The sequence below is a fragment of the Equus asinus genome, chromosome 11, assembly GCF_041296235.1.
Source record: "Equus asinus isolate D_3611 breed Donkey chromosome 11, EquAss-T2T_v2, whole genome shotgun sequence".
In the NCBI taxonomy this organism is placed as follows: Eukaryota; Metazoa; Chordata; class Mammalia; order Perissodactyla; family Equidae; genus Equus; species Equus asinus.
This window is the reverse complement of record NC_091800.1, coordinates 81,213,438-81,285,526: the sequence shown is the minus strand read 5'-3', so window position 1 is coordinate 81,285,526 and position 72,089 is coordinate 81,213,438. Positions and strand designations below refer to the sequence as shown.

General features: G+C 45.3%; 1 protein-coding gene across 1 annotated transcript; it reads left to right on the top strand.

Moving 5' to 3' along the window:
* The first annotated feature begins 39,414 nt into the window (after positions 1-39,414).
* On the top strand, positions 39,415-68,545 carry IRS2 (insulin receptor substrate 2). Its single transcript, XM_044779710.2, has 2 exons — positions 39,415-43,558; positions 67,788-68,545. Exons 1-2 carry the CDS (start codon positions 39,550-39,552, stop codon positions 67,790-67,792), a joined length of 4,014 nt encoding a protein of 1,337 aa, XP_044635645.1. The 5' UTR covers positions 39,415-39,549; the 3' UTR covers positions 67,793-68,545.
* The last annotated feature ends 3,544 nt before the right edge of the window (positions 68,546-72,089 follow it).

Genomic DNA, 72,089 nt, shown 5'->3' with positions numbered 1-72,089 from the left:
AGCATAATTCGTCAAAAGCTACACACCATTTACGTTGCTTTCCATGGAGATTTCTTGAGGAAACTGCAGCACACACAGTTTTAAGTAATTTATGAGCTTTTAGTAGTGTTATAGCAATTGCGTGCTGGCAATAATGAAAATGTTTGTCGACAAGTATGCTTAAATTTTATTTGACTTGGGCCATGATTGTACCTCGTCTCCTGCTTCAGAAGCTGAGGCTGCAGTTAATGAAGTCATGGGGGCAAAGTTTTTGAAAACATTTAGTGATACTGATAAACTTAAACATCTTAACTGTTTCAACCAGGATAAGACAATAATACCACCTTATAGCCAAACCAAATCAATTGTAAAATTGCATTGCTCTTCTGACAAATCTCACTTGATCTATACTGACCCGATTATTAAAATGTCAATTTAATAATTAGTTTTCTGACTTGGAAAAGCATTACTCTCACATTAACCCTATGGTATGCTTATAACAAAGGAATAGACCAATACCATTTTTTCAAATTTTAAACTGAAAATGGACATAACCCTGATCACTCATGGGCTCCTCGTGGTGAAGACACTGAATTAATCCCCACCAGCTTCTCTCTTTTGAGAGGTCTAGCAAGATATGGCAAAAGAGGGATTCTGCAAGCTGCATGCTGACTTTCCCCCCCGAGGACCTCTACGGCCTTCAAGTTTAGCATTCAGTCTTTCTGGACTGTGGGTTCCAGGCCATGATTCTAAAATATCCTGCAGAATGATGACTTTCAAGTTTTGTGCATATGAGGACCACTTTTAAAACATCAAAAACTGTATAGAACCCCATTCAATAATAGGTCTACCTTCATGCCCTACTGACGTAAATATCTATCATCAGGACTTCTACTAAGTCGATGTGTAACGTAGTACTCACACTAACATCTCAAAATTCTAAAATTACTAGTATATATGTGTGTGAGAAATGGGATTTATTCCATCTATAAGATCATAAGAGCCATGGCTTACTGAGTCAGTATGTGGGAAGCATTGTGCTAATTATCCACTTGACTTTATAAGTGTATATTATTAGTATATTTATTTTACAGATGAAGGAACTGAGGCCTTGGGAGATCAATTAACTTGCTCAAGGTCACAGAACTAGAAAGATGTGGACAGACTGAACCCTTGCAAATTACCCCAGACGCCAAAACTCCCACGTTCCCAGACCGCATGTTGGGTTTCTCATATTCTAAGCTTCGTCATTCCACTACAGTGCTCACTCTTGGTAAATTCTTCCTCACCAATCACCACAACACCAGATGAGAAGACCGTGCCCTGTTTTATTTGTTCCACAAGCATTTATTTACTCAGTTAGATGCAATGATAGATTCTGGACGCACGCACGGCGTAAGTAATTTATTAACTGTGTAGGTGAACCCGTCATTGGCTAATAATGTGTTTCTACTTTGATTCCTCATGACTTACAGAATGCCCCAGATTAGAACTGTAGGTGGCAATGTATTTTTGGAGAGCCTGGCTTCAGATGAATAAATAAAATGATGACTTGAAACTTCTTTTCATGGATGCTACTGTATTAATTATCAAATGGTTTGAATGCCTAAATCTAAGCAGCTTTCCAAGGAAACAACAGCTGAGTCTTTCCATGTGCCCTAATGTTCAGTAAGAAATTCCCTGTGTGGATTCTGAGGTATGGCCATATTGTCCACCAGCATTTCTGTGAGGGTACTCACTGTTATGAAATTTAGCACCTCTGATATAATTTTAAATGTCTACGAGCAAAGCCTTATTTTCTACTGCGAACATTGGACAGATAGAAGAAGATGCTGTTTTGAAACTTACAGCAAACAGAAAGCAATTTACCTCTGATGATGTCTGTGTGCTGAATAGAGCTCTCTTCTCTCCATTCCAACCACACTCCTTACGCAAGTTTGTAACTGATTAATCCCACCTGTGATTCAAGAAGACTCTTCACTACAAGACTCAAGTTTTGGGGGGAACAACTACAAATACTCACACCTGATCTTATTGTTATTTGAGGTTGACAGTTTGTCTAATGCCTTTCTAATGTTGCACTCTATCCTGTTGCATGAATTCGGTTTCCTACACTGAAAAGCACATTCATGCACAGAGTATCATCACTACGAATAGTGCTAAATTGTTTTAAATTGGACCATTTTGATATATTTATATAAAACCTATTATGAACGTTATTTGCATATGGGATGTTGTTCAAAAGAAATTGTCACTCCAAATTATTTTTTAACCACATCCTTTATTTATTAAATTGAATATTTACTTCAAATAGTCCGTCAGAGACAATATTTCCTTACAGCAACCCACTTATTCTGGAAACATTTCTATGTGATATAATTTTGCAGATGCCAAATGTTCTCCTTTTTCCAGGTTTTATTTCCTGTTTGAAATTTGACCAACAACTTTTACTGATACTTCATATAATTTATCACTGTGCAGAAGTTTTCTTAACAATGTTTTTAATAAACAGGAATATTGTCTCAATGACACTTAGATTGAAAAATAAATAAATGCTTCAAGAAAGTGTCTTGAGATGCATGAATATCCATACATATTTAGGAAGTACTGAGAGAATGACCTGCCATGTTGACCTCACTAACTGAAATTATAACAAAACCCTATGCATTGTTGCTAGTCACAAAAAAAGAGTAAGATGTACTTTTTAAACTTTTCCATAGCCCCCCTTTTTTCCTACAAATTTTATCAATAAAATCTATCAACCCTTTTACTTTTGACCAGAATGATATATTCCAGCTTGGCCTCTCAACATTTGTTTTATATTAATTTTTTTACTGAAGTATTTAGTTGCTATACCTAATTTGTGGCTCATTACATCATTTTGAGCAAAAATAGAAACCAGTAATTTTTTTTCTAGGGGCATGTCCTCTGAAATATTTGACAGATTCTAAAACGTGGTTGGAAGGAGTTTTTGCATGCACTGATGAATTAAATAGTCTTGAATATCTACTAGGTTCTAGATGAACAGTGCATCCGTGAGCACAACAGCTGTGGAGTTTACATTCTAACAGTGCGACATGCACTAAACAGCAGGCATAATAAATACACATATTATATTGCAAGTTACAAAGTGACCTGTGATGAAAGATAGAGTAGAAGGGGATAAAGAGAATGAATTAAGGTGACATGTGAGCAAAGCCTTGAAGGAGAAAGGAGCACGTCCAAGGCAAAATCCTCAGGGCTGAGCCGTGGCCACGAGGTGAGGCGTGCCTGGGCTGCAAAAACACCAAGGTTACTGAAATCATGGGAGCAGTGAGGGGCAGAGAGGTGGGAGAGAGGGCGAAGGAGGCAGCGTGGCACCAGGTGCTGTAGGTCCTTGTAGGCCATTGGAAAGCCCTTGGCTTTTTCCCCAGAATGAAATCAGGAGCCAAGTGGTCATCTGAGAGAAAGCATTCTATGCAGAGGGAGCAAAAAGGCACAAGCCTGTAGTGGGTTGAATTATGTCCTCCCAAAGATACATTGAAGCCCTAATGCCCAGGACCTATGAATGTGACCTTATTCGAAATTAGCATCTTTGTGGATGTGATCAGGTTAAGATGATGTCATTAGGCTGGACCCTAATCCAATGTGACCAGTGACCTTACAAGAAGAGACAGAGACCCACAAGAAGAGACAGAGGCAGAGATGGCAGCAATGCATCTTCACACCAAGGATTGAATGCCACCGCCAGGAGCTGGAAGCAGCGGGAAGGATCCTCCCCTAGGGCCTTCAGAGGGAACACAGCCCCGTCAACAGCCTGATTTCTGACTTCTGGCCTCTGGAACTGTGAGAGAATGCGTTTCTTTAGTTTTTAAGCCCCCGAGTTTGTGGTATATTGTCACGGCAGCCCTGGGAAATTCACACATCAGCTGAGAGTGAGGATGGGGCAGGAGGCTACGGGGGTTTGAGGAGAGAGGAGGAGGGGCCGGCAGGGAGAGTGGAAGGAGCACTGGATCGTGGAGATATTACCGGCTGCTGGCGGTCCTGGGCTCACTGGACCTTTGTGTTTGTGAATTTCTCGGAGGACCAGTCAGCGTGATGCGTGTTTTCTCCTGCTGCACTCAGCCCAGTGGTGGAGAACTGCACGTGGGTACAAGTGGGCGTGTTCCAGGCAAGTGAGGGGCAAGGCAGCAGAGGGTATTGGCAAGGGAGTGATATTAATAAATCAACCTTGGAATTCAAGTTGGGGATGGGGGAAGCAAGGGCTTGAGGGAGGGCTGAGAAGTCGTGCAAAAGCGGGAGAAGCAACAAATCCTGGGTTAGATTTCATTTTCTACTTCCTGGCTTAGTACCTCACACACAATTTATGTCCAATAAGTCAGCTAATTGAAATAATGCAGCCCCAAAGCTGTGCTGCTTACCGAATTAGGGCTCTGGGTTTAAACATTGTAGACAAATGTAATTTTTTAGAACAGGAAGGAGCCCTAGCAAGCATCAGCCAGACCTACCCACATGTTTTTAGATGAGGAAATACTTGGTCAGTGCACTGCCCGTAATTACATAGCTGTTAAGTCTTAGAAGCGGAGGCATTTCAGTGGTGGTTGCTGCCTAGGGTTGCTGCCACATCTAAAGCTAACGACTTAAATGTGAATCAACTCGCACATGACGGAAACAACTTGTAAATGCAGTTCTTTTCATGTGTCTGTTAATGTGTCTATAATGGTTATTTAGAACAGTTTGCTTTACAGAACACATTTTAAGAAGCAAATAACATTAGAATAAAAAATAGCCATTATTATATCTATGTTCTATATTAACCTATTTGCTTTTCCCACTAAACTACACCATAAAAAGAAAAAAATTATTTTTGTATCTACAATTATTTTTGTATCTTTTACTAATGTAAGCAAACGCAGAGTTACGAGGCAATTGTTGGGAGGAGGATGTGTATGGTGAAAAGGAATTGTATTCCCATGTAGTAATTTGCATTAAAATGTCTGCCAGATGCGTGGTGATAATTTATGGACAACGCATTCCCTTGCATTCCCTTGGTTGTCACATACTGAAAGAAGAATATTAGTCATATGTGGAAAATCTGCACTATTGGCCATATCGAATGCACGATTTCGTGTTTCAATAAACTATTCGGAGTGGATGGAATTTCCAACATGGCTGAGTGTGTCTGTTCGTGACCTTCAAGATACTATTCTTTTGAGCAACTTACCTATTTTGAAAATATTAATATAACCTCAGTATTTTAATTTCCCTCCATTCAGCATCTCGCAGCTATAGACACCAAGGAACAAAGACTAGAGTGGAGATGGGACCTCATTTCTGTTCCATTGAAGATGGCAGCAAAGTGGATGCTACAATGCAAAAGTACTTCCATCCTTTCTGAAGTTGAATCAAGGGCCTCTTGTGGTCTATTCTCCCATAGATTGCTCCAGTGGTACCCTTGCTTATGCCTAACTCTCCAGTTCACTGATCAGGTCTCCTAACACAGGACAAATGTTATTTGATTGGCCCCAACGCTTCTTTTTCCAGTGGAGAATATTCCCTCACCATCCCAGATGACTGACTAGATGGTTAACTCTGGGATTGCCCTTCCCCAACCACAGAACGGGCACGTGACTGAGTCTGGCAATTCTGGTATCCCGTGTGCCCTGTGCAGGGATGGGTTCAAGGAGCAGAGACAATTCCCAAGCAGGACCAGTCAGAGTCCTTCTATGACAACTGGTATGCACATGCTGGGCGCAAGAGGCTCTTTCTGCCTCCAGATCACTAGCTTTCTTCCCCTTCAGACATCTCTGCTTCCTAGCTCAGGGATTTCCTGAAACACAGGGACAAGCAGTGAGAAAGGAAAGCTGGCATTTGTCCTCCCACTCCTCACGTTGGGCTTTCCCCTCATCACCGCAGTTTTTCCGGAAGAGAATGGAGAAAGACCTACATGAACAGATTTTGTAATCTGGCTTTTTGTTCCTTCTGTTTGCAAACGTCTAGATGCTGGGTGTTCCTCTCTCTATTCTGGATTCAGGAGCCCCTCCTCAGCCGAGGACCCTTCCCTGACCTACCATCTCCCTGCAGCCTTCTTGGGAGAAGTCTTTGAGCTGGGCTCCACCCAGCTCAGGAGCATTTCCTGGCATCTATCTGGCCAATGGGAAAACTTGGTACTCTTGCCCTCTCGCCCGCAATTCCAGAGGAGCACATTTTCCTGCCTTTCGGTCCTGTCGCTGTGGGCTGCTCCAACCTTCCTCCCTTCCTGCTTCTTGAGGTAAGAGTCAACAGTCTCTCTGTTCAAATATGCCCACAAATTCCAGGGGACGCCTTTCAGCCCCCTGGAGTTCCTGGATGTGCACTTCTTGATCCAACGCAAGTCCTGTGAGATTTTACAGGAAATCTCTTCTTGAAAGTACATCCTTGTTGCCCGACAATTCTCATGGACACCCATCAGTTGACTTGGGAACACAAACATCAAAAAAATCCAAACTAGACCAACAACTCCCTTCAAGGAAAGTGAGCTCAATAATCAGTCTCCTTGAATTTCTCCTCTTCTTTTACGTAGACTGGCGGTGGGTAATGGGAGAAGGATCTCAGAAAAGACTTTGTGCAGGTCCTGTGGTTTTTCCCATTAGTGATGAGGGCAATCTTGCCGCATTGTCCAGAATCTCTGAGGCCCTAGGGAAGTTCAATTTAATATTCCATTACGATGATTTCAGCTTAAGTTGTGTCAGTTGCAAGCAAAGGAGTCCTGACATGCATACCTCCTGTTTCTCATTCATTCCCAAGGCCTGTTTATAGAAACTTACTTCTCCCCTGAGAGTCCTCTGTAAATGCCAGGTTTATTACTGCTGTGTTTCAATTCCCTACCATCCGTTGGCATCCCCTAGGAATTCCCCTCTGCTTACATAGAGGTCCAGAATATTCTCTTTCCCACTCCTTGGCAACAAGTGCTTGATGAAGGCATCAACAGACAAGTCAGCACAAGAATCGATGCGTTGCCATCATCCTGATGTCGGCAGGCCAGTAATTTCTGTGTGAAAGTCCATGAACAATGTGCACAATTACCAATGGTGAAACCATTTTCCATACCCACACAGAAAAGTACGCATCTGTCTCTAGAAAGACATCTGCAACATACAGAGGCAAAGTCTATCAAATGATCAAAAAGACAATGAGGACCCTCAAAGAAAGGGCAATGAGTTTCTACCAGCTTAAAAAAAATGAGAAGAAAATAGAAGCATTCTTTGGGACAAAACCATAGAACACAGATACCCGTAGTATGCTGAACAAAGGTAGCCCTTAGTGAATTGTCATAAAACCAATACACTGGTAACAGCTACCAGGTCAATAAATTGAACAGTGCCAGCCTCCCCAGAAGCCCGGGTGTGTCCTTATTCCAATCACAGCCTCTTGACCCCTCCAAAAAGTATCTTGACTTTTACACTAATAGCTTCCTTGAATTCTTTTATCATTGTACTTAAACTTGACATTCTTTAAATACACACATTCCTGCCAACCCCAATCCCATTTTTCTCTTACAGTTCCTCTGTTGAAGAAGGAGTCCATCGTCGGGTAGTGTTTCCCACAAACTAGATCTTGCTGACTGCTGACTGCACACACCAGTTATCCCACGTCCTCTGTATGCAGCTGGATTCAAAGGTTTGGTCAGATTCAGGTTTGATTCCTTTGGCAAGACCATGGGTGGCACTGTGCTCTATCATCAGGAGGCAATTCACGTCTGATTTTTGCTCCTTTTCAACAGTAACAGCCATTGGTGCACAATGCCTCAATCCATAGATTCTTTGGAGATTAGCAAATTATTCTATTCTATTCTATCACTTTGTTTTCATTTATTAGCTGGAACAAATTTATAAGAAGACCTTTCCCCTCAACTAATCTTTAGTTATCCTGTACTATAGCTGATGTAAGATAAGCGTAAAAAGTGTTTGATCCTTTCCTTTTATTTACTGAGGTTTCAAGATAATGGATTCATTACTCATCCTCCTCAGAAAGTAACCAATTCAGTTTTTAAAATTATCATTATAATCTTGGGGATTTAAGCCTATGTGTTAGACATCAATCTTTGCCGTTTCTACCTTTATTGAAACTCAAATTGCACCCGTTTGGCCAATGGGAAATTCATCGAGTTGGCTCCTTAGGCCTTTTGAAATGAACGCAGTATTCTTTGATTGCTTCTTCATTATCTGGCCTTACAAAATGTTTGAGGTTAATTGTATTAATTTCCTAGGGCTTCCATAGCAAAGTACCATAAACTGATGGTTTAATGCAATAGAAATTTACATTCTCTCAGTTCTGGAGACCATAGTTCTGAGATCGAGGTGTTGGCAGGACCGTGCTCTCTCTGCAGCCTCTAGGAGAGAATCTGGTGCATGCCCTTCTCTCAGCTTCTAGCATTGCTGGCAATCCTTGGTGTTCCTTGGCTTGTAGACACATCACTGCAATCTCTGCTCCCATCATCTCATGATTTCTCCCTGTGTGTGTTTACACGGTCTTCCCTCTGCATGTGTCTGTTTCTGTTTCTTCTCCTCTTCTTATAGGAACACAAGTCACATCAGATTAGCCCACCTAATATATTATCTCCTGAGGGTGGTATAAAAGGGAGATAATGTGTCCACATGCTTTCGTGCTCCATTGTTTAAGAGTTGCCCCATGGTACCCTAAGTCCCCTGTACTTCCAGGTAGCAGACACACAAGTGCTGAGAAAGCATTTCGTTGCGTCTTGAATCTCAGAAGAGCCCAGGGAAAGAGCATGAGATGAGTGGTGTGCGTTTGAGTTGAGGTGCTGTCAGCATGAGGCGAGCGGCAGCCTCGCTGCACTTCCAGCCATCGCTGTGTTTAGAAAGTGAGATGAGGTGGAGAGGCTGGGAGACATTGCACGAGCGCGTACTAACAGGGCTGTGAGACGAGCTCGATGTCTGCCCAGAAGTAGGTGGTACAGAGTTGGTAGGGCAGCTCTGCCATCCCCAGCACAAATCTTTCCCCTCTGAAGTCCAAAGTGGATTCTAGGAATCCCTGCCAGTCCTAGGAAGGGCATGTCCTGAGAGTGGCCCCCATCACATCCCGGCAGCTAGAACTTAGTGACTCACATCAGGCTCCAAAGGAGGCTGGGAAATTCCTTAGCAGGTTCAGGCAGGTGTTCTTGTGCCTCCCCCAAATCACCTGGAAAGGAAGAAGAATGGGAGCGTGGGTACTTGTGGACGTGGGTGTCAGCACCCACAGTGCAAGCAAGGCTGGGAGGGAATATGGGTAGCAAAGAGGAGCAACCTAGCGCCCAGCAGAGGAGCACCCTGAGCGCTTGTGAAGGGCAGTGCTGACGGTCATGCTAAGACTGGGGAACACAAGGACAGCCACCATTCGAATGCTGGTGAGATCTCCTTCTTCTCATTAGGTGACGCCGCTCGAGTACAAGGAGCTTGTATTCTCTCTGCTCATACTCAGCTCAACCTTTGGCCTGTGATACCCCACCTGCCTCTTGGCAATACTCTGTCTGGGCTGTACCAGGATCTCGTAGTAACTTTTTCCCACTCTACTCAATGGCCCAAGGCAAAATATATAACAACCGTTCCAAAGAGTTACAAAGAACAATAGCTTAAAAGCATTTATACCTGGGCCAAGTTTTCCAATAAATTTGCAGCGAGATACTTCCAGGAACCCTCTTTACCTCCTCACGCTGGAAGCGCCACACTGAGCCCAGCGCTCGGCCCAGGGCCCAGGACTCAATATATGAAGGGGCCACTGAGCCCACAGTCAGACTCAGGGCACAGGATAGGCTTCCAGGGGAGCGCCTCTCACCACCGGCTGGCTGGAAGGATCCAAACATCCCGTCTGTGGATGGAGATTCTGGAGGCGGGCTGATCCTGGGGCCCCTGGGGATTCTCGTTGTCGCTCTCCTGGTCAAGAATGTAGGTCAATCTCTGAAACTCGGAGCACTCCAGAAGCAAATTCAGTTCCTTCAAGAATTCTAGGGCTAAAAGTAGCTGCAGGCTGGTCAGTGCCTGCTGCTGCCTGTCTCCCCTCCTGATCTTTGTCACCCAGAGCTTTTCCACAGGGAAGGAAGGGAGGGGCACAAACCCAGGATGCTAACCTGGGTTCTTGGTACATAATAAAAGCTTAATTAAAGTAGCCATTACTATTATGTCTGTTTCCCATCCAGTTTTATTATAAGATTCCAGAGGGTAGCACCCCGGTGGTATGCCTCATTGTCCCTCCGCTGCCCCACATGTAGCACAGTGAATGCATGGTAGGCGAGATACGGTACTTATTGCTTAGCTAATGTTGGGACTGTAGAAAAGCATGTGACTGGCAATATTCCTAGTCAGCAAGCTGTGTGGGTGGAAACCTGCCCCTGCGGCTGCGTGCGTCACACAGCTTCAGCAGGGTGTCTCAAGTGTGGCCTGCCGGGCTTGACCTCCCAGCATGAACCTTCGCCCAGCTCTTTACTTAGTGGCCATGTGATGTTAGGTTAAGTACCTCTTTGTGCCTCAGTTTTATCATCTATAAAATGGGAATCATGACGCATGGGATGTATTTGGAACAATCCCTGGAATACCTTCCTTTTCCTTTACTCAATTTTGTGCCCTTGAGGGAAAGGCTGTGACTCATTTGTCTTTGGGTCCTCAGCAGACGGGGTTCCTACATGCAGGAGAAGTTTAACAAATGCTCAGCGAACCCCAAATAGCCAAAGCAATCTTGAGAAAGAAGAACAAAGCTGGAGGTATCAAGCTCCATGATTTCAAACTATATTACAAAGCTACAGCAATCAAAACAGTAGGGTATTGGCTTAAAAACAGACACGTAGATCAATAGAACAGAAAAAAGAGCCCAGTAATAAGCCCATAATATATTGTCAATTAATTTATGGCAAAGGAGCCAAGAACATACAATGGGGAAAGAATAGTCTCTTCAATAAATGGTGTTGGGAAAACTGGACAGCCACAGGCAGGCGAATGCAACTGGATCACTGTCTTACACCTACACAAAAGTTAACTCGAAATGGATTAAAGAGTTGAATGTAAGACTTGAAACCATGCAACTCCTGGAAGAAAACATAGGCGGCAAGCTCCTTGATATTGGTTTTAGTGACGACTTTTTCGATGTGACACCGAAAGCAAGGGCAACAAAAGCAAAAATCAACAGGTGGGACTAGATCAAAGGGAAAAGCTTCTGCTCAGCAAAGGAAGCCATCAACAAAATGAAAAGGCAACCAACGGAATGGGAGAAAATATTTGCAAATCATAAATTTGATAAGAGGTTAACATCCAAAATATGTAAGGAACTCTGACAATTCAATAGCAAAAAAAAAAGAACAATCAATGAAAAAAATGGATAGAGGATCCGAACATTTTCCCAAAGAAAACATACAAATGGCCAACAGGTACATGAAAACATGCTCAGCATCACTAATCATCAGGGAAATACAGATCAAAGCCACAATGAGATATCACCTCACACCTGTTACAACGGCCTTTATAAAAAAGACAAGAAATAACAAGCGTAGACGGGGTGTGGAGTAAGGGGAGCCCTCGTGCGCGACTGGTGGGGGCGTAAATTGGTGCAGTCAGGACTGAAAACAGGTGCTCAGTGACCTGAACCGAGCTGCTCTCCAGGTCAGCGCCCAGTGACGATCTTCCCACACCTGCCAGAGCTGCAGCATCTCATGAGGTAGATACCACCAAGCCGTATTTAAACATCAGGAAAACATCTTTAAATCCAGAGAGACTGAAGATCTAAGATTTAAGATTTAAAGTTTAAAAACATCTTTATACCCAGAGAAATTATAAAACTTATCTAAAGCCACACAGCCAAGAAATGGTAGAGATGCAATGTGGAACTTCGTCTTGTCCCATCAGGCTCCTCGGCCTGCAACGCAGAGACTACACAGAGCCACTGGCCGCGTGGCTTCGTGAGGGACAGGCTTGACCACCCTGGCAGTCCACGCTGACGTTTCCAAAACCATGGAGATGAATTTCAAGAAAGGATGGGCCAAATCTTGTTGCACCATGAAGCCTTTCTCCCCACCATAAAGCCTATTGTTTTCTCCGTCCTTCGAATATTCGTAATTCATCTTTCGAAACTCCTGATTTTGCAACTGATTATTTCCAGTCTTAACTCAGGGCACGTCCATTTCTCAATCACAGAGCGCACATCCTCAAAGAGCACTTGAACGGAGGAGGCTGTGCATCTCCTGTTCCCACACGGAGCTCCGGGCGCTGGGACAGGAGTGCCTGCCAGAGGAGGGCCTGCAGCGAGGGACGGTCAGATGGAGCAACGGTCAGCAAGCGCAGGCCTCTTCCCTGCCTCTCGTGACAATCCTGACATTACCTGTAAAGGCTTCTGTCCAAAGAACAAAGCCAGTTATCCTACGTGCCTTCCTCAGATCACAGAACACACTTGGGGTCAAGGAAGCGATCCCTCGGAGAGGAGGTCAAAACCAGACGTGAGCTGATGCCCTGGGACTCATGGCATTTCACAGAGGGAGGGGCTGCAGGCAGCACAGGAGGCTGTCCCTTTAGGGGACAGTGGGTCAGGGCCATCTCAGGATGCCTGGACTCATACAACGAGGAGCCTGTGGCTGTCACCCATGCCAATGAGGGCGGGGCAGGGGTCTACCCATGGTGGTCCCCTGGGGTCCCTGGAAATCCACTGAGAACCGTCAAGTGCTATGCAGGCTCCATCCTGCACTGCACTTAGCAATACATTGTCACCTGGAGGGCGCCAGGCATGTCTACCCATGGGGGCCTCTGAACAACCCTCCGAGGTCGATAAAGAGCACCGGAATAGGATTTCAAAGATGAAAACTTTGATGTGTTCCATTTGACACATATCTTGAACACTAAGCAGCAAAAGGCTCATGGATTGCCTGCGCCATGCCGACGCCTGACATTTCCACCAGCCGCCTGCCAAGCCTCAGCTCCTGGGGTGTCCGTGGGCCCTGGGGGTGGCGGTGGGGTGGGCCCTCAGCACAGTGCATGGCGTGCTCCGGGGCAGCCAAGGAGCAGGAGCGACTCTGCGTGTCTGTGCCGGCACCTTCCAGCGCCCAGCTGGGCGCTCCACATAGGCTCTGTCGGGCCCAAGCCCAGGGAAGGGCCAGAGGGAAAACATTCTCGGCTTTGCGAGCCATATGGTTTCTGTCACAACCATCAACAGAAGGGTTGGAGCCAGGATTCTGATTCAAGTTTATCTGAATCTAAAGCCCGCAAGCTTCCTACGGTTACCCCAAAAACATAGTGATTACTTACACTTATGTGCCCATATACACCAGACACTGTTTCAGCACACTTCAAAAGTTAACGGGTGTGATTCTCACATATCAAGAATGTGGCTTATTTGATCTAACCTATGAGGTAAGAATTACCTTTATCTCCATTTCAGAAATGAGGAAACTGAGGCACAGAGAGTGCTAGTAAATTGGCGGGGGTCACATAGCTGGCTGGGGTGCAGTCAGGGTTTTGAACCCAGGAAGGCTGCCTGGAGGATCTGGGCTCCTAACTGCTACACTGAAACACAGAGAGCCAAACGTCCAAAGCAAAGGATGTTGTATAATTTAATGCTAAGGTGGGTGACGGGGACTCCAACGGAGCTCAGCATTTAGAGAAGGTGCACAAGGGGCAGAGCTGTCACAGCAGCCCTCCTGAGGGTGGGGGAGCAGGTGTGAAAGGAGCGAGGACTCCAGTGGGGGAGAGCAACGTCTCGAGGGCAGCAGGGGCCAGCCCCGGCTCCACGGAATGCCGTTATTTGCTCCTCGTCCAGACACTTTCTATCCATCCATGAGTGAACCTGATCAAGCCCTCACAATGTGCCTTACTCCATTAAGCGCTTTCATTTCCCTAACAGACTAATTAATCTGCTTTACTACATAGGTAATCAGAGAATATGAAAACTAAACATGGCTTTAAAAACCATCTAGAGAGTTCCAACTCTCCTCCCAGAGGAAAGATTGGCTGAGTTCACCAGCATCGAAAACTGACAAAGGGCTCGGGAAGCGGCACTGCCGTTTTCGGGGGTGCTTATCAGACAGGCTCTTCCTTGTTCGGGGGGGCACACCATCCAATTCAAACTGGCCTGAACCAAAAGAGGGGTGTTTACGGGCCACATACGAAAAGGTCCAGCTCCGTGCCCTCAAAGCAAAGGCAGCTGTCCTCACGAAGTGGGAGGGGGGCTGGCATCCTGATAGCAGTGCGTGTCCACTCCATCCGGCAGTCCTGGGCTGGAGGGTGTGATGTATTGAATGCAAATTCTTTACAACCGAGCTGCCATTTTGACCCCCACCCGAACATTCTGTGACTCTTTACCCCTGCCAGCACCACCCATACGGCAGTAGAGTCCTTCTTTACTTGGCCCAGAACTTGAGAAACCTCCCTACTCATGGAAGGAGGGGTCCCTGGGCTGAGAGGATGTGCCCTGAGAACCTGCACCACCCCCCTTTCAGAACGTGTTCCAGAGACCCTGGACCTGTCTGCCAACCTGGGGCGGAGGGGTGGGTGCTGTGACGTGTGTGCAGGGAGCTGCGTGGCAGGATGGGGTGTCTGCTGTGCACCCACACGAGGCACCCCCAGTGGCAGCACAGGGCCTGGGAGTGAGACGGAGGGGCAGGCTGCAGGCCGGGCACTGGCGGGTCTCCGTCACCGGCAGAGCTGACGTGGTGCTCCCAGGAAGCTGAGAATTCTGAGTGTGAACCTGGACTTGCAGCCCCTTGTGAAGGTGTATTTGTTCAAAGCAGGAGGGTAAAATCGACTGTATTAACAGGTTTTGGGTGGATTGATCCACAGGGTATCTGAGGCCCCACTTGTGCTCTTGCTCTAGCACAGGAAAACACTGTTTTCTTGAGAAATGTGGAGAAAGACCAGGAGGCACAGAGAGAGCAGGTTTAAACGGGAAAGGTCCAGACTCGAATCTTGAGAGAGCGTGAGATGATGATAGAGAAGGAAGGGAAGAGGGAACAGAGTGAGCAGGTGGCCTGATGTGGGTGAGGAGCTGGGGTTGACAGATGTTGGGGGTCAAGGATGTGAGAGAGAAGCTTTGGGGAAGTGGGAGAGTATGGGGGAGAAGGAAGGAGTGGGGGGCTACACATCACTGGGGTAGGAGGGAGATGGCCTTCAATGTTCTTTGAGAAATGCAAGAAAATTGAAAAATCGCTTTCATCTCATTTGGTTAACACGTCATTGTCTTCGAAAGCTAGTCCAGTGTTTTTCAAGCTGTGGATTGCTACTCGTTGATATGTGTAGAAATAAAATAAGTACTGTTTCAAATAAATAGAAGAGATTGGAAGAGAATAGACAACAGAGTGTAGTTAGAAGTTTTGCTCTGGAAACGTGTTTCTGCTGAGTGTGCATGTACGTGTGTGCCTGGTCATGATGTAAAACACTTTTCTTATCTTGGGTTGTGGTGAAAAAGTTTGGAAGCCCCCATGGTCTGCCATGTGACCAGTCACATTTACTTGTGTTACACGAGCATTAAGTGGAATAACATGTATAGAATTCTGGTGTGACGCCTGGTGCATGGTTGGCATTAAACTCGCTTCACTCCATCCTACACCGTGTGGAAAAGGTGTCCTAGAGGTTAATCGCTAAGGGACGAATAGCGACAGAGACGAGTCTGGAATCCAGATCTCTATTCTCGGTCTCAGGTCTCTTTCAAAATTTTAAACACCTTTATTAGAGAGCTCGACCAGCAGAGATGAAGTTGTCACTGCTTCCCAAAGGATTCTAAAGGTTGACCTCAATACACAACACTCAGCAAAAAATTCTAAATAATTCTGTGCAGGAACATTTTTCATTTTTTTATTGAGGTATAAAGTACAAAAATGTTAAGTGTGCAGCTTGATGAAATTTGCATTTGCATACTCCTGCGGCGCAACCACCATCCGGATGCATCCAAACCTCCCAGAGGATCTCTGATGCCCACCCCCCCGTGAAGACCCCTCTGACACCAAAGAGCAGTCCTGCTGTGTGCGCCTGTGTGCACGTGGAATCACACAGCAGGGCCTCCGTCAGCAGTACTGTCTTGGTGAGAGTCATTCCGGCCATTACCTGCAGCAGGGGTCCGTTCTTTTTCGTCACCGTCTAGTGTTCCATTGCGGGAATGTAACCTATCTTATCACCCATTATAACCTGGACGGTTATTTAGTTTGCTTCTAGTCTATTACAAGAACTGCCAGGAATGTTCTTGTACACGGCTTTTGGTGAAAATAAGTACCCACTTTTGTTGGGTATTTAGCCACGCCTATAGAAGAATTTAATGCCAACTTTGTGTATAACAGAGTTCATCAAAATACTGTTTACGACAGAAAAGAAAGAGAAGCAACAAAAGTCAACAGGGAAAAGATAGATGACTAATGTGGTTCTGGGAACCAGTGCTTATATATGGATAAATGTTCATTTTTATTTTTATTTGCACCATTTACCAAAATAAAAGCACTGGATAAATAAATAAAACCATAATAAATTATAAGATCACATAAGCAACACTTATGTCTGACAAAGAAAGAATTTCTAAATATGAAAATATGTTAAACTACAATGGAAAATAAAGAAAATGTGTACATAGCAATTTTAAACTTCTGCAGATCAAGACACATAATTAACAAAATTACAACTTACATAATAACACATAAAAATATTTATAACAAATATATCACAAAGGGGTAAGAACTTTACAATAACCAAAGTTCACATAAATTGCTGAGGAAAACATTATCAACCCAAGAAAAGAGTTAGCGAAGCTGTAGGAATGGATTTATAAAAAGTAAAACACATGTGGCTGGTAAACAAGAAAACATTTCATCCTTGACAATAATCAAAACAGCAGATTAAAACACGGGGACACCCCTTTTCACATATTATAAGGTACCAATATTTAACAATCTTAACTCTGGGAGCTGGAAAGAATGAAAACAGAGAGGTGTTATAAGCTGTTGGAACAAATTCTCTGGGAAGCAGTTCAGTAACACAAAACTTTAAAACATTCAAAATCTTTGAACTGGTATTTCTATATTCAGGAATCTATCCCTTGGCAACAATGCAAAATAGAAATGAAAATGTATGTATAACGTCCATTAAAAGATTATTTATCCTTGCCAAAAATGAGGGAAAAGTGGTACCTAACAATAGGAAAATATAGAAAAAGGATGATGTGACCATATGATGGAATATGACACAGTCACGAAATGATGCTGTCACGCAAAGCAAGGACAAACGCCCAGCAGCACCCCCGTCGCAACCTCTGGACCAGCATGAGCAGCACTCACTGGGCAGAACAGAGTCAAGATGACAGGTGCTGTGCAGAACCCTGTTGTCCATCATGCTTCCGGGCAGTAGCAGCCATCCGGCCCTTGCATGCGGCAGCGGCGGAACCTTCGACAAGACTGGAGAAGTACCCCCGTGGTGTCTCAGGACCTCGGATAATTCTGGGGTGGTGGTGCAGGTGGAGGTGGCGCTAGAGAACCGTGGAAGATGGTGCGCCGCCTGCACTCGAGACAGAAGAGCTTGTCATCGCTTCTCAGGCAGCGAACGTTGCTGTGGGCTCCTTGACTTGAGCTAGGTGTATAGGGGTTGTGGGGAGCACAGGCTGGGGGAGAGAAAGAGCTGGAGAAAGATATGGTAGATATCAACGGATGAAAGAAAGTGCCCTAAGAGACTAAAAATCTGTTGGACCAAACAGGCAGGGGCTAGACAGTCTTCTTTGGCAGGTGGGAGAATTTGAAGCGAAATGAAGGGTAGTACTGTTTCTGCGAGGTTATCTTTACTTTCATGCTGCACTGAGCTGAGAAAATGTTATAGGCACCCAAGAAAGAGGGAGAGTGGAAAGAATAAGGCCACCTAACTCGCTGAGAGAGTGAGCGGAGGTGGCGCAGTGAGAAGCTCCCATGAGTGCGCGTCTTTGGCTGACGCCCTTGGCTTTCACCAGTTTGTTTGTATGACTTTGTTATGGAACTGGAAGTTTTTCAAGGAATTGAATGAGCAGCAAAAATCCAGCAGCATTTGTTGTAACTTTGCAGGTTCTCTCAACGGTGTGCACAGAGGTAAAAATAACATTTATAGAGTAATTTCATGAATGTTACCCTGTTAGTTCATTGCATGAGCCCTCCCATCACAATTCTCATTGCATAAGTGAGTAACTAAATGCTCAGAATGTCATCTGCCACAAGACCAGGGCCACCACCCTGCACAAATCCAGGGACCACAGTACATAATGTACAATGGCCTGAAGTTGCCTGTGGCTGGATGTGGGAATCCCGACCAACTGGAAGTAAATGGAGCTCAAAACCAGGGTCTTTGTCAGCACATTCCAGGGTATCATGTAACTTAAGTCTGTAAGTGAGGAAGGAAGATTTCTGCTCTGCCCTTTCTCTCCCATACTACAAAATATAATTTATGTTGCAAATAAGCTTCCATTCATATATAACTCACTGAGGAAATTAGTCATCCTTTATGGACTCAATATCTTTAACATTATCAATAACTTTGTTCAAATATATTTCATTGAGTATTGCTATATATGGTGTGATATAGTACTAACATCAAATGTCATTTAAAGAATGTATATAAAAATAGTTATAAGTTCTAAGTATGAAAACAAAGGAATAAACCATAACAAAGTTTTCTAGATTGAATTAAAAATTTGAAAGCCTTCGATTTTCCCTTTCTGGCAAATTCATAGATTTGATATTTTGACAAATTTCTGCTATAACATACCTATAAGATAAAATAAAAATACACATCTTTTTAAGTTCATAATGAGCTTGCAAGGAAGTAAGAGAAATCCTCAGGGGAGAACACAAAATGGAGCTGGAATCTAGTGGCGAGCCAGCACGATGAATGTTGGCTCCCCGGAGGCACCTGCCAAGGTTCTGAAACCTTGTGCTTTTGTTTTGAAACCCACAAAGAGGCAGAAGAAAATACCTAGTGTTCTTGGAAGGGGAGAGTCTGGCTGGACCTTCTCATGCAGCCACAGACTCCAAGAGCCATGCTCAGTGAGAGGAGGGACACGAAACAGTGTCTGCCTTCCAAAGTGAGCGAAGGCAATTTAACTATCTAGACACAGAGATTGACAGTCCACAAACAAACAAACAGGCAAATGATGATTCAGATACACACAGACACAATCAGACGTCGGAATTCAACACAGAGGCCTTATCTCAAGGTTTGTTTTTAGGGGAACCCAGTGGAAAAGAATGACCAGGTTAGATTTATTCCAGAAATGCAAATTTGGTTTAACATTTGACAATCAATCAATGTAGCTTACCATACTAATAAGTTAAACTAGAAAATATTATCTCAACAGGTGCTGAAAACTATTTGATAAATATTCACATCCCTTCAGTGTAAAACCATCAGCACATTGGAATAGAAGAGAACTTTGAGCTGGAAAAATTGAATCCACCAAAAGCTTAGAGTAAACATGGTCCCAAATGGTTGAATTTAAAATGTTCCCTTTCAAAGATCATGAAGACAAAGGTGTCCTTACACCACGTACTGGGGGCTCTAGACAGTTCAGTAAGAAAAGAATAATAACGGAGTAAGAATTTAAAAGGAGGACACAAAAATCCCATTATTTGTATACTATCTACAAAGAACTACCTCCAAACATCTTTTTTTTTTTTTTGGTGAGGAAGATTGTTGTTGAGCTAACATCTGTGCCAGTTTTCCTCTATTTCGTATGTGGGATGCTGCCACAGATGGCTTGATGAGCAGTGCATAGGTCTGCACCCAGGATCCAAACTTGTGAACACCTGCACCAAAGCAGAGTGCCCAAACTTAACCCCTATGCCACTTAGGCTGGTCCGCAAACATCTCTAAATTATTCAAATCAATAACAGGGTTTAGCAAAATCGCTGGGTATAAGATAAATTAAAAATCAATTTGGGGGCTGGCCCCGTGGCCGAGTGGTTAAGTTCGCGCGCTCCGCTGCAGGCGGCCCAGTGTTTCGTCGGTTCGAATCCTGGGCGCGGACATGGCACTGCTCGTCAGACCACGCTGAGGCAGCGTCCCACATGCCACAACTAGAGGAACCCACAACAAAGAATACACAACTATGTACCGGGGGGCTTTGGGGAGAAAAAGGAAAAAATAAAATCTTAAAAAAAAAAAAATCAATTTGATTTCTATACTTAAGCAGCAAAGAAAAAGTATTTTATATACAGGTGCTATCTACAATAGTAAAAAAATGTGTAAGTTGCTGGGAATAAATCTAATGAAATATGTTTAAAATGTCTATAGGAAATACTATAAAAATTTTTAAGGAGTCATTTTAAAATCCCCTGAATAGACTGAAAGATGTGCCATATTCAAAGATAGAAGAACTCAGTATCTTAGAGATGTCCAGTCTTCCCAAACTTATCTAACTTTTAAGAAGGTGGTTCGTCAAAGTTCTCAAGCTGATTCTAAAACATGTAAGAAATAGAGTCACGAATATTCAAGATGCTCCTGCAGAGGAAGGTGAAGGAAGTGTTTTACTGGACAGTGATATTTGTTAATAAAATATAGTAATTAAATAGTGTGGCATTAGCAAAGGAATAAGCAGATTCAACAGCGGAAAAGAAGAGCGAGCTCAGAAGTTCACCCACACAAGCACAGGGGCTGGCTGCATCAGAGAGGCACTAATTAGACCCATGGGCAAAAGCCGAATATCCACATGCTTGAGAAAGGACAGGAACAAATGAAATTGAGCCCCTATCATATACCATACGCAAACAGGTGAATTAATGCCAAAAAGAAAAAAGAAGAAAGGAAGAAAGGAGAGAAAGACGGAAGAAGGAAGGAAATAAACATAGGAATAAATGCTTGTAACTCTAGGGGCAGAGAAATTTTTTTAAACAAAAAAAACCAGCATAAAACCCAAAAAGGAAGTTTGACTCATATGAGGAATTTAAAAATGTAGACAAAGAGAACAGATTAGTGGCTACCAGAGGAAAGGGGGGGTGGGGGTGGGCACAAAGGTTGAAGTGGTGCACCTACAACACGACTGACAAAGAATAATGTACAACTGAAATTCCCCAAGATTGTAACCTATCATTAACTCAATAAAAATTCAATTAAAAAAAAAAGGAAGTTTGATAAATTTGATTACATTAAAATTGAGGGAGCCAGCCCTGGTGGCCTACTGGTTAAAGTTCAGTGCGCTCTGCTTCTGTGGCCTGGGTTCACTTCCTGGTCGTGGAACCACACCACCCGTCTGTCAGTCGCCATGCCGTGGTGGCTGCTTACACAGAAGAACTAGAAGGACTTATAACTAGCATATCACCACGCACCGGGGCTTTGGGGAAGGAAAAAAAAGAGGAAGATTGCCAACAGTTGTTAGCTTAGGGCGAATATCTCCTTGCCAGAAAAAAAATTTAGGATTGTTGCTTATTCAGAATATGACATAAAGAAAATGAGGAGATAATAACAAACTGGGAAAATATATTTTTATAAAGGATCACTATGCAGAATATATAAACAACCCCTGCAAATCAGAGAGAAAAGACTAAGAACCCACTGGTAAAATGTGCAAAACCTTGATACTCACTAGACAGAAGGAGAACTGCCAATGGCCGGTAAACCTATGAGATGTTGTTCCACGCCTTTAGCAACTGCAGGAGGTAGAAATTAAACCAGGAGATACTATTTTACACTCATACACACAGGAAAAATTTAAAAGTAGGTGGTACCCTGATGGTGAAAGTTTCAATTTGTACACTCACTTTGCGAAACCATATTTAAACAAAGCACTAAAATTGAAGATGGGCAGAATTAAGAACAGTAATTCCATTCCTGTGTCCAGAACAGTGTGCATAAGAATGAAGAGGTATGTACAAGTTATTGTGAAACAGTCCTTTAACTGTTAAAAATTAGCTAATTGTTAAACGCTTTTTTGAAAAAACAAGTAATGTTAAAATAAAAATAAAGCAACTACAAATAACCTAAATTTCCATCGGCAGAAGATAAAAAGTGTTATACATTGATGACAGCTGAAAGGAATGAACTGCAGCTGCATGGATCAAAACGGGTGACTGTCAGAAACGTAAAGTTGAATAGAGACAGAAAGTAGATTGGTGGTCAACAGGGGGTGGAGTGGGGCATCAGGAGTGACTATTGATGGGACCAGGTTTCTTTTTGGACTGATGAAAAGGTTCCTGACTTAGATAGTGGTTGATGATTTCACAACTCTATGAATATACTAAAACCCACTGAATTGCACATTATTATGGTATGTGAATTACATCTCAACAAAAACATAATGTGAAGTAAAAAAAGCAAGTTGCAGAAGAATGTAAATAGTGTGATAATGTCTGCACGATGCTCAAATGTAAGCACAATGTGGAAATGTATTATTTAGGTTTACATACATATATGGTAAAATCACAAAGACAATAAAACAAAATTTAGGATGGTGGTAAGGCCAGGTAATGGAGTTCAAAATATTGGTAATGTTCTCTTCTTTTTGGCGAGGATGACTAGCCCTGAACTAACATCCATTGCCAATCTTCCTCTTTTTCCTTGAGGAAGATTGTCCCTGAGCCAACATCTGTGTCAATCTTGCTCAACTTCGTATGTGGACGCTGCCACAACATGGCTTGATGAGTGGTGTGTAGATCTGTGCCTAGTGTCTGAACCCATGAATCCCGGGCCACCAAAGGGGAGTGCATGAACTTAACCACTATGCCACTGGACTGGCCCCTGAAGTTTAATTTTTAATTTTGAGAAATTAGCAACAACAAAGATAGGCAAGTATAAGAGGGTAGTTAAATGAATCATGGTACAATTGCATGGAGGAATGGTATGCAGCAGCAAAAAATGATGTTTTAGGAAATTGATGACATTTAAACATTTTAAAAGCAGATTAATATCTGCATATGCAGTATGGTTTCCATTTTGCCCAATAATATAATGCATATAAAAAGATGGGCAAAAATCCTTAAAGTGCTAACAGTCGTGGTCTCTGGGTGGTACCATTACTAATTTTAATTTTCTCCCATTCATTTTTCTATAGCCTAAAAATTTTCTACAATAAGCAGTTATTACTTCAATAATCAGAAAATATACACGGCATTTTACATTGCAACTGAAATCATTGACCATCTCTTCAAGTGTTTGTTAAGACATTGACGGTACATGGCAGGCTGCGGAGCCACACAGGAATCTACGCGTGCGCTGGGAGACAGAGTGGGGAACCGGCCGGGAAGGGAGCTCATGTTGCTATGAAATAATGATGAGAGGGTGTTAAAAGCTTCTGTGGGCAGTGGAGTCCCAGCTTAGCGCACGACCACCATGCCTTCCTTTCAATCGCATCCCAGGTGACACTGGTGAGCGCTCAGCACAGCAGCTTCTTGTACAAACCGCCCTGAGAAAGAAGGCTTGTCAGTTTCTCAGAGACAGATGTTTTAATCAGGTGGATTACAGGCACGACGTGTTTTTTCGCTTCTCCTTCATTTTGGAACGTCAGGGCTTTGCATGTTCATCGTTGCCTAGCCCTTTTTCTTCATTTTCTCTCTTCTTCTCTCCTTCCCCGTCTTCTTTTTGAAATAAGAACATTTCCTGGAATAAACATTATGTTTTGGTTTGTCTGTTTATCGCAGTGGGGTAACCATGGCCTTCCTTGAACCCTCTCTGTGAAGGTGACCTGCTTTAATCGTGGCAGATTTTTTTTTAGGTAAAATTCATGGACTGTAAAAAAACTGTGGTAAAATACGCAATTCAGCGACATTTAGCACTTTCTCATGGTAGATTTATTTTTTCATTTTAAGACTTTGTTTTTTAGAGCAGTTTTAGGTTTACAACAAAATTGAGGGGAAAGCGTGGAGACTTCCCCCGTCCCCACACACGCACGGCCTCCCCCATGACCAACATGACTCACCAGAATGGTCCATTTGTTACCAAGGATGAACCTACATTGACACATCGTCATCCCCCAAAGTCCACAGCTCACACTAGGGTTCACACTTGCTGTTGAACGTTCTGTGGGTTTGGACAAAGGCATAATGATACGTATCCACCATTGCAGTCTCATACAGACTATTTTCACCATCCTAAAAATCCTGCACTCTGTCTATTCGTTTTTCCCCGCACCCCAGCAACCACTGATATTTTTTATTGTCTCCATAGTTTTGGCTTTTCCAAAATGTCATATAGTTGGAATCAGACAGTATGTAGCCTTTCAGACTGGCTTCTTTCACTGAGTAATATGCATTTAAGGTTCTTTTGTATCTTTTCATGGCTCGATAGCTCACCATTTTTATCAGTGAATAATATTCCAATGTCTGGATGGACCACAGTTTGTTTATCCAATCACTATTAAAGTGAATCGTGGTTGCTTCCAGTTTAGGCAATTATGAATAAAGCTGCTGTGAACATCTGTGTCCACATTTTATATGGACATAATTTTCAGCTCTCGGGAAAATACCAGGGAGCATGATTCCTGGCTCATATGTAAGACTGATGAGCTTTGCAAGAAACTACGGAACTGTCTTCTGCAGGAGCTGCACCATTCTGCGTTCCCGTCAGCAACGACTGAGAGTTCCTATTGCTCCCCTTCCTCCTGAGCATTTGGTGGTGTTCGTGTTCGGAGTTTGGCCGTTCTACTAGGTGTGTGGTGGTATCTCATTGTCTTAATTTGCATTTCCCTGATGACATCATGTGGAACATCTTTCATATGCTTATTTGCCATCTGTATTTTTTCTTCCGTGAGGTGTCTGTTCAGGTCTTTAGCCTATTTATTAATCAGGTAGTTTGTTTTCTTATTGTTGAGTTCTAAGAGTTCTTTATATATTGCAGATAATAGTCCTTTATCAGATGTATCTTTTGCCAATACTTTCTCCCAGTCTGTGGCCTGTCTTCTAATTTCCTTTACACTGTCTTTTGCAGGGCAAGAGTTTTGAATTTTAATGAAGTCCAGCTTCCCAGTTCTTTCTTTCATGGATCGTGCCTTTGGTGTTGGACCTAAAAAGGCATCACCATACCTGAGGTCATCTAGGTTTTCTCCTATGGTATCTTCTAGGAGTTTTATTGTTTCGTGTTTTACATTTCAGTCTATGATCCATTTTGAGTTAATTTTTGTGAAGGGCATAGGGTCTGTGTCTAGTTTCATTTTTTTGCATGTGGATGTCCAATTGTTCCAGCATCATTTATTGAAGAGACTCATGGTAGATTTTTTTTTTTTTAGATTGGCACCTGAGCTGACATCTGTTGCCAATTTTCTCTTTTTTTCTTCTTCTTCTCCCCAAATCCCCCCAGTACATAGTTGTGTATTCTAGTTGTGGGTCCTCTGGTTGTGCTGTGTGGGACGCTGTCTCGGCATGGCCTGATGAACGGTGCCATGTCTGTGCCCGGGATCTGAACCGTTGATACCCAGGGCTGCTGAAGCAGGACACAAACTTAACCACTCGGCCACGGGCCAGCCCCTCATGGTAGATTTTTAATGCGTTTATGTTTAGTATCACTGACTAAATAAGATTGTGTTGAATTAATTAGGCCTCCAAACAACAACATGGAAATTAAAAACATTTCCTGCTTTACCAGAACAAAAATTATTTTAGATATACAAAGGAAACCTCTGCTTAGATATAAACTTTCTAAATTTATACAAGTATCCCCATGTAGTTAAATATGAGTCTGAGTAGCAATTGTTTAGGTAATAAGAGGCTAATTAATTGCCATTATATTTCATCAGCTCTTGGAAAGTAGACTTCAAATATAAAAAGCATATTCCATTGAAATAAGGGCTATTCACCCCCCGAACAAAAAGACACCGAGAGTCAGTCTACTTCATCAGAGCGGCTACTTATGACTAGACTCTCCCTTTCCCGATTAACCCCACAGCGAACAAACAGATTTCTCTTTAGCTCCAAAGATTATGCAGCTCGTTCTGATGGTTTTCGGAAATTAAGAATTAGAAGAAACGAATTCTAGTTACTGAAATAGCACATTAGAAATACACTAAGATTTTATATATTAGTCCTCTCCGCTGGAAAATGACATGTTTTCCCCAGAAACCTTCAGCTTCCTTTGATCGGCTTTACTCCTTCTTCCCCTCTAGTGATGGTTAGAAAATAAACCCTTGCTTTTCCGGAACTAAATCTAGAAGTATTTATTAAATAGCTACTTAGTTATGCTATATATCCACTTTATACATATTTTTTCCAGAATGCACAACATGGCACAAGAAATAGTCACTTTTTAGTCGTAAACCTTGTCTGACTCCTCCCTCTAAGGCTCAGGTTCTTACCCTCACCCAGTCCCTTCACCAAGAGACTTCCGAGTTGATTATTCTAGAAACTCTGAGGCCAGTTCATTCCCCTGCAGCCCACAGCCCTGTAACTCATGGCCACATTCAAATGTAGATCCCTTAGATGGCCTCTTTGCCTGTCCATAACCTGCCACCTCTCCCTATGCCCAACATCCATTGCTCCTCTTCCTTCCAGATCATTGAATTGCGCCCTCTGGAATTCCCATGTCTTGACCAAAGAAACAAGCCTCCTTATATCCTCAGATGTCAGCCTTTCACTCCTTGGACAGAAGACCCATAGGTCCTCATGTCTGTGGTCCAAAGAGGATATGACACAGAGCACAAAATAATAATAGCAAACATTTATTGGCTGTATATGATGTGCCAGACAGGATTCAAAAGGCTTGATATACTAATTTTTTGAGATTTTCTATAACCAAAAGAAATGTTTAATTAGAGGAAAAAGTATACAAGTATAATCCAAAAATGTAGCAGAAGATTCCTGACAAGAATGTATTGAGCATCTTCAGTGTGGCAGGTCCTTTAAGGAAGGATGCCTAGAGTAAAGAGTGAATCCCCAAATGTCTGGGGCAGGTTTGAGGGGCCATGAGGGGAAGCTCTCTGAGGACGTGCAGTGAAGAAAGGACAGTCTGTGGGACTGAGAACAGGAGGAAGGGTGGGGCTTTAGTTTCCATCTCTGTTTCAAATTGATGTCAACATCCGGTCCCATGTATTTGGTGGCATCTAACAGTCCTCTAACGGAGCAATCTGTAGAAATTCTTGACCTGAAGGCATTTGAAGGGAGTTGCTGACCATAAACAAGTTGCATCTACTCCCAGTTACTATACGAACAAGTTCCCACAAGCCGTCAGCTTGAGAGTCAAGGAAAGGGGGATTTCGAGTCATGTCCCAAAATGCAAAAGCGGAAGAGAAGTGGCAAGATGGTATTTACTTTGGGGGGAAATACGGGTTCTAAGCTTTACAACAAAGCCATGAGCTTGAGTGGAATGATGGCAATCCACTGTCCGGACAGGACAGAGGCCACCAACAGCTCTGTGCTGAGGACCCAGGGGGTACTGACTCACTCAGAACAACCCCAGGCACTCCTGGATCTCTGCCTCTCCCTGCCCACACAAAGGACCCCGTGGCTAGAGTCCCTTTGTTCACCAATGACAGCTATTGCGGCACACATCCCCCCCATGAATGCCAACACAAGCAACACAGAGAAAAGGGGTCTTGAGTGCCCTCACAAACACCAGGTCTCACTTCCTGGCTACAGCTTAATTAGCGTCTTCACAGACACTGTTACAACTCAGCTTGCCATGCATCAGACTTCTGCACACGGCAGAAGCCTCCAGCCATCCAACTGCCTCCACAGGGGCATGCTGACTGGTCCTTGCCTTCCAACCAGCCTTCTTTTCCTCCTTTATCTCCCAAACACTTCCAGTAGGTTCTTTCAAGTGCCCATTCCATTGTAAACCTGAGTCTCTGTCTTATCTGAACCCTGGTTCCACCCTGAGGACACCAAATGCCCTTTGCTCCCTGAGGATGCTGCTTAATCAACACCTCTGCTTTCCTCAGAATTCTGGGTCCTTCTTGGTCCCCACTGCTCCTGCCAGCACAGTACTTTCAATCCATAATGGAAGTGTTTCCCTTGTTAAATTTCATCTTCAGGGACCCTGCCTCAGCTTTCATGCCTTTTCTGGGCTGCATTCTAACCTCCCCATCTCCTCACGTGAGGAAACTACTCACGTCTAGATCAGCAGCAGACCCACCTCGCTGGATTACTCAGCATCGTTATCCGTGGCCCATCCCTCTGCGACGCTCTCCTCTCCTCTGCTCACTCCTGCGATTCCTCACCTGCTAGTTTTTCTCCTGCTTCAGAGACCGCTCCCTCTGGTGTTCTCTCTTCCTGTCCTGACTCTAAATGGTAGGGTGGCCTGGCTGCAATCCAGGGTACTCTTCTCATCTCATCTCTCGCACTAGGATTTTAGCTCACCTCGGGGATTTAAATGCAGTGATATGCCCCTGACTCCCAAACGCATATCTCTGGTCCAAACCTGTCCGACAGTCTACCTGACATCTTCTCTTGGATTTCTAACAGTTATGTCAGACCTCTGGTGTCTACCATCAGTCTCTTAATCCCCCCTCCCCAACCCTTTCTCCTGGGCTGTCTCCCCTGTCTCAGGAAAGGGTGCTGCCATCCTCCGAGTTTCTGTGCAAGATTCTTGCCTCCTTCCCTCACACTCCAACCATCACCAAGGGCTCCTGAGCCTTTAAAAATTAACAAGAATTATTTTATACCTTTGAATATATAATAGATTCTTGTGTTACAAAATTCAGAAAATCCAAAAAGTAACTTGGTGAAATGTGAGGTCCCGCCACACGTCTCCCACTCTGTGTCCCGAGGAATCAGGTCTGTGCTGTTGCCAGCTTGGCAAGTGTGCCTCCAGAGTGTCTATGCATATACACAAACATTTGCTTTTTACAAAAATGGTAGCACTCGACTATACATGCTGTTGTGTGATTTATTTTCCCACCTTACACTGTATCTTCCAACACGACAGGTCAGTATAAATAGAGCTGCCTGCTCATGTTACAGTCGCCTACGATTGCATACATACATAATTTGGTGATTTCCAAATTGTTGACATTCAACTTGCTTCCCAATTTTTGCTATTCCAGACAAGACTGTAATAAAGACACTCCAATACCTATTATTTCACACATGTGCATAATCTTCTATTCCAAACAAGAATGCAGTAAATACCCTTGTAAAGAAATCATTTCATATATGCATAAGTAATTCCCAGAAGTTAAATTGTGGGTCAAGGAACGTGGGCATTTGTCACTTTGATACATAAGTCAAACTGCCCTGCATAGATGCGGTTTCCGCCTGTACCACCAGCAGCTTGGTGTAGGAACCTTTCCCCACGTCCTGGCAAACACACTGTGTTATCAAACTTCTCGATCGGTGCCAATCTGATATGTGAATGATCGTGCCACTCTGTGGTTTTGATTTGCATCTATCTTATTATGAGAAAGGTTAAGCAAGCTTTCATAAGTTTAAGACTTTCTTGCATTTATTTTCATTACTGTGAACTTTGTGTTCAGATCTTCCACCCATTTTTTAGATTACGCTTTTGGTCTCTTTGTTACTGTCTTACAGGAGCCCCTAAGGTATTAAACAGATGCATAATTAGCACTTCATCTGTGATGCTGGCTGTGATTTCTTCTCAGTTTGCTGTCTGCACTTTGACCTTGTTTTTACTGTATTTTTCCCCACAGAATTCTATTTCAGAAAGTTAAAGTTATCAATATTTCTTTCCTTTTCTCCTAAGTTTCATGGGTTCATGTTTTAATATTTAAATATTTGATTCATCTGATATTTCAGTGAAAGAGGACGAGGATCTAACTTTACTGTGTCTTCAGATATACTTTCCAAGTATACCAACCCCAGTTATGGAATAAACCTATCTTCTCCCCCAGTGAAATAAAATGCCAACTTTATAATACAGTAATTTCCCCTATCAAATTGGACCTATTTCTGTACTTGACCCTATCGGCCCTTTGGGCTATTTGCATACGGGTTCTCTCCCTGTCGGCTTCCTGAGGGCACTGTCTGGATCTGAGATTTCATTTCACTCTTCTTACAAGCTAATCAGGCAGCCCCGGTGGTCTAGTGGTTAAGAGTCAGGGCTCTCACTGCTGTGGCCTGAGTCTGTTTCCTGCTCAGGGAACCACACCACCCACCTGTCGTTTCTCATACTTGGCAGCTGCATGTTGCTGAAAGCTATGCCACGGGGTATTCAAATCCCAGCAGGGTCACCCACGGTGGACAGATCTCAGCAGAGCTTTCAGACTAAGACAGACTAGGAAGAAGGATCTGGCCACCCAGCCACCCACTTCCAAAAAAATTGGCCATGAAAACCCTATGAATAGCAGCAGAACATTGTCTGATACAGCAGTGGAAGGTGAGAAGATGGCACAAAAAGTCCGGGCAGAGTTCAGCTCTACCATACGTAGGGTCGCTAGGAGTTAGAAGCCACTGGAGGACCTAAGAACCAACAAGGTACTCAGGTAGCTTGTGTTGTGGCATGCGTGCTGGCAGAGGACAAGAGCTTCTTGGGTCTGAGACTCTTGGCACAGAAAACAGCATGACTTGCTTCTGTTCCTCTTGCCCTCCTCTTGCCCTGCAAGCCCCACAGGAGCGACATGGAGAGGCTCAGTGGATGCTACCCCTGCAGAGGAGGTGTCACAGACGATGCATCTGCCTTGGGGCATCCAGCTCTTTTGTAGAAGGAAATAAGCAAGCCTGCTGTTTATCCTGGAAGGAGTCATCCGTCTCCTTATCCATTAGGGAAATTAGCTGCAAATACAATCCCTAGAAATGGCTTGAGTAAAGGGAGCCCGGGGACTTACATATTTCACTCACCAAGCAAGTAGGGTGTGGGAACGGCAGAAACCATGGACGGAAGCCCATCCCTCCAGAAGATTTGCATTTTTCACGCCCACAAGACCACACACAGTGTCTAACACAAAGTAGATGCTTGAGACATATTGATAAATTTGATGGAATCAAACATTTCATTGGGTTAGTATGAAGTTATCACCAGATAACAGAACTGGGACCCATCTATTCAGTATAATTCTACACTAAGCAGATGGTCCTCATACGGTAGACCCAAGCAGGATCAGTAGTGTAAAATATTAGCTTAAAAAAATTAACCTAAAAATAGACTAAATAGAATTACTAATGTTTGACTAATTAATACAAATTTCCATGAAATGAAATTTAGAGACTTTATTTACTATTTTCCTCCCCTGTGAAGTGTTGAGCTGGTAACTTGGAAAGTATGCACTGCTGTAAGCACCCTTAATCTCTTTTACATGGACGTGCCTCATTTATAAAATGGGCACTTGGTTATGATCACAAAAATGTTTTAATTATGCATTATTATGTTTGAAATCATAATCCGATCATGACCAGGAACACCATCCAGAAAAAAACATGGGGAGACAAAAAAGGGTTTCCCTCTCCTGTGAAATTAGCTAGATTGCAAACACCATTTTGAAGAGAGAAAAGTGAACTTGTTTAAGAATTTAAAGGAAAAAAAAAAGAAGCAATGAAAGCAGTCGTGAGATAACAACAGCAAATAGTTTAATTATATTTAAGAAACATTTTGAAGTGAATGACGTGGACTTCAATACCACCAAAAATGGAGTCGTTACTCTCCGACCGGATGCGGAATAAGCCTGGAGGAACGGCAGCGACGCTTCTGCGGGAGCACGTTGAAGATACCCAACAGCTCAGGTGGATGCGCCAGAGGCCGCGCGAGGCTGCGGTCCTGCAGTCAGCTCTCCGGATCACTCGCCAATCAACTTAAATGTCAACTGCTCAACACCAGACATCATAAAATAAAATAAAAAAACAAAAAGACCTTTAAAACAAGATTAATTTTAAAGTTGCCTCGATTTACCTTTTACTTGTTCTCACTTACTCCTTTACTCTCTCCTAAAATTTTAATCAGAAGATAGATCTAGTTAAGCAAGATGAAATTCAGTTCTTGTTTTCTTACCACATCTTCATATCACCTTTTCCTGGAATTTCCCTGAATATCTAACCTGATATTATATAGACACTTTGTGAAACTTCCTAGGCTCAACGATGAAAATCACTTTCTCTACCATATATTATTAGTGAAGAAGAGGCTAAAATAGCGACATTAGGAATTTAAATAAAGCATTAAGAAAATTAAGAAAATACCAGATGAGGGTTGTAATAACATCTAACAATTTTTGTTTCCAAATTATACGTATTATATGTATATGTTACAATATTGTAACAAAAGGTACAGGAAAAAAGAAATTTCTCAAACAAAAATCATTTAAGGAAAATAGTGCCTTATTATTTAGATAGAAAACCAAACAGCCAAAGACCTATGTACTAGATAATTCCTAAAACGTGCTTGATGATTAAGAAATACTTAACGCATGTTTAGTAATTCAGTGCTGGCTGGTTTTTATATTTTAAATTGAGAAGGATATAAATTCACCTGCATAATACAGGATATTCCTACTTTTCTATTAATCTATAACTGAAAAATAATGTGACTTGAAACAATGGGGCTCAATGACAATCTGCATATTAATTTCCTTCTTCATTTGTACTGTAAGGGACACGGGTACATTTTGAAATTGTAATACACTTTCAGTGCATAGAAATTTTAGAATCGGGTGCATGTTTACCAAACTAAAAACAGCAAAATATCAAGTCTCAAAATATCAACATATTTCATTTTCTATGTGCTTTTTAATAGCAGTGGGAAATATGACTTTTTAATTCTTACTATTTGCTGCCTATAGAGACATTCTTGCAGTACAAAATGTAATTTTAAGAAATTTTCAATAAATAATTCTTTTTTCCCTCTCTCTTTTAGCAAGACGATAGGCTGACATCTTAACAAAGAATTAGCAAATACGAAAATGCAGGCTGATGTTTACACTTCCAGCAGTAATTCTCAGAATGTGTTTATCTGAACGGAAATCTCCATTTAACATTTAACAGCCAGCGGGAAATGGCAATAAGTGGTATCTGCTTTAATTTCACAAGTTGTTGCTTTATTTATTTTCTTGAGAACCTCACTAATCCATATTTCCCCAAGTTGCTTAGTTTAGTTAATATCATTTGTGCTATAAACGTTCTAAACAAGGCAAAAAAATATAATACACATGCAGAGAGCTAATCATTCTTCTTCAACATTGTATGTGGGCTCACAGGACAGGTTACCCAGAAGGGGAATTAAAAGATCTAGGCTCTATTCTCAGTTGTGTTAGAATCATGGAATATTGGCATTATGGGAGATTATAATATTTTTTATTTATTCCACAGACTGGTAGAATCAAATGCCATAACATATATAAATACATTAATAACTACTCTCTCTAGTTATTACTATTATTATTGCTGTTTCATGTAGCAGCTTTTTTTTCATGCACAGATAAAGGACACGTTTGGTAGCAAATATATCAAGTCTTCTGACTCCTTTACTCTATTTGGATAACTCAGCTCTAAATACCACCGCTAACTGAATATCTCTATTATTTGCGTTGCCTAAAGATTAAGACTAAAGCAATTACGAAAGAAGATGTAATTTATACATTTACAGTTGATAAATAAGTCATGAGTACATAAGTTCAAATTATTTTAATAACAAAGATAGCCACATTTGATACTTATTAACTGCCATTTGTTATTTATAGTTTAAAACATATTTTTGTTATTTATTATTTTTAAAATATATTTTCTTTCCCATCCATAGTTTCAGATTTTGCTTTTCAGCATCTCTCAAGATGACTTTGGCTTATTGTAAAAGCATTTGAGATTGATAGGTCAATTTAGTGGAGAAAAACGATAAAAAAGTTTGCTTGTAAGACGAGGAAATCTTGATTGTAACTCTTAGGTTTCCTCTGTAAACATTCCAAAATAACCCTTTGTTTAGATTCTTGTTTGTTTTTATTTTGTAGGCTAGATAATATGATAAAATCTCTAAAATCTTAGACATTGATATACATTTTTTTATAAGACAGCTGCTCTTGGTAAGTAAATATGCAAATTGAGATATAAAAGGTATTAAAAATATGAACATATTAGTTTGACATTTACCCAATTATTAAAAAAATCAGTTCTTAAACTTCCTAACGTGTCCATGCCTCATCTGTCATCTGATGCTACCCTTAGTCCCTCATTGTTGGTATTTCTTTGTTTCATCCCAAATTGTTTCTATCAACTTATGTAAGGATTTGTGCAAAGCAACTGTGTGTTAGGCTGCAGCCAGCCTTCCACCAAAGCAGCCACCACTCTGGCTGTGACAACTCGCACAAGAGCCACTTCTGCCTTGGGAGGAAGCATTACCAGTTGGTGGCAGCATTCACAAGAGCGGGTCACATTTCCGCTGTTATCTTTAGGTTGGATTTCAAAACAACTCTAGCAAACAGACTCAAAGGCAAGCCTAGAAACAGCACGTGAACAACTGCAAAAAAGTGGAAGGTTTCTGACTCCGATCCAGTTCCACAAAACACTAGAGCATCTGGCGAAAAGTGGGGTGGCTCGTGTCCTGTTTACCTCCTGAGCAGTTTACAAAAACAGGGTGAAGGCTGCTCCTACAACAAACAGCGGGATCAATGAGCCCCGGCTGATCTTTCCCCTCCCAGCACTTTCGCTCTGTTCAGGGACATTCCCAGCTATCCTCACTGCTCACCCTCCTGCCTTGAAATTGAAATAGAGCTGTGTCATTTTAGAGACTTTTTTTTAATGTCATCTGCTCATGATCTACAGACTGAGAAGCAGACAATTTTGTTCTGCTCTGACAGAAACAAACAAACAAACCCACAAACAATGTTTTAACCCAGCAGCCAGAACACTAACAGCAAGCACTACACAGGGCATCGATTTAGTCGGGCAGAACCCAAGTGCTCTGTGTCACAGGGCCAAGCATCCCGAGGAAAGGCATGTCCTAAAGAGGAGCACTTTCGTTTTTTTTTAATGATTCAGCAATGCTATACAGTCATTAATGCAAAATTTTTATTCCTATCATGGAAAGTCTTTTGGGAAAGCTTTTTTTAAATCTAGAAATACATCCTCAAAATTCAAACACAACAAAATCCAGAGGCGAATTAATAAGAATTTTAAGTTACTAACTGCCGTCACTTTTTAATTGGTTGTTTGGGTGTTTATATTTTTTCAACACAATTATATTTAAAATGAAAATGTTTTGAATATTGGGTCGCTGTACTTGTGCCTACTGCATAACTGAGTATTTTTCTAAACGGTATTAATTCAATTCCTACACTTTTCAGAAGGATTCTTACTTTAAAAGTTACAGTTTTGCTCCAGCACATGTGCATATGAAAGATCATTTACTTTACAAAACCCCTCCACACTTCAAATGAATATTGAAGAAAGAGACTACTTAAAATATACCAGTATTTTTAATGAGCAAAATAAAGACTGAAGTGGAAAGCCCTTAAAACTTTCAAGGAACTGATATAATCTATTAACAAATCCTGATTCCTTAAACATTTGCAAAGTTATGCATGAGTAGTGAATGATCTAAACAGCAGTGACATTCTCTCATGTAAATCATTCTGTTGCACAGAATTAGCAGAATTAGCGTGTTACAAAATTCTTGTGAAATTTCAGTTGAAAGATATTAGCAAATATATTTGTCGGAAAAAAAAACATAGCTGCTAAAGTGCAGGAAGTTCCTTTATGAATTCTGCATGAGGAAAGTCTGTCTGCAATGTTCATTCATCAGAGAAAGGGAACGTTTATTACATGAGCCACTGGAATACATTATTTTATAAAGCAAAACGTGATGAAATGGCGCTACTCTTTTTAAGGACTAAATATATCCCTGGACATAAACCTCTGAAGTTAAAATCCCTACCTCCTAGAATACATTTTAAATTAAGGTTATTCTAACAGGTCATATAGTATTCCACTCAACGACCTTCTTAGTCAGTTTTTAGATTGAGTTCATCTAGATAGAAAATAATGTCAAACAGCTACAGGGTTAAGAATTAACAAGAAAAAAACCCTCACAAGTACTGAAATGTTATCTACTTTTCTCATCCTATTCACGTCTTTCTCATGTGAAACAGGGAAGAGAAGTAATGGTGCTGACTATTCTTATTAGTAGGAGTAGGATTTGTATGATGGATTCGTGATACATTTTTAATGTTGACATTTTTATGAAATTGACTACTTTATGAAAGGTAATGAAATTATTCCAGAAAGGTCTTTTTGTTTTAATAAAAGAATCATTGCATACAATTCTATGTAAAAAAAAACAAACCAAAACAAACAAAACAAAACAAAACAAACCAACAAAAAACACTCTTTGCTAAAAGATATGGCCATTTTGTGATCTGTGAAAGGAAAGAGAACTTCCAACGAAAGATCTTGGACCATGAGAAAAAATTTCATCCAGGCTGCTTGCTGGCAACAGGCCATGCACGAAGCTCCCGGCCCTGTGTGGAGAGCAGGTTGGCAGATGTTATTAGCTGACTTTTGCTGAAAAAGTATGGGAGAACAGTTGGATCATCACAAGGTGTCGAACAAGCTTTAAATAAATAAATAGCTTATTTGGCAATAGAAAGGGAGAAAGACAACGAGTTCCCCCATCGAGGAAGAAGACTGGGATCCTTCTATTTACAGAGCTCCTTACTGCTGGCTTCATGGACTGATTTCTTAATGAGAATGGAAATTGTACTCCCACACTTGTGTTTGCAGGTTCTAGGACTGCAGAATGACAATTAGTTTGCAGTTTTGCTGTAGGAGACTTGTGATCTTTAGGGTATGAGAACACTGCTGATGTAGCTGATACTTCTTCACACTTCCCTCTTCTGCCTCTAAGTTGGTGACTGAGGCAGCAGGAGGGGAAAGTGCCAACTGCCAGCTTAGAGTTTCTGACACCTTAACTTGAATGCTGGCATTTAACACTAGAATAGCCCTAAGGGAACAAACAAACAAACTCAAGATGACACTTGTTAACATCTGAGGGGCACAGCAAATAAATATTCAATGAATATATGAACATTTGAGTTTGCATATAAAAAGGCAAAAGCAAAAAGAAAAGAATGAAACAATTGCAAGAGATTCTTTCTCCAAAGAAATCATTATGGCATGATGCTGAAAAGAGCTTGTTCCAAGGTCATCTGCTAGTTAGGGTTACTGAACTAACAGGCAGGCTCATTTACAGCCCTGAGAAAGTGGGATGCAAATGATCAGAAAGCCAAAAGAGTTGGGCCACATTTTCTTCAGGCTCCTAGATAAGAATCCCTTATCTCTCCTTTCTGAGTAGACACATTGCTAGGCAACATTTGTTAACACAGAGAGGGCAACAAGATCTAAAAAGAATAGAAAACTAAAGCACAACGTCCATAAAGGTGGTGCCCCCAACACACACACAATCACACACACACACACACACACACCAACACATTCCTAGAGGTCTTTTCTAAAGTATGGTTTAAAATGGAGGATCAACTTTAAGTCTATCTCTTTGAGGCAAATTCTATTATGATATTTGCTTCACTGCCTGTTCTTCCCAGATTTATGCTACTGGTCAACAATCTTAACTGTATACACGCTAAGAAATGAAAACGCTAAGATTTTGGGGTAAGTAGGGTTCTCTTGGCACATATTTACTAGCAGAATCTTAAAGTCACATTCTTACGAATACGTTACGATATCTATTACCCTTTAAAAATTACAACCTTAAATTATTTTCTTTAAGATTTCATTACATTTAAAATTAAGATTTTGATATACATAGAGGGCATTCAAAGGCAAACTTCCAGGAATTAATAAAAAATAACCAACATTATTGTTTCAAATTATTTCATGGAGATAAAAAATTAAAAAAAAAAAAAGAAAAATAATGACCAGGCTTGTTTTGTTGGCTTCTTAGTTTTTGCAGGACCTGGAGTCTGCTCGGATCTGAACTCGGGGACTCTCACCCTCATCAGTTGCCCTCACTTTGTCATTTAGAAGATGCGACTCCATGGGTCCTTATTTGTAATCGACTTTGGAAGTCACCAAAGCCAAGCGGATGTAAAAACTCGAAGCACTTCTTCAAGGGCATCCTCAACGCGGCAGTCGCTGCCTGGGAAGGGCGGGCGCCCAGGTCTGAAGCCGTCCACGTCTGGCACCTCCGCGCGCGGTGCAGAAGGTCTGGTGGGAGGAAGGCATGCCGCCGCGGGGACCCGGCTCCTGGGGCTGTTTTCTCGCTGGAGCCCGCCCTCTTCCCGGCACTATGGAAACTGCATTTTTCTACGCCTGCTCGTCCTCCTCCTCTTTCTCCTATTACATCCCAAACAGACATTTCAACTTCCTGAGAACCTGACAAGTGAATGGCGCTGATGACGCCCCGGAAAGAGCCCACGACCCGGCTGCGGGGGAAGGGCGCCCCCGAGCGGGTAGGACCCCGGGAGCCACCCTCGGCCAGCGAGGCCGGACTGGGGGCGCCGCGCCCGCGTCCCTCCCGCACCCCGGCTCTCCTTCCAGGAAGGGGCGCGAAGCTGCTATCGATCCAGAGCTCACCGGTGACTAATGTGATGCTCGTAAACAAGCCAAGGGCCGGGCACCCGGGAACCACCCAAGCGCAAACCCGCCGCGGCGAGCGGGTGCGCGCCCACCCCGAGTTTGGGCGCCTGATCGGCTCGCCTAAGTGTGTGTGTTGAGGGGCGGGGGTTACCAGAGGGCAGCCAAGTTCATTGCCCCTTCTTGTCCCCCGCGAGTGGGGCGGCGGCGGGGCTTTGCGAGGCCCGAGGGAGGTGCTGCCGCCCCCTTTCCCGCGCCTACCCCGGGCGGGCGGCCTCGGCCCTTGATCTCCGCCAGCCTCCGCCCCCTGCAGTGTCCCCTCTCAGAGACCCCTCTCTGGCGGAAGCTCCGAGCCTAATTAATTGAGTCAAAGGCGGGAGGAAAGGGCCCTCCGGACCGCGGCCGGCCGCCGCCCCTCCTGCGCGCCCCTTTTCCCGCCCTGGGTGGCATCTCCTCCGCCGGCATCCACAACGAGCCTCTGATTAATGAGGCTCGGGCCGGCCCCCACCCCGCCCGGGCCCCGGCCTCCGCAGGAGGGGGAGGGGACGGCGGGAAACGCGGCCCGGGGAGAAAGGGGGGCGGGGCGGGGGCGCGCGGCCCGCCCCCCCCGCGCCCCGCGCCCATTGGCCACGCGCGCCGTCCGTCGGGGGGCGCGGCGCCAATACGGGCGGCGGGGCGGGGCGGTCGCGCCGTGTGTGCCTGCGTAACGCCGAGTCACATGTTGTTTTGCTCTTCTTAGTTCAGTCACTCGGTGCGCGATGTGTTACTCACTGTGCGGCGGGGACCGCGACGAGCCCGGGTCGCCGTTGGCAGCAGCACCAGAAGCAGGAACCCCGGCGGCGGCGCAGACCCCGAGTGCCCGGCCGTACCCCGGCACCCCAGAGCGCGGCGCGGCGGCGGGACCGGTGCGGCCGCGCGCGCCTTAAGCTCGGCCCCGCGGCTCGGGGACCCTGACTCTCGGCCCAGCCTGCGAGTCCCCAGGCGCCGCCCGAGAGCCCGGGAGGCAGCGGCCGAGGGCAGCCGGGCCAGGGGGCGGCCACCGCCCGCGCCGGGCATCCTCTGGGGCCCCGGAGCGCGGAGGGCGCTGCGCCACCGCGCAGTGCCGGCCCCCGCGGGCCTCCCCGAGCCTTCCCCACCTCCTGGGCCCGAGGGACGCGCGCTCCGGCGGGCGAGCAGGGGGGAGGGAGCCGCCCCCGCCCGCGCCCCCTCCGCTCCCCCCCAGCCCCGCCACGCCGGGCCGGGTGGCGCGGCCCGAAGCGCCCGCGATGGCGAGCCCGCCGCTGCACGGGCCCCCCGGGCCAGCGGGCGGCGACGGCCCCAACCTCAACAACAACAACAACAACAACAACCACAGCGTGCGCAAGTGCGGCTACCTGCGCAAGCAAAAGCACGGCCACAAGCGCTTCTTCGTGCTGCGCGGGCCCGGCGCGGGCGGCGACGAGGCGACGGCGACAGCGGGCGGGGGGCCGGCGCCGCAGCCGCCGCGGCTCGAGTACTACGAGAGCGAGAAGAAGTGGCGGAGCAAGGCGGGCGCCCCGAAGCGGGTCATCGCGCTCGACTGCTGCCTGAACATCAACAAGCGCGCCGACGCCAAACACAAGTACCTGATCGCCCTCTACACCAAGGACGAGTACTTCGCCGTGGCGGCCGAGAACGAGCAGGAGCAGGAGGGCTGGTACCGCGCGCTCACCGACCTGGTCAGCGAGGGCCGCGCGGGCGCCGGCGACGCGCCCCCCGCCGCCGCCACCGCCGCGTCCTGCAGCGCCTCCCTGCCCGGCGCCCTGGGCGGCTCGGCCGGCGCCGCCGCGGCCGATGACAGCTACGGGCTGGTGGCGCCCGCCACGGCCGCCTACCGCGAGGTGTGGCAGGTGAACCTCAAGCCCAAGGGCTTGGGCCAGAGCAAGAACCTGACGGGCGTGTACCGCCTGTGCCTGTCGGCGCGCACTATCGGCTTCGTGAAGCTCAACTGCGAGCAGCCGTCGGTGACGCTGCAGCTCATGAACATCCGCCGCTGCGGCCACTCGGACAGCTTCTTCTTCATCGAGGTGGGCCGCTCGGCCGTCACGGGCCCCGGCGAGCTGTGGATGCAGGCCGACGACTCGGTGGTGGCGCAGAACATCCACGAGACCATCCTGGAGGCCATGAAGGCGCTCAAGGAGCTCTTCGAGTTCCGGCCGCGCAGCAAGAGCCAGTCGTCGGGCTCGTCGGCCACGCACCCCATCAGCGTCCCCGGAGCGCGCCGCCACCACCACCTGGTCAACCTGCCCCCCAGCCAGACGGGCCTGGTGCGCCGCTCGCGCACCGACAGCCTGGCCGCCACCCCGCCGGCCGCCAAGTGCAGTTCCTGTCGGGTGCGCACAGCCAGCGAGGGCGACGGCGGCGCGGCGGCGGGGACCGGGGCGGCGGGCGGCAGGCCCGTGTCGGTGTCGGGGAGCCCCCTGAGCCCCGGGCCGGTGCGCGCGCCGCTGAGCCGCTCGCACACCCTGAGCGGCGGCTGCGGCGGCCGCGCGGGCAAGGTGACGCTGGCGCCGGCAGGGGGCGCCCTGCAACACAGCCGCTCCATGTCCATGCCCGTGGCGCACTCGCCCCCGGCCGCCACCAGCCCCGGCAGCCTGTCGTCCAGCAGCGGGCACGGCTCTGGCTCCTACCCGCCGCCTCCGGGCCCGCACCCGCACCTGCAGCACCCCCTGCATCTCCCCGCGGGCCAGAGACCCTCCAGCGGCAGCGCCTCGGCTTCGGGCTCCCCCAGCGACCCCGGCTTCATGTCCCTGGACGAGTACGGCTCCAGCCCTGGGGACCTGAGAGCCTTCTGCAGCCACCGGAGCAACACGCCGGAGTCCATCGCCGAGACCCCCCCGGCCAGGGACGGCAGCGGGGGGGAGCTGTACGGGTACATGACCATGGACAGGCCCCTGAGCCACTGTGGTCGTCCCTACCGCCGAGTCTCAGGGGACGGGGCCCAGGACTTGGACAGAGGGCTGAGGAAGAGGACTTACTCCCTGACGACACCTGCTCGGCAGCGGCCGGTGCCCCAGCCCTCCTCCGCGTCCCTGGATGAATACACCCTTATGCGGGCCACCTTCTCCGGCAGCTCCGGCCGACTCTGCCCGTCCTGCCCCGCGTCCTCTCCCAAAGTGGCTTACCACCCCTATCCCGAGGACTATGGCGACATCGAAATTGGGTCCCATAGGAGCTCCAGCAGTAACCTGGGCACGGACGATGGCTACATGCCCATGACCCCTGGCGTGGCTCTCATGGGGGGTGGCAGTGGTAGCTGCAAGAGTGACGACTACATGCCCATGAGCCCCACCAGCGTGTCTGCCCCCAAGCAGATCCTGCAGCCTCGCGCTGCCGCCGCCGCCTTGCCCCCCACGGGAGCTGCGGCGCCTGCGCCCGCCTCCGCGGCCGGCAGGGCCTTTCCAGTGAACGGTGGCAGCTACAAGGCCAGCTCCCCGGCCGAGAGCTCCCCCGAGGACAGTGGGTACATGCGCATGTGGTGTGGCTCCAAGCTGTCCATGGAGAACGCCGACAGCAAGCTGCTTCCCAACGGGGACTACCTCAACATGTCCCCCAGCGACGCGGGCCCCTCGGGGACCCCGCCCGACTTCTTCTCCGCAGCCTTGCACAGCAGCGGGGAGACGCTCAGGGGCGTCCCTGGCTACTGCTACAGCTCCCTGCCTCGCTCCTACAAGGCTCCCTACACCTGCGACGGGGACCACGACCAGTACGTGCTCATGAGCTCCCCCGTGGGGCGCATCCTGGAAGAGGAGCGACTGGAGCCGCAGGCCAGCCCGGGGACCACGCCGTCGGCCAGCGCCTTCGCCACCGGGGCCGGTGGGGGCGGCCACACGCAGCCTCCTCACCCAGTAGTGCCTTCGCCCGGGAGGCCGAGTGGCGGCGGCAGTGGCCGCCCGGAGGGCTTCCTGAACCAGCGCTGCCGGGCAGTGCGGCCCACGCGCCTGTCCCTGGAGGGCCTTCCGACCCTGCCCAGCATGCACGAGTACCCTCTGCCGCCCGAGCCCAAGAGCCCCGGCGAGTACATCAACATCGACTTCGGCGAGTCAGGAGCGCGCCTGTCGCCGCCGGCCCCTCCGCTGCTCGCCTCGGCGGCCTCGTCCTCCTCGCTGCTGTCCGCCAGCAGCCCAGCCTCGTCCCTGGGCTCGGGCACCCCGGGCACGAGCAGCGACAGCCGGCAGCGCTCCCCGCTCTCCGACTACATGAACCTCGACTTCAGCTCGCCCAAGTCTCCCAAGCCGGGTACCCAGAGCGGGGACCCTGTGGGCTCCTTGGATGCCCTCCTGTCCCCCGAGGTCTCGTCCCCGTACCCACCGCTGCCCCCGCGCCCTGTCGCCCCCTCCTCCTCCCTGCAGCCGCTGGCCCCCCCTCCGCCACCCCCAGGGGAGCTGTACCGCCTGCCTCCAGCATCCACCTCCCAGGGCCCCGGCGCCGCCTCCTCATCGTCCTCGGAGACTGGGGACAATGGTGACTACACCGAGATGGCCTTTGGCGTGGCTGCCACCCCGCCACAACCCATCGCGGCCCCCCCCAAGCCAGAAGGTGCCCGCGTGACCAGCCCCACGTCCGGCGTGAAGAGGCTGAGTCTCATGGATCAGGTGTCGGGGGTCGAGGCCTTCCTTCAGGCCAGCCAGCCCCCAGACCCGCACCGAGGGGCCAAGGTCATCCGCGCAGACCCGCAGGGGGGCCGCCGCCGCCACAGCTCCGAGACCTTCTCCTCGACCACCACTGTGACCCCCGTGTCCCCGTCCTTCGCCCACAACCCGAAGCGCCATAACTCGGCCTCTGTGGAAAATGTTTCTCTCAGGAAAAGCAGTGAAGGGGGCGGCGGCAGCATCCTCGGTGGGGGAGATGAGCCCCCTGCGTCCCCCCGCCAGTTGCAGCCACCGGTCCCCCAGCAGGCGCGGCCGTGGACACCGAGTCAGCCTGGTGGCTTGGTTGGCTGCCCCGGCGGCACTGGCTCTCCAATGCGCAGGGAGACCTCTGCCGGCTTCCAGAACGGCCTCAACTACATCGCCATCGACGTGAGGGACGAGCCGCCCCCGCAGCAGCATCCGCAGCATCCACAGCATCCGCAGCCGGGAGACAAAAGCGCCTGGGGCCGGACCCGGAGCCTTGGGGGTCTCATCAGCGCCGTGGGGGGCAGCAGCACGGGCGGGGTGTGTGGGGGGCCGGGCCCTGGTGCCCTGCCATCCGCCAACACCTATGCCAGCATTGACTTCTTGTCGCATCACCTGAAGGAGGCCACGGTTGTGAAAGGTGAGGCCCTTGGGGCTTGGGCGGGTGGGAGGAAGCGTGGGAAAGTGGGTGAGCGTCTGTGGATTCACTTCTTTTCCTTTCTCTGGTACCTTGCTCTAAATGCCAAAATATTGGCCCAAGCTTCTTGTTTTGTTTTACTTTTGGCTCCCGTTTCCTCCTGGTTCCCCAAAGACCTTGCCAGGAGCAATCAAGTCGTCTTTGAGTTGAACGTGAAGCTTCCGACTGGAGCGACTTTGATTTGTTTTTTTCGGCCCAACTCCTTTCTTCTTTCCCACAGCCTTTCTCCCCCTGGTTAACACTGGACGTGCTCCGCGGGTCAACCACCCCAAGGAGGCAGCAGCCAGGGCTGCTTGCTCGGAGAGGTGGGAACTTCTGCCGGGGAGGGACTTCAGGTTCTGACTGCTCTGGGCTGCAGCCTTCACCTTTTTCTTTGTTTTCCTGAGCTGGGCCCCAGCTGATTCTTGCTAAGCCTCAAAGTTTATAAAAACAAGCCCGAAAATAGTTTAGGAAATGAGCATCCATTTTGGCTAAAGGGGAACGGTTAACCATTTACCGTTTACCCATAAGCTGTCGGAGCTTTCCCATCAGAGAGGTTCTTTTTGTCTTAAGGGGCAGAGAGGGTAACACTGCTTAAACACAGCTCTGAAGCAGTGGTTCTCAGACTTGAGCATCCCTGGGAGTCACCGGGGGAGTGTGCTGAGGCCTTGATCGCTGGCCTGTGTGAAGCCCCAGATTCTGAAAGAGTAGGTCTGGGCTGTGGCCCAGAATATACCTTCCTAAGGTATTTCCAGATTGTGCTGATGCTGCTGGCTGGGGGGCCCATCCTCTGAGAACTCTACCCTAGCTTAGACTCACCAGAGGAGGTTTGAGAAATTACCTATTGGCCCTCACCCCAGACACATTCAAGCAGAGCATGCGGTGGGCAGAGCCCAGGCAGCAGCGTGTTTCCGTTGCCCAGGTGATGTTAATGTGCAGCCAGAATTTAGAATCAGTGATTTAGGGAAAACAAGGGGAAGACGACAACACAGATCTTTGTAAGAACAATTAGATGGGATGGTGTCCTGCATTGTTCCTCCTCCTTCTCATCAAATATCCCTGAGGAGAGAGAGATGTGCTTGCTTTGCAGCTGGCGGCGCGTTCTGACTGTCTCAAACTTTGAATGATGAAGGGGGGGGGGGGGCGGCGAGAGGTGTAAGGGAGGTGGATGTTGAGGAGAGCTGCTTTAATTTAGTCAATGTTTCTGTGCGGGGCTACTGGTCAGGTAGAGGTTCTGGGAACCACAAAGCACACAGCAGTGAAGAGTGTTATTTGGATGCTGTCCTAGATGCTGGCCGAAGGTCAGAAGTCTGCAAGGCTCACAAGGTGATGATGATGGAGGTGGCTTGGAGATCCATATACCTTTTGTTCTTAAAGCAAACACCCATTTCATGCCATCTAAATCCAGCATATGTTTGATAGTATCCATGAGATTTAAAATTATAGCTGTAGGGTAAATACCCTGTTATTCTTATATAATAGAAGAAAAGCTATTTGCTTTTTTTATTAAAACCATATAAAACCATTTCATAAAAGATGAAAATAGCCACAGATTTATCAGAAATATGGGGCTTCAGCATCTATTTAAATCAGTTGGAAGTTGTTAGAATGTGTCCCATAAACGATGACTCGGCTGAAGGTCTCTTTCTTGGAGTTACCTTAAGCCCCACTGGTATGTCCGAAAAACTGCTAGTGTGTCAGAGAGTTGAAGGATTAGCTGCCATCCAAGACACAGGCCATATCAGCACCCCAGCATAACTGGAGTGGAGTGGGGGGAAAATACATACACAGACAAATGTATTTGGTATGCCCAAATGGGTGTATGTCATCGTGAACATGAAAGTACATTTTGTTGAAATCTGATTCTAATCAGAAGAACAGCCTGAGAACATAACACCTTTTACTGCTTTTGGTGGAGTAGGAGGTGGAAACCTGGACTGGATCGAGGAGGGTGCCAGGAGTGGGTTCTCACAGTAACGGGGAGTGAGGTGGAGCTTGCGCCCGCAGGCCTAAAGGGATTCAAGGCCTCTCTGATAAAGTCGATACATTCAGAAACGTGATTCATGTGTGCTTAATGCTCTTCTCAGTCTAGGGAAAATGTTAAACTGCAGGAGATAAGTTCAGTTAGAGACCTCATAGCTTGTTTTTTTTAAGATTTCCCACCAGTATAAAATTCCTTTCGACCTATAGGATCTGGGATTCTGAAATCAGAACAGCGGTTTGTATGTCCCGTGGTGGTTGAACAAAGATGAGAGACTGTTTTGGGTTGTTGTTTTCCAAAGTCCGTGTGGGCATTATGGTAAACATCCTTTTAAGAAGGAAAACGGCTATTTTTAAGCAAAATAGATAACTGCGATTGATCCATTGCGCCAAAACCACATTTTGAAGAAAGGACCACAGGCTAAATGGATTTCTAGTAAACTAATTTGAACACAGAGAACAGTAGACTAGGCAAGATGAGGATGTCATCTTAATTAACGTGGAACCTGTGTTGTGGGCTGTGGATTCGGAAAGAGAACATGTAGAAACTCAGAAGGACCGTCCGCTTTGATTTAACTCACATACGCGTGTAGACGTTTGTTTGTGGTGTTCATAAATGAAAAGTTCACAGGAGATAAGTGTCCTTTGACAGAGAGATTTATGGAAGGAAGGCTTGCAAAGCATTTCTTTGAAGATGGAGTGGAAAAGGAAGTTCCTGGGTCACTGTGTGCAGTGCCCAGGCTCTCAGAACTGGCGTGTGTTTCCATGTTGAGCTCCTTGGGTTCTGTGTGGAAAAACTTCCTTAGTTATGCCGGAGCAGAGCAACTTGGGGTCACTTGGGTAGTATTTGGTATTTGCATAAGCGGTAACAAAGACTCCAGCAATGTCTGACAGTTGTTCACGATAGAAGTAGGAATGGGGGTGGGGTTTCAGCACTGGAGCCAATTAAGAAGCGAGGACACTTTAGGGGAGTGTGTGTGTGTATTAGTCCAGAGCAAATAAAAATTGAACTCTAAATTATGCATCTTATTTGGGAGTCGGGAAAGGTCGCTTACTGCATGTTGTGTGTGTAGAAGAATCTGGCCAATCTCTTAGAGTGTTGTTGTTTGGGAACTGGAAATATGTTACTGAACTTACTGTGCTTTAAAACTGCTTTTCAAAGTTAACTTTATATATTTTCGTGTTATGATTATAGATTGGTATATATCATAGAATATGCTATCTTCGTGTTCCTCGTTGGTGGGATTTTTATTCTAAAATTGCTTTATATGTATGTACAAGGCAGGTTAGATAAGAATTATCACTGAAAGCATTTGTATTTAAATTTTGTTTGGTAAAAGGAGTATTTATTCATCCTACATAAAAGAATTATGGAAGGAGAATGTTTCCAAAGGAACAATACAATCACAATTTATGTTTGAGTATTGCCTGCTGAAGTCTCAAAGCAAAGAACTTGAATGTTTTTAGAACTCCAGTGAGATTGCTTGACAAACCACATACCCTTGCTGTTTGGTGTTGTGTGTGCTTTTCCGCTTTCGTTGGCTAGCTCTGCCACAATAAGATGATAGTACGCCCCGCTCCAACCCCGTTCCCCGGGAACAGACAACTAAGGTGCTAATGAAAACACACTCAGGCTTTCGTGAATGAAAGTCACGTGACTTGTTCTGTTTCCGTTATTGAAAGAGAAACCTTTACAAAAATAGTACTTCATAGAAGGAAGCATAGTATGTGGAACACTAAACCAGGAATCAGGAAACCAGGTTTCTAGTTGCTGATCTTAATGAGTCATTCTGTGACTAGAGGAAGCCATTTAATCTCTCTTTCTCACTTTCTCTTTCTGTAAAATGGGGCAGTTCTAACCCTCTCCCGTCTGTGTCACAGGGCCACTGGGGGGTCCGGGAGATCGCAAACATTGAGAGCAGTTAAGCTCTTCTAAAGAAATGTGCTAACAAGTCCAATAATTCTGTTGATGTTTATGACTTGGAAACCATGAGTAAATACAGGAAAGACACTTGTAAATGGGTGTTCTTAAGTTCAAAAACAGACAACTCACAGTCGTCTGAAAATGGAGCCAATATCTTCTTAAGACATCCCTGCCTTTACTGCTTGATTGCTAGTTCCACTCCAGTCTCCAAGAAGCATTGTTTTTTCCCCTCTTTATTTAACTTGAGATTTTTTTCATAGATAATTACCAATTGTAGTGAAGTACTGTTTTAAATTACATAGTAAAATAACAATTAAGGAAAATAGCATCCTAATCCTGAAACTATATTAAGACCGTACTTCTCATTACCTTCAGTTGACAGTGTTGGCTCTTCATGCGGGATGCGTTAAAAGAAAGAGCAGGAGCCTTAAACTTTCAGTTGTTGAATGATCCATGCTTCAGCCCGGGGTTTCACTCTCCCGGTTGATCTAATTAGGGTGGTCACTCCTGCGCTGTGTTGCTGTGTTTGGTTGTCAGACAGAGTAGGAAAACCTCCAGCCTTTGATTCTTTTGTTCTTCCACTGGCCCACTACTCCCAAAAAAGGAATTTTAATAGATAATTAATGTTTTATTTTCTTTAGAACTATTAGTATTAAAATGAACCTCTTTCTTTTTTCTGAAGAGGAGAACTGGCAAAAGTTTTGTTAACAGCACGGGTATAATGGGTTTCCTGTTAAAATTCCCACGAACGCACTTTCTGTAGAAGCGTCGTTCCAAGAGCTGGTTAACTTTTGGCATCAGATTTGGCAAGTGGAGAGGTTTTTCTGTTTTGTTTTTTTTTTGGTAGAATAGAATCAAGTGTTCCCGTTTCACCTTAGAAACTTAAGGGAAAATCTAACTTTCCTCTTTTATCTGTGTTGCCAAGTGGAGCGGGGAAAGTCGAGCGCTGTGCCCCGCCCCCAAAGCCAGCTCTTCACTCAGGCCACTATAATTGGGGACTCCTGGGCACACTCTGTGCTACAGACATGAGCAGAATTTGTATTTCCATACAAGATGGGCAAGGCATTTAATGTTGGCATTTTAATAAGCAAATGAAAACAAAATTTTCTGAACCTCCAAAATTATCAGTTCTATCCGTGTTATTCATCAGGTGGTGGGTTTTATGAAGACAGTGCTATCCGAATTGAAATGGGGACGCTGTGTTAATTTTTTTCATTTGAATGTATTCTTCGAGATTGCGGTGGTTATTTTGAATCATTCCAGGTAGATTATCGTGGACAGAGTTCAGTGGTAGATTTTTTCTGAAGAAGCATCACTCTGAGTGGAGGAAATGCTGAGGTTGATAATTGCTGCTGATTATTCCATTTCCTTCTAGATAGCTACCAACTTACATTAACCACACGCTAAAGTAAAAGGCACTGAACAAAGCTTGAATAGAGAGAGTCAGAGTATATGTTGTGTACTGATGTTTTGCTCCGTGGGTGCAAATAGGGCAAGCTAGGTCTCTGCTTGGTGGTCTTAATGTTGAAATCGAATTCATTGCATGAGAACACTGACGTAGAGCCAGGGTGAAGACTTACAGGCTGTGTGTTTACAATGACGAAACAGTGAGGTTAGTGGTTCTGATTTCTTTTTGATTGGACTAGAAAAATATTAAATTTGCATAAAGTTGCCTTTACATGTCCAGAAACTTTGGACAATTTGATCAGGTAAACGTGTCTTCAAACTTGGCCCGGTTTTCTTATGCCGTACACAGTAGTTACACACACAGACAAGATTTATATAATATTCCTTGCTTATTATGCTTTTACTGAAATTTGGAATATTTGATCAGATATTTTGATCCATAATATACTTTAAAGATAAATGATTGCATGCATAGCACTTTGTAAATACTGGGTTTTTTAGTACTGATTTTAAAAAGTATCGAACTTTCCAGAAATAAATATTTTGGGTGTGTGTGTGGGGGGGGTAGTTCCGTAATATCTCATCCAAGAGGCTTGATGTAGATTTTTTTTCTTAATTGAAACTAAAATATTGAATAATGATGTGTTCTCTAAACCTGTTCAAACTTTATAACCTTAAGCACAGTTATAGTCTTCCTATTACTTTAATCTATGCACATGGTATTGCTACAAATACTTGAGTGAATTATTATGATGAAGTATTAAATTTCAGTTTTCTCAATGTGTAAAAATAGGTATTATTACAGAGTTCATTATATTATGTGATTTTAACAGTTACCTTAAAATTCATATGCTTCTCTTAAGAGTGACTTATGCTTTTGTGTAGTATTAATGCACAATCTTTAATATTTATGAATGTGACATAGTCCTTGCTCTTTGCAAATTTAAAAGTAGTTACTTAAATAGTCCGTCTTTTGCCTCCAGATTATAAGTGTAGCTAACAATCCCCAAATGTGGTGGACAGTGAATGATTTTGAAAGAATGCTGTTGGAATTGGAGATGGTGGAAGTATAACCATTATTCTGATCAATATTGAAAAATAATCCCATGCGCCTCGCCCCATTGAATTGAAAGAATTGTTTAAAATTCAAAAGATGTTTTTCTTCACTTCATAACTTGAAGACATTTTCCTACGTATAGTATCACGTAATCCACCACAAACCCCTACTATGTAGGTCAGGCCACCTGGATCCCCATTTTTTGGAGCAAGGAACTGGCATCGTAGAGAGAGGTCCAGTGACTTGCTCTTGATCCCTGAGCCAAAAGGAGAAGTGTTGGATTGAACCACGTGAAGATGCTGATTTACCAGGATTTTCCCATGGTTCCACCTCCTACCATCAGATCCCCACAGCGGTGCTGGCAACAATCTGTCACATTGTTTCCATGTCCCACAAACCCTGTGTGCTTTGGAAGCTCACTTAGAATAGCTGCATTAGGATTTTACTGGAGACCCCGCCTCAGGCACCTTTCAGGTTAACATTTTTTTTTTAATTCTCTTGGGGAATAATGACATAATTTCTCCCTTTTTCCCACCGTACATTATTCACTCAGAGTAAAATGGGGACAGTTAAGCAGGAAGACAGGACCTTGAAGGAAAGCCCCCAACTTTTTTCCTTGCACCTGTTTTTACACCGGGCAGTTTGAAGAGTTTAGGATTTGATCCCACGTTCAAGGCTCTCATTTTGTCAGTCAATTTTAGGGTTGAATCAAGTTGTCGGTTGGTCTTCTGTTCTGGGGGTGTCCAGTCTCGCTTCCTGGACTTCAGTTGGCCTGCAAAGTGGAAAACTTACATTCTTCCAGCTGTTTTTGTTTCAGTAAAGCAAACTGTATGTTATACTTGACCAGAGACCCGCCCCCCCCCCCCCCCCCCCGCCCCCCGAACGCAATAAACTCTTCCCCCACAGTGTGGTGACAATCAGAAAAAAAGCAAGGTCATTTTGAGGGTAAAGGGTTGGCAGCCATTGCTATAACATAACTCATTTGAAGGTTGTGAAAGCAGAGGCCAAGGGAAGTTGGCCATCTTTCCCAAGGTCACCTCTGTCATCAGTTAGTAGAGATGTTTGTAAATATTATCAAGAAAGAAGAGGGGATGCTGTGTCTCTGTGGGTCTTTTGTGTACTAATGAATAACTCTCTCCCAGGATATGGCCTGTTTCCTCTAGAACGACTTAGTGTTTGTAGAAGTGGTATTCATCTTTTTGCTTTGGAACACATTAGTAAATTGCCTCATGCATAGACCAAGAGGTAGGCTGGTAGACAGAAATAGAGAATGCAGAGGTGCCTAAATGAGGAAGCCTGTCGTTCATCAGAGGAATATGGCTGCTCACCGTCACGCGGGCAGGGTTTTCGGAGGAGGCAGAAGAGTGAAGGTCTGGCCAACGTTCAAGATCATGTGCTTCTTGTAAAAACCAAAAAAAAATAAAAAAGGGAAGAAGAAGAAAGAAAATTCTTGGGATAATTCAAATCGAAAGGCCTCTATTATCTGAAAAAATGTAACTCCTTGCTCTTTATAGGCTGGTTCAGCCTGGACCACTGATCCAGTACCTAATGGGTCAGCTGGTGTTTTCAGTTTAAGATGCATTTATTCTGGAAGTGGAATATCATATACTCCTCATTATTAATAAGTCCAGTAACAGTTTCCGAAGAAATGAGTCATTAACCTATTTAATAATGAGTTCATTTGAAAACTAACCAATTTAGAATCTGCCTAAGGACCATGTAACCAATCAGTTGTTGCTAGGTGGCAATCTTCTGGGGAGTGGATTTTTTCACCAGTGCCCCTCTTGTTTTTAAGATCCTTTATTCCTGAGAAAAAAATGACTTAACTGAATTTTTATATGAAGAGAAATGGTTTTTCAGAAGGCGTTAACCCCATTTTCAGAAGCATAAAGGAAGATGTAGGCAACATAAAAATTCATAAGCCATCCATATTTTAAGAAAATGAAATTGGGAATCTGTGGCCTCGTGCTCCTGCCGGTGACTCAGGGTTCTGTTTACATTAGCTGTCAGTCTCTCCAGCATCCGACGAGAGAGTACTTCCTTCCTAGCAGATGGCAGCCTCAGGGCCATGCGCCTGCCATTATAAGCAGCGTGCACCAGTAATGCACCCAGCATTGCTGTTGACGACAGGGCGGCATGGAGACTGTCTGCCGCACAGGATAAACAAAATAGGGAAATGCTTTGTCCTTCTATCAGGGATTGATGCAGCCATGGAACTGCTTTTCAGGTTAAGAAGAAAGCAATGTTCCGAATACCCCATCTTACAGTGTAGAGTCTGCACAGCTTTGCAAGTTCAGGAGAAAAGCTGACAGGGGTAAGGGTTCTGATGTGCTCTCTAGGGCTTTCCCTGGGCGAGGTTTGGATCCCTTCTGTGAATCTTGCCTTGCTCTGAGGAACTGGGAATTAAACACTGGCTGCGTTACTCAGTGCTGGTGGTGGGAAGCCACTGAAAATAGGGACTGAAGTCAGTGACCATCTGATGCCTGCGAATTCTCAGCTCTGTCGTAGAAGCCAGCCCCAAACCATCATGTGAGTTACACGCCCCGGCCACGGCCCAGCTCCTGCCTGTCAGGGCCTCCCTCCTCCCTTTCCTTGTTCAGGGCTCTGTGAGCTCCTTGGTGGATGAATGGATGGGAGAAATCGAGGCGGGGGGAGAAGTTTTGGAAATAGGCCAGGATGTTCTTACTAAATTTAAAAACTCTGCAAATAATACTTTAGGAACGGCGGGCAATAAGCAGGATTAAGCAAGGCATGGATTAAAGCGTGTTGAGCAGCTTGATTTTGTTTGAGATCAGAAATGGAGGTCCCAGGACGCTGGTGTTCTGTCACATTGCACAGCTCCTGAACTTATAAGACGACAGAAATGTTGAGAAAGGGAGCTTTCAGTGGTCAGTTTCTTACAGCACAGACAGCCTGGATGCAATTTTTAAAAAATAAAGGATTTATGGCAGTGATGCTTCTGTTTTATTCTTATGTGATAGTAGTTTTCTAAAATTGTTTTCCAGCATAAAAGTGACCTAAAATAACACTCTTCCTATGCAAATGAAACAAAGCAAATACACAAGCTACTCATGTGCTCTTCCAGTTATCTTTATCAGGTAAATATGGCGAAACTTCTACAAAAAGCTTGTGTTCCTTTACCAGGTCGACTCCTGATAAATGTATAGCTTCACTGAAAATGTTTAGGTGTGCTTTAGCAAAATACAAAAGTTGCAGAACTGCAAAATCTGTATTACCTCCTTCTTTAGAATATTATAAATCCAAGAGTGTCAGTTTATTTTGCATTCAGTTTCAGGAAACTGGCTACAACTGGTTGAGTAAACAAAAAACTTTAAAACTTCACTAATGAATGGTATGGAAATACTAGATATGAAAACCTGATAAACTTAGAAATATAAACATTAAAGAATTTTTGAACCTTCTTTAGCTTTTATTTACTTTGACAAATTTTTTTAATGAGCGTTTTCTTTTAAAGTTTAGGTAGTTCCCAAATATAATGCCATTTTGGTGTTTAGGGTTGTAGCAAAATTTTAAAGGTGCGCTAGGACTGGCTTGCCTTAATTCCGATTTTAATCCTTATCCTTATTTGCAGCTCAGTTATCAGTAGAGCTGGTTTATTGTCATCTTAGTTCCAAATGAAATAACCACTACGGTGAAATAGCCAAGCTTCCCCGGTGTGGAGCCTTTAATTAAGTTCCTGGAATAACTCTGGGTGATAAGCATTCATCTTCACGGCTCCCATCCGCGCAGGTCAGCTGCAGGGTTCCGAATTCATCATGTCTTCAGCCGTTTCCTGAAGCTAGAAGACAGTTGAGCCGATCAATTTATTGAGAGTTCAGTGTGTTCCAACACAGGAGTCGATGTTCCAGGAGATAGGAGGGAAATCTGAGACGAACCCCTGCCCCCTGGGCGGGCGCCTTCATCGTCCCTTCGGACGGCACCCCACAGCTGTATTCTGGGCAGCCACTGGGAACACCTCAACAGGTGCCCGCTCTTCAGGCATTCTTGGCTGAAGACAAAGTGGGATGTCCCTGCTGGGACTGTGGGTGCCCTCGTTGGAAAGTTCTGATGGAGCCACTCACACTCTAGCACCCTCTGTCCTCACACTTGGGGTGCAGCCCGTGAGGTGGAAATTCCGGCTCAATTTTCTTCTCTGGGAAACCATAGGTTTGATTTTTGCCAGGGTCCTCGGTCCCAGGGTCAGCTTGCTCTCGCCTCTTGGAGGCCTTGCCTCTTGTAAGGATCCTGGAATTTCTCTTTGTTGTCAATGCCAGCATTCCAGAAACTTCCCAGTGCTACGTTGTGGGTCTCTCTTGCGCCTTCTGATTCTTCTCTGCTCACCCTCAACAATTGCTTAAAAAGGCGCTCCCTCTTTCATCTGGGTGACAGGGGTTCTGCGCGTGGGCCCCTGTCTTCTCTCGTCGCCCTTCTGTGCATCCATGGCTGCACACGTGGGGAAGCTCACGTTTCAAATGCGTCCCGCTGCTTCTGTCACGCAGCGTGCGCTTCCATAAAAGTAGACATGTAGGTTTTAGTTAAAATATTTCTCATAAATCACCCACAAACATTTAATACAATCACAGTTCTTTTTATATTTTATGCTTCTTCAGATTGCTTCATTTTTAGTCCTCATCCTAATAATTTCCAAATAGGGTTGTGTTTTCTTAAGACCTGCCTGGAATGGCGTGCAGGTGTCTCTGAAGCCGGGTATAAAAGCGCGCGTCCGTCCTTTGACTGCTATCGTGGGCTGTCCGGGAAGGCCCCGCCCCGGGCACAGGAGCCCCTGGCCGGCAGCCCCTCGCCCCCTGCTCTGGGCCTGCGCTCCCACAGCCCCTGCCCACCTCCACCTGCCCACCTGGGCCCATGTGGTTGGAGCTGGCAGCCCCACTAGCTGGGGCAGCTTTGTGTCACCAGCCCATCAGGCTGGTGTGGAGTCCGTTCCAGGTGAGTATCCTGTCGTTCTTACCTTTTACCACCTTTCAACTGTTCTTCCCAGAAAAAATAAGCAAAAAGACCACAGGAGCGTCACTTAAGGATAGAAAGGTGGGCTGTGTGTGGGGCAGGAAAGACAGGGGCAGAAATGGTTAGATCTCTCTTTAACTTTCAAATTTAATTAAATGGTCAAATTTTCCTATCTTTTCATTACAAAGACACCGATTGTTACATATTAAATAGTTTAAAAATATTTCACCCATTTGAAAAATATTAAAGTACAGCCTAGAAAGAAATAGGTTTGGTTTCCAAGCTGTAAAGAAGAAACAAACGGTACTGAGTCTTCAAGACTACCTTTGAAACCTAGGAAGTAAACTTAACTTTGAAATGTGTTCAGAACGTGAAGTATTGTAGGTGGAAATAAATACGCCAGAAAATAAAGCAGGAAAGGGCGGGAGGGAGAAAGGTGACAACTTGAAGGTGGTGAGGAAGCGAGTCTTGTAGATATGTAGGGGGAGGATCCATTTAGGCAAAGGGAATGGGTAGCCGTGCAAAGGCCCTGGGGCAGAAAATTGCTGGTGTGTTCCAGAGTAAGAAGTAGACCAGTGTGGCTCACAAAGAGGGAGTAGGGAGAGAGTAGGGGGTGAAGTGAGGAGGTAAGCAGGGACTGTGACAGGCGGAGCCTGGTCAGCCATCCTAAAGACTGTAGTTCATATTGACAGCATGAAAGGGAAATATAGTTTCTTTGGAACAATGTGTAGAGCATTTAAAAACTTTTCTATTGGAGTCATCTAATTCTGTCATAGTACTTTTCTTTCTTTCTTTTTTTTTACTTAGTGAGGCATATGTCAGCTTTTGAATTTCTTTCTCAAAAATAGTATGTAAAATGTGAAAAGACCTAAGAGTTTCAGGGAAATGAGGACAGCAGGATGTAACTGAGGTGGGGAAGCCAGGGGGGAATTTTCACAAGATAAACGAGAACATCAGAGCACGTGTCTAGTCGCAGGATGACGTGCTTGATGACCCGGGCGTTCTTGTTATTTATAAAACATTTTTTAATGGTGTTTAACCCTCAGAGTCTCCTGGGAGGGTAGGTTCTCGTTATTATCCTTACTTTTTATTTTTTTTAAAGATTTTTTTTATTTTTTCCTTTTTCTCCCCAAAGCCCCCCGGTACATAGTTGTGTATTCTTCATTGTGGGTTCTTCTAGTTGTGGCATGTGGGACGCCGCCTCAGCGTGGTCTGATGAGCAGTGCCATGTCCGCGCCCAGGATTCGAACTAACGAAACACTGGGCCGCCTGCAGCGGAGCGCGCAAACCTAACCACTCGGCCACGGGGCCAGCCCCTATCCTTACTTTTTAAAGGAAACGGCTGCGGGTGGAGAGCCTCGGCTCCGGCCCGTCCCCTTCCTGGAGGGGGCTGCCTGGCTCTGTGTCTTCTGGGGTCACAGCGCCTCCGTTTGGGAAAAAAGGCCCTGTCACTGGATAGACCCTGTGAACCCCTTGGCGGTGGCCTGGGACGGGTGGCCGCCGACCCCTGCCCGCCCTGTGCATGGCACCCCAGGTACTCGCTGCCAAAGGGAGCACTGCCTGCTGGCTCTGCGGCCGGTGGAGCTCGTTCTTCAGTTGAGTTGGAACCGAAAATGATAGATGATTTGTTATTCCCTGTATTTCACAGATTCTGTTTCCCAAGGAGGCACCGGTGGAGTAGGTTGGAGCTGACGATGCCTGCCCTGAGAGAGGCCAGGGCGCGGGGACAGAGGCTGGGGCGCGGGGACAGAGGCTGGGGCGCAGGGACAGAGGCCGGGGTGCTGGGACAGAGGTGGGGTATGGAGACAGAGCCAGCCTCCTGACCGTGGGGAAGGCATCCCCTTCCTGACGGCAGGTGGGGGGTCGCCAGGAGCTTGTAGGATTTGAAAAACACCTGCTGTTTTGGTCTGTCTTTAGAATTTAGGCTCAGTTTTACTTATTTTTTCCTGAAATACGTAAAAAAACGATGGCGTATATAAAATGTCTTAACGAAACTTATGCATTTTAATAAGGGCAGAATGATGACCACGTCGTAATTATTTAACTGTATTAACAGTTATTCCTTCCGATAAGGGGTTGCTCTGACCTCTTGCAGACCAGAAATGTGAAATTTAGGTTTTTACTGTCAAGGGTATGTTTTAGAAAACGTTTTATGCTTGTGGATCTCCTTGGACTCTCTGGTTCCTAAAGGAATTCCTGAGAGGCTGATGGATCGGGGGTCGTGGCAGGACGTGGGGGTGACAGGAAGCTGTGCGTCTGCATGTTGAGAAGGTTTGAGACCTGCACCCAGGGCCTTTGGGGACACTCTGGTGGGGCTGCCCCTTCCCCCTCTGTGGCAGATGCTGATGCAGACTGTAAATAAGCTGATTCACTCGGAGTCTTGTCGTATCCGTGCGAAACGGTTTAGAGTTTGAGCAAATTTACTCTCCCGTCTTTCTGTTAGTCTGTTTAGGCCACTCTGAAGCCTAAATCCCATCACGTTCAGGTCAGTGCAGCAAGCAGAAGTGGAAGGACGGCCTCTTAGCTCTCTGTCTGAGGAAAATAGAGAAAATAACCATTATTTCATATTAATTCACGTGTACTGGGCCTCATGAAGTCACACAGCTGCTGAGCGTGAAGCCGTGGGAATGATTTCCCCGGATGCAGTACTGCTGTCTGTGCAGCCCTCCTCCCAGGGCAGGGGACGGGTGTGGGCTGGCTGGGACATGGTGACACGCGTTAAGTACATGCTTGCCGGCCCAGGCTGTGTCGTTTGATTGCGACCGAGGAGGTGGTGGGGAGGTACGTCTCTTTTGCATCCGCTCTTCCAAGTCTTGAAGGACCCCTGCGCAGCGTGGAGGAGCTGGGTGTGCCATCTTGTCAGTGGCCCTCACGGGCCAGCCTTCTTTGAAGGTAGGAAGTGTTGTCTTCATGCTGAGTTGGTCGTTCCTCTCCCCAAGCCCTCAGCAGTTCGGGGGCTGTGGCTTTGTGTCGCTGGGAAGTTTGCTCCTTTGCTCGCTTCTCACTGGGGAGGAGAGGATGATGGGAGGCGTGATTGTGATCACGTGTGTCTCAGCAGGGTCCCCAGTGTGTCCCCGTCTGGACAGCCGGGCCCCCTCCGTCCCTGGGCATGACTGCCTCCCCACGCTGGAGGCAGCAGCGGGTGCCCTTCCTTGCTCCGAGTCCAACAGTTGGTGGCCCTGGGCTCTCCAGGAGGGCTTGGGGGCCCAGGTTTCCCACCTGCCTGCTCTTGCGCATCTCTCGAGGGGCCTGTGACAATGCTGTGGTCCCGGGCCCCTGGTGTGCGAGGTCCCTCCCAGCCGATGAACACGTGGACCGTCTACTGGATCCCACCAGTGTAGGTTCTGCCGAGGCTGCAGAAGTTGGTCCTCAGCAGGTGTGCTCTGCTGAGACCCAAGTTTTGAGTGACATCATAGTAACAGTTGAGCATTTGGGCTGAACGAGCATGTGCTGGAGCCTGACCTGACCTGTGTGCTGTCTGGATGCGAAGCTTGGGGTGAGGGTGGGTCGTCTGCAGCCTGGGTGGGGAGGAACCACGGTGTCCCCTGGGGAGGCCTGGCCATCAGCTGCCGCTGTCCTACTTTATTTCATGTTTTAGTAAATGATCTTTATAAAGATGGTTGTAACTTAGCATTTTCCATTCTTCATTACTGAAATTTCAATAAGTCGTCTTCATTCGGATGAAGTCTCTCTCAGCTGCCGCAGAGGAATTTAAATGTCGGTCTACGTTTTGCTGCACCTTTGTGTATAGACCAGAGAGAACAGAAATGCTGCCCCTGGGCGCCTGCTAGCCGGACCCCAGCTCATGGACGACGCATCGTGCTTGCTGGGCACATGCGACGTGAAGAGGGGTTTGTGAATTCTCAGATGCGCAGCTGCTCACACAGGGATGCACGCGGCCCCTTTCTGGGTGTTTTGTCCCATCCGCAGGGCGTGAAGAAAGCAGCCGGGCAGGCGCTCTCTGCAGCGTTTGAGGACTATTAGCTTCAGATGGCCCAGAGTTACCCCCAGAAAAACAATTCTACTTCTGTTCCGCCTCTATCCAATTAAAATAAGTTTATTCATCTTATTCTGGGAGCTATTTGCCATTGTTTTCGTGCATTCATCAGTTGTTTATTTGCTGCTTGAAGTTGTAATTGTTTGTGATGTCATTCATGGATATAATTTTGAATGAAGAAAAGTCTGTGATGGCGAATGTGCTCAGAGATACCGCGGCTGTGGCTGCACAAATTAGCCCGAGAGCAGGGGGAGGAGTCAGGCTTCCCGCGGCAGCTCAGGGCTGCCGGCTGAAGACGTCTTTGTAGCTCCAAACCAAACATGTGGTTACATGTCTCCATCATTTGAAGGTGCACGAAGGAAGCTCAGGGATCCAGCCCCAAGATGCAAGTCATGCTACCAGCATGTGCTTCTCTGTGTGTGAAAAGAATTCCTATCTTTATATTTTGTTTGAATTATTTATTTATAAATTTTATACATAAAATCTCATGTGATAGTTTCACAGTGGCCTCGTGAGGAATTCAGGGCGGGAGAATAATGAATAATGTCCCCATTTACATAAGAGGGAACCAGGATGGTGAGTGCTGGCTCCTGGGCCCCAGGTCGCTGACTCTGATGGGACCAGTGGCCGTCCACACCCACGTTGTGTTGAGCCATGGGAATGGCATGTGGTCTTAGGGTGGTGTGGAACCGGCTTGCCCTGAGTCATTCCTAGGCTCCTGGGAATGCTTTTGAGATGGCTGATGGTGGGAAAGAGTCCTCTGGCCTCAGCCGGGGCCGAGAGAGCATGCGCTCAGTTTCTGAGTGGGACTTGACACTCAGCCCTGACCTTAGTCCAGACCCTACACCTAAAGGCTGGGTGCCCATTCACATAAGGACTGTTACGTCAGATACATTCTTCCCCCAGTGGACAGAGCTGACATCCTGTCCTACACGGATGTTATAGATGCAGGGAGGTTACCTACTGTTGAAGCAGAGGCTGCTCAGGCCGCCGTGTGCTGGTGCCCAGCGGAAGCTTGGTGTCTAGAAGGACGATGGCCTGGTCACTAGCTGGGCTTGGGGCGGGGTGCCGGGGGGTGACTACACAGTTTCGCCCTTTTTTCTTTAATCTTTTCTTTTTCCTTTTTTTCCTGTAATGAAAGACGAGCACTTCACTACACCCTATTTTGAATACATTTCCAAATTACTGCATTATTGTTAAATGTGAAAAGCAGAGTATAGTTTAGAATCCCAAAGGTGTACCCTTGTAACTATACTCATAAATATGTTCCCTACTCAGTAATATTATAGAGGGAATTTGAGTTGTATTTGGCGTAATTTCAGACTTCCAGAAAACGCTTATTTCAATTTCCATAATAAAACAAAAAGGAATTGAATCGTAATACTATAAAAACCCAGTAGCAACTCTTAAATGTTTAAATATTTGAAGGAAAGAAAGGTTCTTTTGATGATCTAGAACTGCAGGATATTTCGGGATGGATAGATCTTGAATAAATTGTTTTCTACATTCCCTAATTTCATAGGAAAAACAATATTTAGGTTTGAGAACTTCAGATAGAAACAATATAAACATTTTTACAGTGTACATTAGATACATATTTTCTGCATCAGTTTAAAATTATAAGTATAATTATGTGTTAAATCTGAAGAAAGAATTACACTCTTCATAGGATATTTGCAATTTTAATGAAAGTTATATCACTTGGCCCGAACGTTCTCCTTGTTTCGTAGGTCAGCAATGTAATGCTTATATTCACATTCTCAAATGACCCAAGACTCAGAAAGGATTTGGACCCTTTTTGAATTGCAGATCTGATGTATATAGCTTTATCTCTGTTAACGTCGAAAGAGTAGTACTATATGTTTAGTAATAATCATGATATAATATGATTATTCAGTACTTTTGTGTTGTGCATAAAAAACCAAATAGAAGAGCCATAAGTGAGGGAAATTAACTCCAAAAGTGTGCAGGCTTCGTAAGCGATTCTACGACTCCCTTCCGCATTTTCGGTAAAGTCTGTAACAGGAGAGCGTGGTTTTTAGTAGATAGTATTGCATTTCTAGGGTACGTAAGCCTGCAGATAATTTTCAAAGGGGATATCAATTCGTCTCCAGCTGTAAGACAGATGGTAATATGTGGTGTTATTTTGACAAATGTGCCCTCCTTTCTCCTCGTGTCTTCCTTATGTCTTGGGGCACGCAGTCTCCCTCACAGCCACTCAGCTCTGCTGTTCAAGTGCGAAAGCAGCCACGTGCGCGTGAATGAGCGTGGCTGTGTTTCAATAAAGCTTTATTTACAGGCGCAGGCAGTGGGCCAGATGTGGCTGTCGTTTACTGACTTCCGTCTTGGAACGCCACTCTGGTGAGGTGAAAAAGGTTTTCTTTTCTCTTGGGCCTCAGACATTTCTGAAATGTGTACTCTGTTAGATTTTATTTAGCTTTTCTGACTGTGAGAAATGGCCTAAAGCCCCTGGGTTTTTATTTCAATTTAACTCCACGGAGATTTAGGAAGGACCTAACAAGCACGGTGCCAGATGCTGGGGACAGGCACGGTCCAGCCCCTCCACCAGCCGGGGAGGCAGACGCACAAGGCAGAAATCCATAGTCTGTGCAGTGTTTGGTGTCCTTGGGGAGAGTTTTGTAAAGAGCTGACAGTACTCTGTAAAAGTTTAAACTCTGGGCCCAGGTGAGAGCTCCAGACCTCCCACTCCTTGCCCAGTCCCACCCCTCTTTCGTTCTTTTCAGAAGTGGACAGTGGTGGCCCCAAATGGAGCAGTGAGGAAAATTCTGGGGGAAGGTAAGGACTCTCCTTTCCTGCTGACCAGCTGCGAGGCTTGGGGCAAGTCGCCGGTGCTCTCCCATCTTTATCTAGAAAGGTCTGATATTTCGTGATTTAAGAGAAGGATCCACCAGCAATTCAGGGGGCAATTTTGCCTCTCGGCTGTTTGTGCTGGAATAATCAATAATATTTCTCCTGTGATGTTGGACAATGCTGCACGTATGGTGAAAAACTCTTCCCATAGAAGAATAGATGATAGGATGCACATGTCAGGCTTTTTAATAACAAGGAGAGAAAAGAAACGAGTTCTTAAGTATTATGATACGAAGTCAGCTGGGGCTATGCACTATAAATGGTACGGGTTGCTGTGGGTGAACTGTGACTCTGGATTGGAAGAGCAGTGGTTAACAGTCTGGGACCCCAGTAGCTCTGGTCTTTGGTGATTAAGACAAGGTCTTATGTGAAGGATTAAACAGGAGCTAAAGAAGTAGAAGTACCTTTTATTAACCCCAGCCGTATACGAAAACTAGATTGTCTCATCCTGTTTCGTGTTGTGTCATTAACATCAAGTTACGACTTGATGCTAGGAAATTTCTTTAATAAGCATTCAGGATGAAATGATTTTAATTGTCAGTGGAAATGATGAGCTCATATAAAAGAAAGTTTTAAATCTTTCACAAGTAGGCTTGGGAAAGTAATGTACTGCCCCCATTTGTCTTGGGAACTTCTTCCTTATTTTCTTTTTAAGTGATTTTTTTCCAATTTAAAAGAAAAGTTCAAGTAACCGTTTTTCTTAGAATCTCTGGCTTGTTTGTTATCACACCCAACCTTCCTTTTTTTTTTTTTTTTTTTTTTGGTATATTCTAAGAGTGTTTTGCTTTTCCTAAAGTAAAGAGATACTGAATTATCAGATTTGTTTTTCTAGGAATTTCTTATGTAACTGAAAAGTTTATTTTTTCCTGTAATTCTGTGTTTAACTTAAAGGGCTAAATGGGCCTGAAGGACATGTCTAGGCTCACCAGACAGTTTCTTTGTTTCTTAATCATAGTTGCTACTGGAAATATAAATTTTAATTTTAGGAAGGATATTGATTCATTTTGTCATGCAGATCAATACTACAGCGCTCCTGATTCAGATATGCCTGGAAATGTTCAGTCATTTTTACCCACTAAATGGATTTGCACTCTGTTTGGTCCAGTGCTGCGCACCCAAGGCCTGTGGGGTCCCATTCCCCTCTGCTGTGCTGCGGCGCCCTCCCTTGAGCCTACGTGGGACTCTGGCTACATAGGGCTCCGCGTGAAACTCTGCATTGGGCTCCACAGGGGTCTGAGATGGAGCCCTGCATGGAGCTGTATGTGGGGTTCTGTGTGGAGACCCCCGTGGGCCCGTACATAGAGCTCTGTGTGGAGTCCTATATGGGGCTCTATCTACATGGGTCTTCACATGAAAAGCTACATCGGACTCCTTGTGGGGGCCCCCATGGAGCCCTACATGGGGCTCTACATAGAACCCACGAGACACTCTGTGAGAGAACCAGGGCCTTCATGGGCAGAGTAGCTATGACCCAGGTGTGTGTACTGAATTCTGAACACTGAAACAGGACCGTGAAGTCAAATGTGCCCGAATCCACATTCTCATGAGAAGTTATAACGACAGAGTCGTGCATCCGAATGTGTGTTTAGAATGCTGCTGGAGTTTATCTGCCAGAGTAAATTTACCCAATTTATTCTAAAACATTCCAGACCTGGTGCTCACTGTGTTTTCCACTGAAGTAACTGGAACTGTGGAGCCCAGCGCACGTGGCCTGACAGTCAGTGTTTTGACATTTGTGCTGTCCGCGGCAAGGGAGCTTTTCCATGTGTTTTATTGACAAAGTTGTGGTCATTTGTGGTTTGTTTGTTTTCTCTTTCTCTCTTCCTTTTATCTGTAAAGTAGAGCAGATTGAAGGTGGGGCCTTAACTGACAGTAGTCTTGCTCATTTGCATTGTGATTACTCTTTAAAATGAGAGAGAAAAGGGTGGAGTTACTGCTAATCCCCAGGGAATTATGGCAACTGACACATGGGACTGTGTCCCTCCTATGAACATCATCTGTCATATGTGACAGAGCAGAAAAAAGAAGGGGATGGCTGGCCTGCGTGACATGTCATATGGAACAACTTTAATCTTTCTGTTGAAATTTTTTTTGTCCAGTAACTCTCGCTTGGTGCTTCTGTGAATGGGTTTCTTTACAAAGCAATGTCTAAGCTACAGAATAGTACGGTGTGTAATTATATGACAAGTTCCGTGTGTATCAGTAAGTTTAAATTATTCTTAGTGCTTTATATCTAAGAGCACAATTGGTGCCCGGGATTCTGTGATTGCATTCATGAGCAACGCGTGAATCTTACTGTCTTTCTTTTTTGTTTTCCCGCTGCACCTGACGAGTTCAAAGAACGTCTCTGATCTTAATAAATATTCAGTGTGGAGTGATCATAAAATTAATAATTTGTTCTTTGCGTCTAGTAGAATTTACATAGATAAGAAATAAATAAAAGTTTGCTGGAATGTCATCTATAGGAAGCGTAAATATTTAAAGGTTGAGGACGTCAGGTTAGTAACGTTAGAAGACTTTTTTTCTAGTCTGGATGAACCAGACTCATTTTCAGAGGAGGGAGAACAACTTGCTTGAGACGTGAGTAAATTGAAAGGCGGAAGTGTGCACAGAATCCTCCGCTCCAGCTCCTGCCTCCCCCTCCTCTTTCTGGGGATGGCGGGGTTTCTCCGAGGGAGTGGTGTCCAGGTGGTTTCAGGACCAGGGGTTTGGCTTCTGGAGGCCCGCCTGAGCCACAGCGGCGGGCGCTGAGCCTGTGGCCCTCTCGGCCTCTTGGCTGGTGTGTCTTTCCCTCGGGCTGGGTTCCTCCTTGTGGTCCTGGTCCAGAGCCCTGGCGAGCACGTGTGCTGGTGACCCGGCCGGCTCGCATTGGAAACGGTGTTGAGCTCTCAGGTGAGGCAGACGGCTTCTGTCTCAGCCTTTCTTTCTGCAACAGATTAGAAATTACAGTTGGGCCCCTAAAACGGATCCCTTTTTCCTGGTCTTTACGTTTCATAGAGTTTATCCTAATCTTTTTGCTCAGCATGTCATCTTGATCGGATGTGGTCTTCCTGGCCTTTGCGTCTGGACAAAGAGGGCCTCTGCTGGGTGGCTAGTTGTGTTTGCGATTGGCGTGGGGACCTCCGAGGTCCCCAGTTGGCCCTGCTCGGCCGCAGCCCATGGGGTGGGCCCGTCTCAGGCGAGGCCGGGGAAACCAAGTCGGGGTAAACCGCAGGTGTTGCAATGCAGGCTAGGGGGCGGCTTGGACTGACGTTCCACAGAAATGAGCGGGTCCTCGGGTCTCCAGTGTCTCTTTGCTGTGACAAGAGGCGTCCCTGGAAAGCAAGTGTTTTTTACCCTAGTAGGAGGCAGGTTGAGTGCACGTTGCTTTTGCTCTAGTGCATGTCTGTAAATTTAAAAATGTGTTGGAAGCACAGCACATGCCATGCCTAGATGTCTGTCTCTGAGCGGGTGGCCATCCTCTTTCTGATCCCCCTGGCCTCTGCCTGCTCGGTCCTTCCCGCGTGCGTGAGCGGTTTGCTCTCCCTGTGACAGCACTTCTCGGCCTCGGCATCCTGGGGAATGGGGTTCCTTCCCGTCCCAACGTGGAGCCGTGTCGCTGGGTTGCTGCAGCCGTCACTTCTGTTGCATCTCTGCAAGGGCTTCTTCACACTCTGGTACCGGCCGCCCGGCAGCCCTTCGGTATTCGGGCCTCTGCGGAGTGCAGTGCTCACGTTTGAAAGGGCTGCTTCCACTCCGTCCCCAGGGAATAGCTGTCCTCTTACTGGTGAACGTCCCATTTGCCTCACTGAGGCCCTGCACCCAAGTAGAATAAAAAAAACAAGATTGTTGAAAGGTCAGTGTGTGAATAAATGCATGGATGAGTTATATCCTTGCCTTTTATCGGCTCTTTTCTTTCATCATGCTAACGCTTAGAAATTAAGGTTTTGATAATTGTATCATACTTCAAAAAATAAAAATTCCATGTTCAGCTTGATTAGAGCTCACGAAGACCTACTGATCGGAGCTGTTCATAGCAATAAAGCGTCCTTAAAAACAGAGTGAATCTGTGCCTGGCCCCATGAATTTCCAAATGGAAATGTGGAAAGTAAATTTTTCAGCAATAATTAAGCCCCATTCATATGACTATGTGTTTAAGTTTGAGGAATTAAAGAACTTAACTTGCTTAGCTGTTTTCAAGATAATGGGTTTAGAGTTAACACAAGACAATTTAGCCACATTTAGCTAATCATTAGTGTAGAAGCAAAAGAAACGGTGAATAGAAATCTTTCTGCAAGCAGATCCACGGGGGTCTTGATTACCTACTCTGGGGTGGCCCTGGGACTCGTCTCACAGTCAGGGCATGGGTGACAAAATGCAAACTTATGTTAGAGTGAGACGCAAGCCCAGGTGGGTTTTAGCAGGTGTCTGCTTTTTAAGGGATGAAAATGTTCAGGTTCGCACTGTAGTCTCTTGAACTGGAAATCACAACGATGATGAATGAAATAGTGGAGGACACATCTTTCTTCAGGAAATTTTGGGTTCTGTTTTCTGTTAAGTTTCATTTCCAGAAGAGGTTACCTGTTACATTTTTTAAAGGACATAAGGCTTTTTAAAAGTGGTAAGATGAAGTACACTGCCTCAAATTGTCACATTGTAGGAAACTTTTAAAAACAGTCCTGAAAAGCTGCAGTTTCTCCATTGTGCGCTGACTGCACCGTTCCTGTACAGGCTCCGCTTTTCTGACTCTGCGCGCCATGCGGAACCCGAGTTGGTACCAGGGGACCGCCCGTGTGCGGAGCAGGGACCAGGTGGTTGCAGGTGCAACACTGGAATTTTCTCTCTTGCTGGAATCAGTCTTCTATTCAAGATGAATAGAAAAGAATTAGATTCACAAAAAGGTAAACCAGGGAGTGGGGTGAGAGTCTAGCATCAGAATGATGATGATTTTACAGGAGTATTCAGAAATGCCGGTTTCGTAAATATAGCTGCAGAGGCAGCAAGACAGGGCGGGACCAGCAGTGCTCACATGTGACAGAGTAGCTATGACTGTGGAGAGGGGTGAAAATGAACAACTTGGCATTTTTTTCAAAAGCCAAGAAACTTTAAAAAAAAAAAAAAGGCAATATGCTATGAAATGTCAAAGTCTCCCAAGTTGATCTGCCCCTGAAAGAAGGAACACATCAAGTAAAAATAGGCTGAAAACGTTGGAAACTGGGGAAAGGTTAAGGAAGTTAGATCTTTCAGCCTGGAGGGAAGGAAGCAATTAGAGCTGGTTGGGGTCCTAACGTCACGTCCTCACCACATCCTCACTGAGCTCAGCGGGACGAGTAGATGTCTTCACCCGGACCCTGGGGAGGCGGGCAGATGAGGAGGGTGTGTAACAGCCAGCATGTCGCTGCAGGAGCTTTTGAAATTTTGCGTTGCCTTAGGAATAGGATAGATTATCCAATTGGAAGGGTTTTCTGAGGGCAGAAATGTGGTCTCATTACTCCTTTCTTACTGTGATGCGCATTTGCATAATCAGTGTTGTTTACGTTGCACTTGAACACGCGTCATGTGTGTGTTCATCTTCTCGGCAGCCCCGTGACGAAGGCAGTGTTTTTTCCCACAGTCCACACAAAGAACCAAGACCTAGGCAGTTCCAGGGGCCGTGGCCGGGTCACACAGCTTCTCTCTTTGAAGGGCAGAGACATCCTTCCACGTCTCCTTCAACAGAATGACTCACAAAAGCACATGTGAATAGTTTTTCCAAACTGAAAATGTGACCCTCACCGTATGGACCTCACAACTCACTATAAACCTAATAGTTCTGCCTCCAGGGAACCTGAATGAGCATTCGCCCATCGAACTTGTTTCTGGAAAATGGACCGAGGACAGTCTGCTTCCCAACGTACATCACTTTCTGGACATGACACAGATCATCAGGGCCAGTTAAGAGGGACTTTTCCTCTGACTCCAAAGATGGCTCTGCTCTCGAGACAGCCACTGATGACTTCTCTCCTTTCTTTTTCAGAGTGAAGATCTGTCTGGCTTTATCACATGACGTCACACATCAGAGAATGACATTAACAGGAGATGCTCAGCATTTTTTAAAATCTGAAGCTGCTTACAATTTTCTTTTGGATCTGAGCAATGACTACGTTTTGAAACATCTGTGACTATATTGGTCACGGAACCAACAAGGCAAGAACGCCCAGCTCTCTCCTTTGTTCCCGTCAGGGGGCATTCCTCCTTGTGCTGTTTGTGTTGTGTTGTGTTTTTTTTTTTTTTAACAACGTTCGCTGAAGAAGTTATTCTCAAGAAAATTGGATGTTTTCATTGGCCCTTTAAATTGTGGCCAGTGTCTTAATTTCTTCTTACTTTCATTTTGGCAAAGCAAATTTATCCCTCAGCATGCTAGGAGATTCTACCAATACCCCTTAAAGTGGTAAAATCTGGTATTTACTGGCATACACTCAAAACTACCACAGTCCTACCTCAGTTCCAGGTGAAGCCGGATTTGCGTGGTCGGGGGCCGGCGGGACCTCCCGTGTATCTGTGCAGAATGTGTCTCAAGTGTGGTCATCAGCCTTATTAAACTGGTTCCCGTACACAGCTGCTTGTTGAACTCCCGTCCAGGTACCTGCGTGCTTGCTCACAGACAGCCCAGTGTGGGACTGACTCTTCTCAATAGAAATGAAATTTGAGATTGGACTTGGAAGATGGATTAATAAATAATAATTATTATATGTAACTGAAGCAACTACTTTTGAAAATCATCAACTGTATTGGGTAGGTGGGGGTGGGAGGGGAGGCGGGTGGGCAGGGGGCGAATCTCTCTTTTTACCTTTAACAGACTTGTTTAATCTTCTCTCTCTAGATGTTTATGTAGGTACTTCACATTGCAAAAGCCTTTGATCTATTTACAAGCTCAGACGTCTCTGCTGTCCTTAATCTTGAGCTTGCATTTCTTTAACCAAAAATTCATGTAGGCATGCCAGCGATTCATGGTGGTCACGGGTCTGGCAGATTTTTAAAAAATGTAGGATCTTTACTATCACGTGATCGTGTCGGCCAACAAGGCTGCTCTGAACAACAACAACTAGAAAAAACAACGGAAAGGAAAGCAACACAGAAGAGGCATTCCGGCCCCTTTGCTACTGATAGAAAAAGGAAAAGAAGAGAAACCATCGCACAGGGCACATCGGTGGTTGAAGAATTCCTGACGAGCCTACCCTTGTTTCATGTTTTCAGTGTTCTGAAAATGACGTCAGTGTTGTGCCGATCACTGCAGGTGTCACCTAAAACTGCTGACCTTGACCGGCAGAATGTCACGTCATCTCGCTGCTCGCTTGACATGTGATGGAGGGCTGTGGACCTTTCCCTCCCGCGGGTGCGTCCCGGTGCCTGTCTTCTCTGAGGGTCGTGTGGAGGTTACACTAATTCATTGGAGATGAAGATGGGAGCTTTTTTCTTTCTTGTTTTCTTTTGGAGAAAAATATATATAAATATATAGATATATTATCATTATAGAATAATGCATTAATAAAAATGAGGCTTTTTTAGAGGAAGACCAAAAAATTCAATGTCTTAAAAATATATTTAATGGCAATGCAAAAGTCTTCCTGCTTCCACGCTGAACTTTTAGAACAGAGGATTGTATTGCAAGACAAAGTTGAATGTAAAGTGATCCCCCCGGAACATTTTTAAATTTTTACTTTTCTAAAATTACACGTCGCAACAGTGCATAGACCAGACGATGTTAGTTTGAAGGTCAATTTCAGTGTATAATATATATACTTTATTAAAATGTATAGAATGCCCTAAAGTTTTGATCTAGTTTTGGGACTAGGAATCGATGGGTGGCGTTTGCTCTGGAACTCCCCCGGGGACAATAGGACTGAATATGGACCCCGCTGACTACAGTGTATGACACGTATTTCAGTAGTTCTCTATACTTAGAGTAGTCATGCCACTATACACATGGTTCATGTTCATACTGCAACTTGAAACAAGCAAAATACAAAGTTGATAATGTACTAAATTGTCCTCTATCCTGTACATTTCAAAAAAAAGGCATATGCAATATTTACATTTTTAATTTAGTTTACAGAATGGAACCAAAATGTATAAATGTTATGTTTGCGAAAACTTCACAATGTATATTGGGTCTTTGTACATTTTGCCTGACTTACCTTAAATTTAAAATATTTTTTGCTATATAAACTTTAACAGTTATTAAACAGTGTTTTCTTTTTTGGTACGTATTGTTTCTGGATATCAAGATGTTAAATATATTTCTTGCTATTGTGATATGACAAAAGACTTACCTTATCTTGCTCTGTCTTCCACTGTACACGCTGTATATAAGGGTCAATGTGACGCTGCTGGAGACGAGAATAAATGGAACTAGAATAGTGCATTGTATTTAGTCTGTATTGATCATGGATGCTCTCCTTAATAGCCATATGCAATAAAATAAAATACATTATTTATGAAATGAATAAAGTCCTGAGGATATTTTTTATGTGTGGCTTCTGAGTTTAACTTAAAGTCACTCTACTTCGGGTGTTTTGGAGTCTCTAAGTAACATTAGGCTCTGAAAAATACTTTGATACCGCTTAATTTAAAACTTTTTTTCTGGAAACCAGATAATACTCCCCAGATCACAAAATTTATGAAAAGTAAGTGTGCTAAGAAAACAAAAAAGGTTTTATTTATTTTACAAAACATAGAATCTTTGCAATTTGCTGGATACTGCTCAAAATGTTATGCAAACATTAGCGCCCTTCTATTTCCTAACAACCTTCTATAGATGAAGAGACTGAGGCTCAGAGAGGGTGCGTGACCTGTCAGAGGGCACGTAGCTCATGGGTGGCAGGGCCAGGAGTCAAACAACCACGGCCCCAGTGTCTGTGCGTTCTGCCGTGCTGCCTGCTGAGATACACACATAAGAAAGAGAAACCAACGTGTACGCCAGGAATACATAGAAGGGTCATCAGAGCCAGGACATGCAGTTTAGGAGGCAGAAAATATAAAAATGATGCCTATTGATTTTTATCAAGGACAATATTACTTCCTTTTTAGAAAAAAACTTTTTATACATCTTCTCTATCCTAAAATTCAGTAATGCAATAATGTGGGTGTCATCTCTTTTGAACAAATAAAGCAACTTGGAAAATGATTTTTAAATGATGGCTTTTAAATTACAAGACCAGCAGGCACTGTGTGTTGTTTGGGAACTTGTAGGTGACAGTGTGGCCTGTTCGTGCCTAAGCGGATTGTTCTGAGGGCTTCCATCAGGCACAGAGAAGGAGGCATTATCTGCAAGGTTTGATATCCTTGAAATCTTAACATTTTAATGATTCAAGGGCAAATAATAACTGTCATTCTAGGGGCGTCTTATAAGGCAGGAATCCGCAAATGTATTTACCCAAAAGAGCCAATTGTAAAGAAGTGGAGTAAAGAAGTGGAGAGCTGTGTTTCAAAGGTTCGTAGATCCTGGAAATATTCACTGGAAACCACTTCATAGACTTTCAGGCCGACGCTCAGTGTTAGAGGACGTAATGAGATGAAGGATAAAGATGCCTCTGCACTGATTTTAGAAGTTTGATTCTGACCCGTTGATGGACTCAGTAGTCAGCTTCGAAGATGCTAATTGGTTCACAGTGCTGTCACTGTATTCTGCATCCACTTTACCGTAAAATTGCTGTCATCATATCCAAGAGTCTTTGAGCTGACTGGCAGGATCGTAGCTAGTCCCTCTTGAAGTCCTTAAGTCTCCAGTTCAATATCACTTAGCAAGTTTCGGGGTTGACTTGGACAGACATTCATTTGGGCATCTGAGTTGACGAGGTGTACTAGTACTCAAGTGAAGCCAGCGTTACTTGTTTATCATAGAGACTCTGATGCCACCAGTCGAAGGACAAAAGGCATAATTGCTTCTTTAGAAGTGTGCAGTGTCTTTTCGTCCTCACCCCAGTAGGGAACCCCTTCCACATCTCTGATTTATGCAGCGAAGTGAAATACAATGCTGACGATTCTTGCTTCGGCAACGATCTGTATATAATACAACCTTGTAGTCACATGCAGTTGCCAGTTTGAAAATGCTGACCATCCCTTCAGGATCTTGTTAGGTTCAACTCTTCCAGCTGGGTCTCTTCTTGTCTCTTCAGCTTGTTTCCACTCCAGAGTTCCAAAAGATCCTGTGTAGCAATTTGGTGGTTTCCTGTCTGCTTGTCGTTAGCACCTCCTTGATTTCATGCTAGAACTACTTTCCTTGAAACTATCTGGACACTCAAGTTGCTCATGGCCTTTGTCACTGCACATAAAAAAC

Bases quoted from the DNA above. Each gene is read 5' to 3' on its own strand.
- IRS2 (XM_044779710.2), top strand. From the start codon at position 39,550: ATGGCGAGCCCGCCGCTGCACGGGCCCCCCGGGCCAGCGGGCGGCGAC.